This window comes from Cynocephalus volans, chromosome 9 (assembly GCF_027409185.1).
Source record: "Cynocephalus volans isolate mCynVol1 chromosome 9, mCynVol1.pri, whole genome shotgun sequence".
Taxonomy (NCBI): Eukaryota; Metazoa; Chordata; class Mammalia; order Dermoptera; family Cynocephalidae; genus Cynocephalus; species Cynocephalus volans.
Window position 1 is genome coordinate 115196446 of NC_084468.1, and position 72089 is coordinate 115268534.

The 72089-nt window shown below is 33.2% G+C and overlaps 1 pseudogene; it reads left to right on the forward strand.

Annotated features, from left to right (window-relative positions):
• The first annotated feature begins 20065 nt into the window (after positions 1 to 20065).
• On the forward strand, positions 20066 to 42219 carry LOC134385785 (alpha-methylacyl-CoA racemase-like; annotated as a pseudogene).
• The last annotated feature ends 29870 nt before the right edge of the window (positions 42220 to 72089 follow it).

Sequence of the window (72089 nt, forward strand, 5' to 3'; positions counted from 1 at the left end):
ATTTTTTTTATTCACAGGAAATACAATTTTGAGTCTTCAGTGAATTTATCAATACTTGATTACACATCAAAGCATTTCGACTAGCTGATAAGATTTGTTGTGCTGATGGTTTGGGTTTTGTATTTACTTATTTGTTGTTTTTGTTTTACTTTTCTGACTACTTGGAAAATAGTTCTCATTATGTTGCATTTTATATTAACAAGAAAAATAATCAATGACATAAGAAAAACAATTGAAGTCTCCTAAGTACCTTAGAAGTACCTTGCATAAGATCTTTCCTGTGGCTGATATCTTACAAATATCTGCTAAATACTGATGAATTATAATGCATCCTACCATAGTTGGAAAAAGAATTGTTTAAGATATGTTCAAAATTTTATGCTTGAGTCATGATCATTAAAAAAAATAATAAATAAATAAATAAATAAATAAAATCAAGGTCTGAAGGTTGTTTTTTAGCCAAAAGATTGTTTTGCTCTTCTCTAGATTATGTACACATTTTTCATTTTAAGACTCTAATTAGCCTGGGTTCTCCCAAAGCAGAACTTGAAACAAAAACTTGATTCTAATTAGCCGGTAAAAGACTAAGGAGAGGGAACCAGAAAGGAAAGAAAACAAATGAAGGATTGATTACTGAGTTGGTTATCACTATGAGAGACTTGAATGTATTGGGTCTTTTGAGGAACTGTATAAAATGCGTTTCAAAATTGTTTGTTACAAATACTAGAAGTATCTATCACTGGACTCATTGGATCCCTTTTCAATTAACTGTGGGCTGTCCTTTTGTTTTAAAGACATCAGATTTCCAGTTTGCACCATCATAAGGTCCTTTCTGAATCATGATGTAGCATCAAAGAAGCTTTGAGAAGAAAAAATGATAGCACATACTTGAATCATTATAAGCACAAATCAATACAAGCTTACACAGAAAAAAATATATACACTCTGTGTGAGGTTGTAATCAGAATTGAGGCTGAGAAGATGTAAGGCAGTGAACAACAAAAATGTAATACAGTCCATCCTCTCCACTCTTCAGATATGCTCTTGCCTTCCATTAAATCCAACCAATCACACATAATCAAGGTGGTACAAAACTACAACCTCTATACAACAATTAGCATGACAATCAGTCAGAACTACCCCCCCCCCCACTAGGACGACTGGCCCTGGAGATATTGTTGATATTATCCTTCCATTCCTCCTCTGCTCATCCTTTACATTCAATCAACATTTTAGTTACTTTACAGTGCATGGCCTAGACCTTCTCTGGGATGACAATAAGCCCTGAGTTCCATGCTTTTGATGAGCTTTGATTTCTCCAATTGCTTATTCTAATTTTAACCAGACATGGAAGTCCCAAAATACCCCCTGTTAATCTTCTCTCCCCGTTGTATAGCAACTTATCATAGTTACTATGTAGTTATAAGGAAAGATTTCTTGTATCAGTATCATCATCCTTTCATTCTTTGCATATGCCCTGGCATGAAGAACCCAAAGTGTCCAGTTGTAAGTTAAGGTTTCAAGGTAACTAAGAACTAAATTTCTCTAATATTAGAAAATTTCTTCCAGGGAACAAGAATCTCCAATGCATCACAGCCAGTGTTTATCAGGGCAGGAAGTAAAATTTGTATAACTAAGTTATAGGAACTGATTAATTTTCATTGACCCCCCTAACCCATAGCTTTGGGAAGCACAGCACCACACACTGGCCATTATTCAATAATTACACTGCAATCTGGAGGACAGCATGCCAACTGCAGGATGTCGTTCCCAAGCAAGTACCTTAGGTGAGTTTCTAGTAGGTCTTTACGTCATTCTATTGGACCAGGAGATTCCAGTATATGAAATACATTGTGTGATGATTAGATTCCCTGGTCTTTCACCTAGGATTTCATGTTGTGAGACAATTTTGTGAGGAATCTCAAGACAATAAACAATAGCAATTCTGTAATTCTTCAGTTGGTGGTACAGGCACACGAAAAGAAGAAAAGGCAAATCCACTCTGTTAATAAAGAAAAATGAATTTATGGATAGTTACACCTTGGACCACTCTTCTTCCCATAAAGAATAAATGATCAAGTATATTGCCCACTGATCTGCATATCTGGAAAATTTTCCTTGATTATTATTCTTTAGGTCCACCCTGAGTATGGCTGAAGTGTGGCAACAGCTCACTTTCAGCTTACACTAACATGACAACCATATTCGTCTGTCAACTGGATCTGAATTTATTTTTCATGCGTCAGTTGCAGTATGCAAATTCCCTGAGGCTACATAGTAGGCATTAGTGTAACAGAGTCAGATGTTAATGGCCTACTAGGACATATGTTCATGGAACTTACACATGAGTTCTTTACACACAAAGTCCTTATTTCAATAGTAGCATTTACACCATATGATTAATCTATGTATCTGATAATACCTAGTTTATGATGATTAGTTCAATTTGTATACTTCAGGATACATTGTCAGAAACTCTGTGTCTACTAGAGTTCAGTAGCATGTGAAGATCTGCTTTTAAAATGTTTAATAGTTCCCTGTAATAGAAGACATAATATTTCTTCTTAGATGTTTGACTATGAATTTTTTCTTGTACACTGTCATAAAATCTATATAACATCCCCACAATGGACGTCTCTAACGTCAATGAATTCACTGGTTCACATCACCCAAGCAACTGTGCAACTTTACCTACAGGCTTGACCTATTACAGACCACTGTCTTGCATTGGGTACAACTCAAAACTTAAAAACTTCCAATTCATCTGAAAATGGGTCCAAACAGTTATTTCCAACCGTGGTGTATATTATCTCTACAACCTAAGGAGATCCAGCAAGGGCTGAGTGCCTCTTTCTTGCTTAACAGGTGGTAAAATCTCCTTCAATCTGGAGGAAAGGTTTGAATATGCCATGTACTTCTAAACTTTATCATTGTGGTACATCTTGAAATCTTCTGAATGTTTATCTTCACTCTTAAGTTATCCATGTTAATTATGACTTCCTGATCAACAGGTATAATTACCATGACGTCACCACTTTATTGACAATGAGAAGCAGTGGAATATTCTACAAAACATACAAATGATTAAGGTACTTCTACTCTATATTATGATAAAGAGTAGAAGGTTTAATAAAGTCTAGAAAAGATTTTGGAGGTGTCGTGTTTTTACTGGGTAAAATAAAATGGCCACATTGATGGGGTTTAAGAAAAGTTTCTGATCATTTTTTTTTTCTCAATGTATTTTCTCTTTATTGTTCAGATTGGGTAATTTGTATTGCTATATTTTCAAATTCACTGTTTGAAGATTTTTCTTTTATTGAGCAAAAATATATTTTTCTATAGTTTCTACTAGTTAAGCTTGCTTCAATAATTTAACATCTATTCAGTCAGCAATATGCTATGTACTATTTTCTCTCAGTGGGGAGGAGGGTCCCAAAATATATAATACTTTCATGATTTTTGTATCACTGCCCTGGTTTTACTCCTACTTCTCTTCCCTGTGCCTTCTCTATTTTGTAGGATTTTTCTTCTCTTGCCTTTTTTTTTAACTCTATATGTTCCACAGGAATCAATTCTTAGCAAATACCATGATTGAAATTAAGTGTATGAGTATCTTATTATATATATCAAGGTGTTTTTTATCTCCTATAGTAATATTTTATACCTTAAAATACATTTAATACACGTATTTTGACTATATACAAATATGTGCACATACATACACAGATTTCTATGTCTAAATATATACTATATTTTTTAAATAATATGATGAAAAAATATAAGAATTATTTAAAAGCATGCAAACAAATTTGATTATTTTTCTGACTCAGGGTAAGCATTTAGAGTTCTGGTAGTGGATCTTTTTATTTGAAAAGGGCATTTTGTAAGTGGTTATGAAAGAAAAGGCTAAGGTAAGCTCAATCCCTCCATACAAAATATATTCTGTGTTTGGTAGGCAAAGCCACTTTTTTTTTTCAACATTGTTTGTAAATCATGTTTATGCATTTGATTGGTTTTAATGTTTTTGTTCGACATGAGCTGTTCTTTTTTTATTTTTATGTCTTCCTAATTCTGCATGCCACTATTCTTAGCAAGCAGTTATAGCAGTGTCATATTTCTGGAGGTCATAATTCAATATGTATTTTAAGTACTTACATTTTTTCTCTTTGTAGTTACCCCCATTTCACCTCTTGAGTACAATATCTTACAGAAATGCCTTGGAGACTTTATTTGTATTTATTCCCCATAAATCTTCAGCCTAGCAGACTAGTGAACTAATAACTATCCTTTTATTGCTGGCAAACTGGCTGACTTCCAGTATGTTATTGTTAGCAATTCTGTTTAGTCTTTTCATGTTATTTGTTTAATAGTATAATTTCTTGAAGGCCTGCTGAGCACTGATGTTTATGATGTTTCTCTTAATTGAACTGTCACATGGATACAAGAAGATGTTTTGAAAAGCCAGAAACAAAAGCATGAGAAAAAAATGAAAATAAAAGTGTGTTATTTAAACAGAGTTATATTTCTAAGAAAATAAAATAATTTTTGTCATAGGTAAATAAATAACAGATATATAACTGTATTTTGCTTTTTGAGAAAAATGCTTCCTTGGTCCCCTAACATACACTTAAATTCTCTTCATATGAAATGCTATTTTGTTTTTGCTCTTATTTGTGTTTCTTCTACTCTGTTTTCACAGGCTGAACATTCTACATTTCTGCCAATTTTACATAATAGAACTTATGTATATTGAAATAAAAACAGTCGAGCGAAGTGTTGTAAAATATCTTTTTGGGGATAATCTTATTCAATACATTAGAAATTTTTCTCTACACAGTTTATTCGACTTCTTTTTTACTCCAATATATCTTTGCTATTTGATGGTAACAACTAAGTATTGAGCATAATATTTCAACTAGTACATTTTTTAAGATTAAAGGCTGTATATTCTTACGGTTATTCTCTATTTGTTCTCTGCTTTATGTGCTCATCTTAACTTTTTCTAAGTTATTCAAATAATTACATTAGAAACAATACCAATACTGCTGTTTAACAAACTTAGGCTCATCTTTGGCACATAACAATTGGGTGGTGGGAGTCCGATATTCTGTGAAGTGCATACAATCCTACACCCACATTACTAGAATGAACATGTGAAATTAAAGCCTTGTATAAACTCTTGGAGCATAAAAAGATTTAGAAACAAGAGACTCAAGTGATAATTATCAAAATGCAGAACACTTCATTAATTATATAGAAACAATAAAATTAAGAAATGATAAAATCTGGAAAATTATGATGGAGAAAGAAGGGGAAAAAAGGCCTGCTTTCATTTCTTTTGTTTAAGTGCATATTATAGAAGAGAAAAAAATATATAAGAACCTAGGAAATGGGTTTTATTCCATATTGTAATCACATGACATTTATGGCCCTGTTGCAATACAAATGCTGTGGGTTATATAACATCATTAAAAGCATAATATTATTTTGTTTTCTTTTGTATCTTTGATAGTTAATGAGAACAGCCATTGTTTACCTTGCCTAAAGACTTGAATTTTTACTAAAACATTGGCTGTCAATACATCTTTAGTATAAATACTATCAGACCAACAGCCATACAGTTTGTGATTGGGTTTAACAGTAAATAATATTGTTGATTAGACAAATATCCAAATACCATGATATTAAAAACTGAGGTCAAAATATTATTTTCCCAATTCCGTGTATATTTTATCAACTATAAAAATTTAAATATGTCATTTCAAGTTAGGTAATATTAAGATATTTAATCTTTCAATTACTTAGTATTGAAAATCTCAAGTTAACAAAAATCAAATGGAAGGGTCTTAGCTCATTGGAAGACACAGTCACAACGGTACTATCTCACTATGCTCCCATCGAAATGTTCATTTAAAAACACTAGAATGTGTTTGTGGAATTACATATGTTTGTATCAAGTAAGTGAGTTAGTAAAAGAGAAAATCAAAAGTATTTCTGTTTATAACATGTTGTAAACACTAGATATATAATTTTGGTGATTTTTTCTGTAAAGGGCCAGATGGCAAATATTTTTGGTTTTGTGGGCCAGATGGTCTCCATCACTATTACTTAACTTCGTCATTGTAGTTTGAAAGCACCCACATTTTGTTAGGATCATGTGGCTGTGTTTAAGTAAAACTTTATTTACAAAATAGTAGGACAGCAGCAAAGTAATTAAAATGGCAGCAAGCTGATTAAAATAGTCAGCAGGCTTGATCTGGTACATAAGCCAGTGTGTGTGTGAGAGAGTGTGTGTATGTGTATGTGTTGCTATCTGCATTTTTGTTGGTTTATTTGAATTTAATTTTGAATGCAAGATTTGATAATATTTGTGCATTAAAATGACTGAAAGTCATTTAAATTTCTTTTAAGATTCTGTCTATATATATATCTTCTGTCTTTTTCTTTCTCTATCTCCTAGTGTAGTAGAAATTTCAACTTGGTGCAATAAACCCCATATTTTGTCTGTGGAAATAACAGCACCATTCATCTGTTGCTGGTCGAAAGTACAACTCGTTCTTCGTGGCATTACCATACCTTGTTCTCAATTTCACTGTAACTTTGTGTTTATAACCATTCTAATTTTCTTTAATTTGGCTTCTGGGTAACAGGGAATATGGTAAGATGCAGTGAATGACAGGGTATCAGCCAATTACCCTAGTTTTTACTTTAAAATAAATTTATTGGTTAGAAGTAAAGCTGTGCAGGATATCATTAAGTGGTGGACACTGTCAGACACTGGCCCTGATAGAGGCATGGTAGACAAGTACATGTCTTGCCCATAGCGACAATACAAATGAAGGCCCACATGCTAGTTAGAGGTGACAAATCAAGTTAAATAAAATGATTTTTTTCCCATTAAATATGGCTTCAAAACAATCTGGAAGACTGAATTCGGGTATAAAATTCTCTGATTCTTTGGCATTCCACGTCAGAACTCAATGGCTCAAGGACAGCTAGATACTAGGCCCCCTTACCTGGCCCCCAGTCTGCAGAGTGCCTGATTTCTCTTTATTCTCTGTCTCTTGTTTTGCACTGCTAGCTGCTGTGCACACATGTTGACGGCCCAGTTCTAGTCAGCTAATCAACGAAAATGAATAGTTGAATGAAACCAATATATTCAGTAATATGTTTGTGTCGACTAGCTTTCAGAAAATTTTAATTTTAGTATATTGACCACAAGAAATCTTTGTATTTCTTTTTCAGAGCTCAGGAGATAGTTGGACAGAATGTACATGGGAAATATCCCTCAGCAAAAATATTTTTTCTCTTTTTATACTATTTCCTCTCAATTGTATAAGCAATTTATGATAACTCAGAATTAGCTCAGCCCAACAAAGATAAGATTTAGCAATTTCTAAAAGTATTTTCTTTCCTCTACAGTCTCAGAATTATCAGCATTTATTTGCATTCTTATCCCCCAGATTACTTATGGCTCTTTGTTAGTTACTTATTGAATACTTTTTGAGTGGTCTTCTGCTTTTTGGCTTTTTTTTTTTTTTTTCCTAATCATTTTCTTACTTTCACCCTCCTCCCTCACACACACTTGTTGGGATATGGCTCACCTCAACAAGTAAGGGGAGAGTGAAAAACAGTTGGTGCACCAGGAGAACTCAGTCCACTTTGCAAGACATCCTTACCAAGGATTATATATCATTCATTGTTTTCCAAATTAGCATTGGCCCAGATTACATAATCTTCCTGTAAGAAACCAACTTGCTTGTGATAAAGGAGAGAGTAATTTGTATCAACTGACAAGAGAGGTTTAGTGGGAGGTACTGAGGTTTTTCGTTTCTTGTTTTTATTCTGAGTATTTATGTTCTCTTTATTACACTTTTCATGCTCTTGCTCTTTCTATAACAATGAAGAGGAAAGTCTGTCAGCCTCAGACTCTAAGTTTAATATAAGGGTAAAATATTTTAGGAGATAATCATTTGTTATTTTCTTCTTTTATAATGTACAGTACTGTTTAAAATAGGAAATCAACTCAAGTCATTGTATTTTTCTTATTTTCCATACTGTTATAGGGTATCAGCCATCCTAATATAGAAAGCTCCACCTTCAGTGAGAACTTCATTCCAGGTGACATGTGTGAAGAAGGGATTAATCATTTTCCACTTCATCCCATGGCTTCCAGTTTCCTATTTCTTAGCAATGAGTGGATTTGCCATTTAGCCCCAACAATGCCAGATGACCAATCACAAACTCCCCAGCCACTTTCCCTCATTCCCTCCATTGTCCATTCCTGGTATCAAATTCTGAACTGATCTTTCTTAGTTCCAAGTAATAGAAACTTACTATTGTCCATTTAAGCACAAAAAGGATTTGATGAAAATTATATTGAATAGATAACTGAATTCACAAAGAAGCTTGGAGAAGCAGACTCAAAAAATCTTTAGGAAGGAGCTCAGTTGGTTAGAGCGTGGCGTTGATAACACCAAGGTCAAGGGTTCAGATCCCCATACCGGCCAGCGGCCGAAAAAAAAAAATCTTTAGGAAGGGAAGGAGTTAACCACTCAGAGTCACAGATAAAATCTGCCACATTTAGAACTATCAGCAAAATCATGTCATAGGACTCATCCAGTGAGAATCTGGGTTTTTATTCTTCTGATCACCACATAACAGAACGTACCTTCCTGGCACTTGATCTTGGTGACACATTGTTTTCACTATCAATGCTGCTCTAAGGTTCCTTGGTTTGTTGCCAGCATACCTTCTTGAGGAAGGACATGACATCATTCCTACATCTTTGGCAGATTAGGTCTTAGTTCAAAGATCACAACAAGGCAGTCCCTGTTAAGTAAAGTCTGTATCAATGAGCTTGGGCAAGTGACTGCTTAGAATTACTTATCAGCTTCCAGAATAAGAAAATATTCTCTGGCTCCCATGAAATTTCATAAGGTAAGAAAAACAATGGATTATATAATACTGGTAAGAAATCAATAAGAAATCAAAAGAGATGAATATGTACTATATTCCACCCATCTAGCTGCTCAACATCAGCATGCTCTAATTTTACAAATAAGACACGCTCCAACTGAACACAAGAATATTTTCTCATATAACCATTTGCTTCTAATAAATAAAATCCATCCAGTCCATCTGTTAAAATGATTTATTTCTTCCTGCCCCAGAACATATGGAGAACTTGTTCCTTGTTATTAAAATGACACCTCAATTTCAATTTAACAATACCCCCTAGGAATCTTTCCCGGAAGCTTCAGACTAGAGCAGGACAACTTGGTACATCTGCTGATAGTACTTGTACTTCTCCTTTGTAGTGGTCATTACAATCATTAAACAAGAGCATGTGCTATTATTCATTTTATGTGTATTTTACCTACTGGAATGCAAGCTCCAATCTGTGTTAATTTTACTCAAATATTTGTTTCTAATGAGCATAATCATAGCTCACTATATTTTTATTGAAAAACAAACAAAACAGAGTGAAGCTAGGTACCATAACAAGGTTGGATGACCTTAAACTTAAGATCTCTTTGCAAGTTTTGGATGACTTTACCCAAGAATACGATACCAACATACAGACTGGCAGAGTCCACTTTCTACTTCAGCAACTAGAAGTATTTTTAGAACAGCAGACTGAAGGATCCAGGGCCCAATTTGTGACAAATAATACAGTTTTTGAAGTAGTGGGCAGGGGACTTAGGAATCTAACAACAACTAAAGAGAGATATTATATTACTACAAAAAAGAGCTTACTCAAATATTTTGTTATAGAGAATAAAAATTCTTTGAATAAATTTTTAAAAAGAAAAACAATGTCGCATAGATTTGAATTTAAGATATATTTTGGAATTATCTATGTCCATGAATATTCTTGAGTGAAAAGCATTATTCTTGTTTCTGGAAGAATTTGGGTTAAAGCTGAGGACTAAAATTTTGCTATTTCCATACATTCTTCAACCCTTAAAAAAAATCATGATGACTGCGAAAAATATATATTTTAAAACATCTGTTGAGAAACATTACAAACAATAAATCAGACATTTCTTAACATTAAATGATCTATATGTTATTTTAATCTGAAGAAAGGGATGATAAAATGTTAGCATTTATCTCGGTATGATTCTGTGGGTAAGTAGAATTGGAAATTATAAATACTAAAACATTAAAATCCAATTGCAAACTTACTGAAATTATTTCATTCCTAATTCCTGATGCATTTTTTTCAGAATCATCATTTGTAATGTTAACAGATTTGTTATTGTTCCTTTATGAAATAGCACCTGTAAATAAATAATGCCATAACATGAAAGAATATGCTGTGTTCACTCTATGGCTTCCCTTAGATACAACACATCATGAATCTACTTTACAAAACAATAAAAGTTCAAATATTCTGAGAGTATATTGCAAAAAGCATAATGGAAAACAAAGTGTGCAGTGAAGTGAGATAATACCGTGCTTACATTTGTAATGAAGGTTTGTTACACACCACTGGCTGCAATATTTATAATATAAAAGAGATCTCACAAACATTGCAATTGATCATGGACAGCTAGGGCTTATTTAATTTATTTGTTTACTTCTTCAAGAATATAATTTGATTCTATATCAACCATCATTTCCTTCTACATTCTTGCATGTGAACCACCTCTTTTAAAATATAGGGGGAAAAAACTTGGAATACATATATATTAAATCTAATAAATATAATAAATTAAATCTGATGGTTTTCTCATGAACTTGGCAAACACTAGATATTAAGTCAATAGAATAAATTTTTCAAGTTTACAACAAAAGCCCTTTCACACAGTTTAATTCAGTTAAACCTCACATCTAGATACTTGACCATGGGCATACCTTATATTTTGTGGCTTCTTAAAGATCAACATCTGAACTATTATGTTTACTTTACACTTTTCCTTTGTTTTCCTATACTCCTATATTCATAACTTTGCAGATCATGATGCTAAAATGACTCCTTATAAATTTAGAGCAGAGTTATATTTACTGATAAACTTTCTGTCACATCTCACAAGTATTCATGCTGTATTGAAGATGCAGCATTTATGTCAGTTCACAGATAAATTATCCAACATTCCTAGTGCAATTTTATTCTAATTTAAAAAAACACTGTAATTTTATTGCCTTCTAATTGTTTGAAAAAAATTGTTAATATTTACAGAGATCCTATGGGACTGTAATATCTGGCTTTCAACAGGTATTTCTAACTCCAGCTCCTATCTTATGGATGAATTTTCTGTATGCCTATTGAATCCCCATGGTATCTCCTTCCTTCTTAGGAGTCTGTGTCTCTCCCTCTTTCTCTCTCCTTCCCTTTTCTCTCTTTCCCTCCCACTTATTCTTTCTCACTGTTTCTACCTTTCTATCTCTCTCTCATACATTCAAACTCTCCCTATAAACTGGATTCAATCCCTCAGTTTTAATATGTTCAAGCTTTAACTTAAAAAGTTTAAAAAGAGAGCTCAACTCTGATGTTTTACTTACTTCTTTCTGTCTCTTCACAGGTACAATTTTGGAAAGACATTCTTCATTTTCTCAATTGTTGTTTTCTCTCCATATCACTCAGGTCCATCTGTCATTCAAATGGTCTCATTAAACTAGTTCTCATTAAGATTACAACAGCTCCAAAATATCCAACAGATATTTCTTCAGTGCTCAAATCATTTGACTTATTAGTCAAATATGTTTGAGATCACCTTCTTCTTAAAATGCTTTTTCCTTTGGTTTCTGAACACAACATTTTCCTTGCTTTCCTCTAACTCTCTGCTTGTTAGGTATTAGTAATATTTTGTGGGAATGTTTTCATTGGCTGGACATTCCTAGCTACTGTGACTCATTGCTTGGTCATGGGCTCTTTTTTCATGTCACATTCTTTCTCTAGGTTGCTTTAGCTGTGCTTACTGATTCGATTATCACAGGACTCAAAATATGTATTTTCAAGTAGAACATCTTTATGACTTCTAGACCAAAGTATTCAAATGCATATGTTTCTAAGAATGTATATGTTTCCTTAACTGTGTATATCCAGTCCACAATTTAGTCCTATTGGTTTTATCTCATAGCTATCATCTGCAATAGCTTCAATGCTGCTCAACTGACATAAAATATTGCTCAATTAAAATACAATACTTTCTCTGCAGGTTAAATGGTCTTTACTGTAAGCAAAAATGTAGATACTACTGTCACTCAAAAGTGGAGAGCCCGTGTATTATTTAAAATATATCAATTGAAATGAATAATGTTATTTTATATATTTTAATACTACTTTATTGATGTGTGTCTCTATCACTAGTCTATCACTAGCATAGAACTCACTGAAGGCAGAACTCAAATAAATTTTGACTCATTATTTCAACATCAGAAATTATTAGAAACTAATTAAACATTGTTGAATCAATAAAAAAAAATCCCATTGTGTTCTCCCTCTAAATACAAATATATATTTTTTCTTTCATCTGCTTGTTTCTTCATGTATAGTGTAGCTATTGCTTTTGGTTAAGAGAATGATTATATATATGTATATATTTATATAAATCTGTGAAGACTATCTACTTGTTTCCTCAAGGCAAATCAAACAACAATTGGCATTTTATCATTCCTAAAATGTATAATCTATAGATTTAAAAGAAGAACTCATAAAGGATAAACAACCTGAACTATTTGTCATACATATATTTAAATAAAAATCAAACAAAATAAGTGTAAATTAAATTTATAGTTCTGATAGAGTTGGAGAAATATTTTGTGTTTCTCAGTATAGAAAATATTAATGATCCAAAATGTCACAGTGTTTCCATTAATTTGCATTTAAAGCATTAACTGGGAAAGTTTTAATTTATACCAAAATTTTGACAGCTTTAATTAAAATTTATTTTTTAAAAATAACATTGTTTTCCTAAATAACTTACTTTATGTAAGTTAAATGAACCTGCAATGTTAGCTCATCAAATATTTTACCAAACCATGTGGAGATTATTGATAGTATTTTCTTAATTTTACTGTGAGAGCCTTTGATTGCTTCTACGTTTTTTGTTTTTGTTTTTAAAATTATCTTGGGACATTTACTTAATTGCTATCTCTACCTTGTCAAATTTTGACTTATCATTTGGCATGATCCAGGGTGTTAAATACCGACACCAGGAAAAATACTCTATGATTATGTTATAGGTGTATTTATATGTGGTGAATATGATATCAAAGTATTTACAGCTGGTATAGCAAAAGTAAATATAGGAAAATATATTTTAATACGTTAAACTTTTCTTCGTATTTTATATGCATTCATTTCAATGATAATCTTGTGTTTAACTATAAAAATTATTTTAAATTTTAAGGACCGTGAAAAGGGTTTATGTTTAATTCTCAGGACACTATTTTAAGCAATTATTGTAATAATATTAAAATTAGAGAAGGTAAATTTGAATACATTACATAATTTACCAGACAGCATAAAAAACAGTGAAGGGCAGTAAAGATACTTACAGTTTCATTAAACATCACTGTTTGTGTATGTGAACACAACTATATATTTCCCACCTTATAAAAATTGATAAACCTGCAACTTGCTAATGTATTAATTTCTTTATTATCCAGCTGAGCCTAAATAGAAATAATTATTATTGTGCTCATGATAACTGTTTACTTGTATCTTTTCAGAATTCTAAAGGTAAATAATTTTATAGGAAATAAATTTAATTGCATTGTTTATTAATACATATTTCTCTAACTATTCAGAGAAATCCAAACACAGTTGCATTATGGGAAGTGTAAAGAGGGGCACTTTGGGGAATTCTGGATATTTAAATACAAAATAAAATAAAAGCTTCTTATAAATGTTTAGCAGTAAACACAAATACTCAGTCTTAGTCTTTGATAACAATAAAAGTAAGTTCATGGAGTACTGCTCTGACAAGAGCTGGACTTAGAAGAAATACATTTATGTGCAAAGAATGTCTTCACATAGAGTGAAATAAAGAGAAGTCAGGGAGAAAAAAGACATTTGTAATACACTGTGCAAAATTACTAAAGCAATAGCTTTGGAAACCTTACATCTGCAGAAAATCTTGTGAGTCTGAATTCAATCTAAACCTGTCGAAAATATTGACAAAAAAAATATATCTTTATATTTAAGAAAGCATCAATTTAGGAACCTGCTTCTAAGTTCAATTCTTTTTATAAGAAAGGAAATTTTTCTTCAAGTTGGGCTGTGTAGGCATGGAAATTTAATTAAAACACTGATGAAGCCAACAAAACTACTATTTCAACAAAATTACTGAGGCACTGAAATAACTATTGACAAATAAGTGTGTTGAAGATTGTAATTATGTTTCTTCAAATTGCTGTTATACCTATTTTCAATAAATAATTAGTTACAATAAACCTAGTTTCTTTCAACACTAATTTGATAACAGCCATTGTCAATATCCAAACTGCAGTCCTCTTCTGAAACAGGATCTGAACATGTGTTAAATTTCTCAATCCATTCTGTTATGTTACTTTACTGACTTTAGTTCAGTTACCCAACTCATGACTAAAATTAGGAATACTTAAAACTATAACTACCAAAAGGAATCAGAAAATATAATTTCTTTCCCAGACAATCCATGTGTGCTATGAATCAAATGTCCCCCCAAAACACATTGAAGCTAATTCCCACTGTAACTATTAATAGGGTGGGAAATCCTACCATGGTAATTGAAAGGTGGTGCCTTGCAGAGGTGATTAGTTTGTGAGGACTGTACCTTCATGAATGTGAATGGATTGATCCATTCATAGAGCAATGGGCATGGTTCAGATAGCTTTAAAGGGAGAGCAAGTGAGAAGGTTAGTTTCTTTCTTGCTCAGCCATTTCATCATGTGACACCCTGCTCCACTGTAGAGCCATCACCAACAAGGAACACCACATGTGTTCCCTGGACTTTAGATTTGCCAGCTTCTGAAACTGTAAGAAATAAATTTTATTTGTTTATAAATCACCCAGTTGCAGGCATTCTGTTATAAGCAACAGAAAGGGACTAATGTAATGCCAAAATCACATGCACAGATAAGCACACATATAACACATACTGGAGAGGGCCACTTCACAAATCTGACAAATTGGCTTCTAGAATTTTTCTTCATCAATATATTCTTGTTTGATTGCAAAGACATATTTCATCTTAAACCTCAAATAAATTGTCTAAAATTAGTCACATTTTTGTTTTCTTGTTTTGGATATTTTTTTAAGCTGTAAATTACTTGAAACAATTCCCGGTTGCAGTCAGTCCTTGCCCATATTGCAAAATGCATAAAATTATTAAGATTTACATGCACTATAATTCATAAAATGTATTAAACCATATTTCTATGTAGTAAATTATAGGAATTTTTGAGTTGTAGCTTCACAATAAATAAATGAAAATTCTTTATTATATTAAATATTAATATTTTATTCTGGAAACATTTCCAAGGATTGATACAATTATGCAGCTGCCTCAATCTCCCCCTAGGATTGTCTGTTCTTGAATATGGTTGTTCCAAGGAGGATGTCTGGGAAATATGCATTTTGCATGACACATTTTACCTTTTTGCAGACAACAAGCATTCCAATGACAATGTTAAGTATAAAGATTTAGTTGAGATGGGTTCAAATAAATATTAGAGGTAAAAGGATTAAAAAAAACATACCTACTCCATTTTTCTACTAAGCATGTTTGATATAATATATAATAGCATAACCCACAACAGCATCACCCTATGATCAAATACTAACATTTTCCTCTGAAAGAAATGCTGTTTCTATGTTTTGGCTTAAGGTAAGGAGAATATTCCTACAGGGCATTTTATACTGAACAACACTGGAAAAGATCTTTTGAAAAGACATTATTGAAAAAGAGATTTCTTCTAGGAGGTTGTTTAAAATTATTTTTAAAAAGAAGCTTAGAGGAATACACAAAACCAATTTTAGGCCTAGAAAGGAAAATAAATAATTTGTTAATGCCTTTCTTAAAATTATTGATTTACATATAGTTTTTGTGAATACTTAGGGCATCGAGACCATTATGACCATAAATAACTAAGCTTTTCTATTCAATGTCATTTAAGTTATAAAGATAGAGTCAACATCAAATGCAAATGCAATTTGATGGAATCGACACATTTGTGTATTTTGTTTTAAAGTCATAACAACTATATTTTAAGCAAAATTCTATTGTTGCATAAACAAATGAACATAATATCTACCACTGTGCTATGCTCTCCCCCTTTGGAGTTTCTTTGGTTATTTTAAGATTTAATTAAAATTATATAGATATATACTAAAAATTAATTGTCGAGAATTAATTTAAAATGAATGCTGCATGCTCAAAAGTAGGGATTGATAAAATTCATCACACACAATTTAAATAAAATTTCAATAAATTTATGTCTATGCAATGCCAATATAATCCCTGAGTAGCGAAATATTCAGTCTCAATTACACATTTTTGTCTACATATAATCCACTAAATAGATGGATATTCTTTCCTCATAAAAATGTTTAATAATTCCTTTTGACAATATACAGTCATTTAAAATCTAAAATGTTAGCAGGAAGTTTAATAAATTTTCAGCATAACTGATTAACAACTTACCAGGTGCAGTGTCACTATATATTTTTTTAAAATCATAAATATTATTTTCTGTGATAAATGTTTTAAATTAGTTATTGCTGCTATCTATATATTTGCCTTGACATTTGAGTAATATCCATGTAAACATTAAAAAAGAAAATAATTAGTCATGTTAATATCAATTCTTATATAAACCTCGTATTGCAAATCAATTTTAGCATTACTGGATATGGGACTGCATCCCATTATACAGTTATTCTTAAAGAATGGATAAGAACATGAAGGAAAACATTGTTCACATGTATGCATACACACACCAGCATGAAATGGTAGTACTGAATAACTCATATTTATATTTTTCATTGTTTAATAAGATAATTCCATTTTTCCTCTTCTGTATATTCCTCTGAAAATCCTCCCCCCCCTTGTTAATTTGGTTCTTGCAAGTCTCATTTATGTTTACATTTGTTTTGTAATTTTGCCTTTGAATTTGAGAAACTCTTTATTAGTTGTCTATATAAAAGACTTTTTAATAAATTCAATAAGTTTTATAATTTTGCCTTTCTTATTTAAATTTCTAATCCACCAGATCTTTGTTTATACTGTGAGGTAGAATCCAGTTTCATTTTTAGACATAGGGATAGCCAATTATCTCAGCATTTGTCACTGTAAAGTTCTTTCTTTCTGCAATGATTGACAATGCCATTTCAGTCATAAATCACGTTTCTTTACAGTGATATTTGTTTCTTGGCCTTCTGTTTAATTGCTGAATTTATCTACTCTGTAGCAATATTACACTTTTTTATCTTAGTTGGATAATTAATACTTGTCATGTAAAGTATAGGTCATCTGCTATGTACTCCATATCTAATTCCCAATGTGATGGTATTTGGAGATGGGACCTTTGTCAGGTAATTAGATCATGAGAATGGAGTCCTCATGATGACATTAGCTCTCTTATAACAAAAGACCTGAGAAACTTGCTTCCTCTCTCTCTCTCCACCACATGAGAATACAGCAAGAAAACTTCCATCTGCAAACCATGAAAAAAGCCCTCTTCAGGAACTGAATGGAGTTTGCTGGCACCTTGATCTTGGACTTTCCAATCTCTGATATTTGTTGTAGCAGCCCAAACTGACTAAAACATCATCTTTTCCTGTTATTTTTGCATTAGTATTGTCTTGTGACTCCATGATTATTCATCTTTAAATATAAATTTTAGAATTAGCTTGGGAAATTCTTGAAAAGCTGTTCTGGAACTTTGATTGGAATCACATTGAACCCATATATAATTTTGGAGAGACATAACTTTTACTATATTTAACCTTCCTGAATAAGAATATGGTATATATCTAAATTTATTTAAATCTTCTTTAAAGACATTCTAAAAGTTTCACTATTTTCTTCACTAAGGACTTGCACACATTTTTCTAGACATATTTCATATTATTTTGAATATTAAAATAATATGTGCATTATATTAATTGGTATACTTCATTATAATCATCTATTTGTTAGATGATCATCTATGTACAATTCTACATAGAAATATACCATGTTTTTAGTACATTAATTTTACAAGGAGCAAGCATTCAAAACTCCAATATCCATGGATTCATCTGAATTTTCTATTTAGAGAGTAGTATTATCTGTGCTTTATAAGGTTTTTCCTTCTTTCAGAAACTTTTCATTTTAGTAAGGTTTTATTTTTATATATTTTAATATTACCTTGTTAACTGCACTCTTCACTGCAGTGATAAATAAAAGTGATGACCATAAGGATCCTTAACATGGTACGTAGTACAGATTCTTCAAAATTTGACTTTAGTGTACTACAGCTTTATTGTGGCGTGCCTAGAAATAGGTATATTTTATTTGACTCATTTGGAATGTTTTGAGCTTCTGTTGTTTCCTTTGAACAGTTTTGGAATTTTTTAACAGTTTTTATTTTTTCATATATTTTTAGTTTATCTCTTCTTTCCTGACATTCTGATTAACTGCATTTTACAGTTTCTCACTGTAAATTCGTTGTATCTTAATCATGCTTTGGTATATTTTTATTGCTTTACCTCTTCAGAAGCATTGTGAATAATTACTTACGTTGTGTATTCAGGAACGGTTCTTCAGTTGTGTCATATCTCCACTAACACACCCTTTGAGTTTTCAATTTCTGTTATTTAGAAACAGAAACTTTCTTCTCGGCAAAATGATACTGCCTCCTGTTTGAAAGGCTTCAAAAAACTTCACTCTTGGTTAAGAATAATATCTGGTATCCCAAATTTAATTTCAGTAAATAGGTGGTGACCAAGAGGAATATCCTTTGCAACGTCACCAGTACCTCCCTCAAATCGTGCATTTATAACTCAGAAACAGATGGCTTCTGCCCCATACTCAGTCTTGGCAAAATTGTGGACAACGCAGATCACAGCTTCCAGGATGTGGCTGGCGAGGGTGGCATCACGGGCATCCAGGTGACCTGGGACTGCAGTCTGGCCAGGGTCGCCTCCCTCTGCCTGCCCAATTGTTCCTTCTGCCACCTAGAAACCCGGGATGTCAACCACAACGTGTCTCCTGGCTAAAATTTCAGGTTTGCCAAGTACTACAATGACCTCACTGGCAAGGAGCAGCGCACACTCATCAAGATGTATGGCATCCCCTTCGACATTATAGTGTTTGGAAAGGCTGGGGAATTTGGCATCGTGCCTACCATGATCAACATTGGCGCTGTTGGGGGTGGCCACGGTGCTGTGTGACGTCCTAGTCCTCTACGACCTGGAGAAAAGATACTACTATCACGAGAAGAAATATGACTATGTGGAAGATAAGAAGCACGGTCTTGGTGGCGAGATGGACCAGTGATGCCTTCCCTAGACCTGGGCTCCCCGAGGTCCTCATTGTATCTATCACGCAAGAGAAAGTTCCGAGTCATCTCCTCTCCACGGGTACTCAGGGTTGCCCAAAAGCTCCTGTGTTTCGTGTGTAGGGTTTGTTTGCTCACTCAGCACACTTAAGTTACCGGTCTGTTCTTGCTTGGGTCACCCTTACTGTTCCAGCAATGTGAGATCGTTGGGGTGAGCCCTGGCCCAAGGGCAGTGACTCGGTTGTGGCTCACAGAGCTGGTGTTTTCTTCAGGGCCTCTGGGACTGGCTTTCCTCAGGAGCTCCTGCCTCCAGCCCCCTTCAGAACTAAAAACAAGTTCTAATTTTTATATGTTTAATTAGGTTACTTTTCTATTCAGTTTATCCATCTTTACTAAACATTTTCATCTCATTAATCTTTCATGTCATTATCATTAAATGAACTTAATTTCATAAACTAATATCTTTGCAGCTTTGACTTTTCTTCCTGTTGCTTATATTAGCTCACAGTCATGTTATTGAGTTTTAACTGTGATATTTTGGACTGTGAACTCAATTTTCTTGGAAATATTTTTGTAGTAATTCTTGACGATGGGTTTCATGGTAATGAAAAATAAAGCTCAATATAATCAGCAGATGTCCAAAAGTAAAAAGGTGGCTTAATTGCTGTCATTTCTTTCAATTAGTAGTTGATTTGGGGCTTTTACATTCAATTACTATTTGATTTTATCAAAAGGTGAGAATATAAATATATTTTAAAATATATATTTTAATATGTCAGAAAAAGTGTTAGTTGTTTTAGGTGGAATGTTTGGTCAGATTACCTAGAATGCTATACAGTATCAGATAAAAGTTTTCCCATGCTATTTTTTTAACACTATTTTATGACCATTTTAGAATTAATGCTAGTGTAAAGGATTTTTTGTTTGTTTGTTTTGGTCTCTTCCTGGTAATCATAAAATGTAATTTCATTTTTAAAAAATTGTTCTTAGCAATATTAGTATGTGCTTTGTAACATAATTTACCTTAATAATACTTTAGTATTCATTTGAAAAATTTTCACTGGAATATATGTTGGAGAAAAAAATGTTCAACTTGGAAGCCTTAACATGTTTCTCTGATTTGAATTACAGAATATCACTTATTTCTGTAAATTTTTCATCTGGTCCAGATGGTAGAGTTGCTTGACTTGCCCAGGGTCTGGCTGAGTTAAGTGTGAACCATTTGAAATTCAATCAGTAGAAGATGGAAGTAATGACTGTTAAGCAGAGGAAAACATTTTAATAATTTACAAAGAATTTTATTTAGATGTCCATGAGAAATATAAGCCATGCTATACTGTGATAAACCTGACACTTTCAGCATTAGATTAAAATGGATTTTCCACTCAAAAAATCAATGAAATGCTTCTTCTTTTCCTTTTATTAAGGAAATAATCCCCAGTATTTTTTTGGCTTAAAGTTTGTAGGTTAATTACACGCATGATGTTTTGGCTTCATTTCTCTGAATTTTAATAGACCTATTATATATTTCTATAAAATATAAACATAGTAGATACTTGTAAATATAGTAGAAAACATAATCTACAAGGAAAATATTGCTTTCAAGGATCAGATCCATTTTTCATATAAGTGTAAGTTATACTTTGAGAAAATGGAAGCACTGGACTGCTCTTACATTTTGTTTTAGTATATGATTTTTAAATCTATTTTCATAAATACCTTGAGCTATTTATATAAGAATTTTTGTAAATTTTCTTTGATTATTAAGAAGTAAAACATACTTTGAGGATATTCACAGCACTCTTCAATGTTATATTTGTATACATACAGAAGGTGACTTTAAGACATAAAATGCATTTAATATTTGAAGAGTATTTTTATATATTTTATTACCTCCGTATATAAAATAATTAGAAATCTCAATTTAAAACCCCCTAGAAATGTTAATATTTTGTTTAAAAAATATTTTTGTCTCTATAAAAGTTTAATTTTAATAAAAAATCTTGCTCATGATATTGTGATTAATGTCAAAGACAAACTTATCTAAGTATAAATTTTGTAGACTCTTAAAATCAAAACAAAAACAAAGACAAAAGAAAACAAACAAAAATATTTAGGCCAAAGAAGAACGTTAAAAATATAGTACAATATTCTAATTTAACATAATGTTAAAAAAAAAAAAAAGGTAGCATGGATAGGTCAAACAGAACATCTAACCTCTCCCAGCTGGTCAATGGGAAAGGTGGTACTAGAAATTAAATTTCCAAATTCCATTTGGATTACTGATGAGAGGGCACAGTTTTAAATCCTAGTTTTTATCTCAGTAGATTCTAGCACATACAGTACACATGTAAGGTTATTGAAAGCTTTCTTCAAAGCAAATAAATTGGGAAACTGTCACTTCTAGGTAAACTATAAGTAGGCTCTGTGTCAGTCAAAGATTAGGTAGAAAAAATAACATATTCACATTATGGTAATTAAAGAAGATCTTCATACAAATGTTGGAAATCGCTCTGGCTTTTACTTTTTACTTTTTTTTTCTTTTTGAAATTGTATATATTTAAGGTTTACTTTCTCTTCCATTAAAAGAATAAAGGGAGGAAACATTTGCAGAAAGATGGATGACAATCCTGTGGCCCTTCTTGAGAGCTGGAAAACAGCCAGCCTGAAGCCTCAAATGGAGAAAGACTGAGAAATAAATACCCCAACATCACTCTTCTTCCTCCTTTAATCTCCTCTTGGTACTCAACTCAACAGCGTGAGGAAGGGCGGAAAGTGAATCTGGAAGAGCAAAGAGATTTTCAGTACAGGCTGTCACAGCACTGAATCAAGTTAGAGATTTCGAAAAGAAATGCATGGCTGTTTTCAGCCTGCGCTTCTACCTCCTTGGCCAGGCATTCTTATATACGGTATGTGCATCTGTTTCACCACTTACTAGCATTGTGAAATTGAGCAAATTACTCCTATATGCAAAATAAACAAAGATAATAATTTCCTCACAGGTGTGTTGTGAAGACTAAATGTAATTAGCTATTTGAAATAATATTACAAATCTAAATAAATATGCAAATACATGCCAATTTTCATTATTGAAAGAAGAGAGTCATTTATCTAATAGCTGTCATGTAAAAACCTCTGAGATTGATTAATCACTCTTTAATATGAATTTTCATCAAGTTTTATTGCTCATTTTTAGCCAGTTAGATATTTCCCTACCCAGCACACCTATCATGTTGACACTCAGCTGTCTAAAATTAATTCTGTTCTTTCATTGTTAATCCTCTTGTTTTAGCCATTCTTTCATGTATGTTTCCACACTTCCAAAAAACTATGCCTGTCTCTTTCTTCCATTTCTTATCTAGTCCCTTCACCTCTTTATCACTACACCTGTAGTTTATATCACGTGATCAATATATTAGCATTGACCATATAATATTCAACATTAATAGTTTCATGCATATTTGAAACTTTTTCTGATAGATCTTAGTAATGACCGAAGATTAGTTGGAGAAAAGAAAGGATTCGGGCCTCTTCAAACTTAATGATTTCCTATATTCACAATACAAAATTTAGACACAGGTGTATCCTCCACAACATTAGCATGGCACATTTCACCCAAGTTTGGTCGTATGTACCTGAATATTCCTTCTAATGGGCAAATCTGTAGATAATTATTACTAAGCCAACAAAGCTTGACTAGTAGCAATTTTTTTATACTGTAATTTAATGGATAGCTTTAATACAGACTAAATGCTTATGGCTAACCTGCAAATAAATTAAAATGTCTTGTCATGTGATCATGCAGCAGTTTCAGATTACCTGATAGTTAGCCATACTTACTTTCACTGTCAACTACATCAACCAAGTTTCCTTTTGGTAGAGCAGGTCAGAATATCAGATCAAATGGCCACTTTTTTGTTTTTAAAATTAAGCATTTGAACTCCTTTTATAATTTAGCCAGTGTCTTAGATCTTTTCAGATGCTATAACAAAAATATCATAAACTGACTGGCTTATAAAGCACAAGCATTTATTTCTGACTGTTATGGAGTCTAGGAAGTCCAAGATCAAAGAGTCGACAGATTCAGTGGCTGGTGAGAGCCCTTTTCTCTGGGTCTTCAAACAATGGAAGGAGCCAAAAACTCCCTTGGGCATCTTTTATAAGGGCACTAATCCCTATCATGAGGGCTCTACCCTTATGATCACCTCCCAAAGGCCCCAACTCTGAATAGCATCACATTAGGGGTTAGCTTTCAGTATATGAATATTGGGGGAACACAAGCATTCAGACCATATGAGCTAGTATATGTGCAATCACATAAAGTTAAATTGATTTCTAAATTTTTGATTTCTAATATCCTGATTTCTTTAAGTATGTGGGAGTCAGTAAGGATAAGTTAACATCCATAAACTGATACTGACTCAGTTGTCCATAGTTCTGACCTATCTGTAATATAATGATGTTCTCTTAACCAGTTTCTTAATAATAACATGCTTTCTTGAGTTTAAATAACTTTTTAGTATAACAAACTTATTTTTCTGTGGATAAAGCTATGTAATAAAATATGGTATATATGTAAGACATAATCACATTCAAAACATACCATAAACCTATTTTAGCATTATTTCACTCTACAGAAGAGACATTAACACCTAATTAAGACTGTGACTTGTTCGTTCACACGGTGAAGAAGTGGCAGATCCAAGTCAACTAGATTTCTGCCAACAAAACCAGTGACTTTAACACTGTTTACCAACAGTCTCAAACTGGAAATATAATCCATGACCTTTAGCTGTGTACATACACCATTTGCTTTCAAAAACTAAGCTAATTAGCTTACTAAAACCACAAGAAGGTTAACAATTCATACTTTGAAAAATGGTATAAAATTAATAATTTCATTTTGATTTTCTCTCTACATGAATTAAATCTTTGCACATAACTTTATATGTAAATTTTAATTCTAATGATTAACGTATTTATATGTGCATTGCAAGATGTTTGTGTTACATGTCATAGGAACAGAACAGAAGAAGGCAAATAATAATGGTCAATTCTGCTTTCTCTATGAAGCCTTCTATTATGCATTAGGGTCTCCCCTAGTGCAATGTATAACACTCTAATATAGCAGTTTTGACAGCAAAAATAAATATTCCTATTTTTGTTTCCATACTGACACCTGGAGGGTCTTCTTACGCTTGGATAGGTAGATGTCTCTGTGGATGTTTGGCAAAACAGAACAGAAATGAGTTAATATGCTTATAAAAGGAAGAGAAAAGGAGAGTTTAAGAAATTATACATGACAATCTTAGAATAAGAAACTTTAGTTTCCTTAGGCAATGGTTCAAGTGAAACACTTAAGGAAATATGGCCAATGAAGATTTTTTGAATTTAAGTAACTGCTATGCAATTTAAATACTCTCCTCAGTGTCTTCTATGAAGCATTCACAAAACATTCATGCTATTCAGAAATTCTTCTTTAAAAAATGTAAAAAGTCCTGTTTTTCGCTTAAATATTAGCATGGGTTGAAATCAGAAGCTGTGCAATAAAACTCGTAACATCTGGCTTATGCAATATATACATTTTTCTTTTTTAAAATAGACTGTAATTTCAGATCACACATAATGTTTCACTAACTTTTGAATCTCTAGTAAATTAAAATGTCTGAAATATGGAAGATAGTGTTTAATGAAAGACTTAAAGATAAAATAATATAGCAGGAAGGGAGAGATATACGAATGAAAGATAAAGAAGAGTTGCTGAGGAATGGAGAAGAAAATGAATTTTGAAATAGGAAATCTACATCTGAGCTCTCAATTGGCCAGTTTTTATTTTCTGTTCTTGGGCAGTAGCTTCTCTTCCTCATAAAACAGGTACAATAATACATTAAAAATGCCATTTTGAAATACCAAGAGATTAAGATGAAATAATGTAATTAAAATATATTAGGAAAATTGAAGAACATAGTGCTCATTTTAGACTTAGTCCAAGCAGAACAAATGACCAAAATTGAAACCCTTTCTATTAGATAATTTTTCACCTCCTTCTTTGTTTCGTGGAAACACATCATATTAAAAATAGCAGCCTCCTCTAAGATTATGCTTTGTATTACTGACAATATACAGATAACTCTCTTACTTATTTCTACTCCATTCTCTCCTGTGTCATAAGTTGTCCTATAATGCAGGAAAACTGTGATGAGAGAACGGAACTATAACCCAGCACAAGAAATGTGTAAAAAGAAAGGTTCTACAGCTGACCAAAGGAAGAAGTGGATTGATGTCTATGAGGATTTGGGAGTCCTCGGTGGAGAATGTGTCTTGATTTTATGCTTAAATGAATCCATAATGCAGTATTACAATATAAAATAAAAGCCAAATAGTCGTGTACTTTTGCAGGTTATTTTTAAAAAATAAGAGTGGCATTTGCTTTCTTAAGAAAAAGTTATATTATTGTGGTTTTCAGTTGAAATTTTGCATTGTATATGAGAGTTGCAATGATGGTGATTGAAATACATCTGAAATGTTCAAAGTCATGGAGCTCTTAAATAAGCAAACATCATTTTCCAGTATTCAGTAGGCATTCGATTCCATTATGAACCTTGAAAGAGGTAATGTAAAAATCGATGTGGAATTTGAAAAAAGGGATAAAATAATGAGCAACAATTGTTTTATCTCCCTGAGGAATGCTACACTATAAAAACTCCTATAGTCTGTATTTCTCTTCCATTAGTTTTCAGTATTACAGCAAAGATTTACTTTTTTTCTAAAAGTATTTTTAGATTTTTTTTTTTTCTGTTTCTGCTTTGGGATGTGAACTTTGCCATTTTATGACTTTTCTCGTCTCTGGTTGTGGCTTTTATTCTTTATTAAAAACCTTACTTTCAAAGCTCACTACCTCATGAATGGCTTTGACAATGATTGGCTCATAGGTCTTCTGACTTCTACAATCTCTTCTGGTAATCTGCTATACCCAAACCTAAAAGGTAACTTTTTTCCTTATGTATCATTACAAAACTGTTTTATCCTTAGTCAGAAAATTGCCTATGCCTACAATATGTATTTTGTACATTTTGACTTCATTCAAGACCCCCGCAAGCTGGCAGATGATTTTTCACCATTGTGTCCCTGAACCCTAAGATTCGTTCACAGTGCAGTATACTCTATACGTACACATACCTTTTGACTTCCACACCTGTATTTATGACATTTTCTGGTACTAGAGAAGCCTGAATTATACCTCTTAAAATCTTAGCCATCCATCCAAGGCTGGGCTATAAAGACCTGAGGAAAATTACCAGAATTGTACCCAAAATGCAAGTGTCCATCGTCTTTCATCAGCTGTGATATTTTCATAATATAAATCATATGCTTGGCCTATATTTTTAATGACTAAATCTTATTTCTAGTAGATGATTATAAAGGAAAATTAATCCTGAACATTTTATGTCTTCAGTACAATGATTCACAAACATAATCCTTAGTCTGGTACTACATCATAACCCAAATAAGAATGAGCATGAAAATTTACTAATATATAGATTCACAGGCCATACCACAGAGTTCCTAACTGAATATCCCATGCACAATCCACCAGGTTTAGAAATCTATAACCTAATTCAATTGTGCAATTCTAAGTAATGAATAGATCATTTTAAAATGAAAAATGAAAGAATAAGTGTAATGCATATATATTTAGGAATAAATAAAGAAGTAAGAGATGCTTTGTTAAAGAGAAATGCTGTACATTAATGAAGACTTGAATTAAGCCCTGCTAATTAATATTTTTGAAATAAGAATTAAATTTTGTTAAGCACCAATTTCTATCTGAGAGAATATCATTTGAAACATAATTTTTTAAGGGCTAAAATATGTTCCTGATATACTTGTATAGTCATCTATGTGTTTCAGGGACTTCGAAAAAAATAGGTTTCTCTCTTTTCCAGGCAGTTTTGTCTATTTCATTCAAACCCTCTTCTACATTTTAGGATGTATGAGATGTTAATGTATCATTGAATGCAATACATATGTCTCTTTCAGCTAGCACCAGATTGCCTTTTACTGTAGGAGATGGGAAACAGAGGGGTCATACACCAAATATTATGAGTAAAAAGTAACAAATGAGATATCAGACATTTTCTTGTTGCTCCCTATGAAATATGAGCTTCTGCAAAAACTTCTATAAAAAAATGTGTCCCATATAACTCAGAGGAAAAGGAGATGTATTCAAATCAGATGTACCTTGTGAATCTACCACTTCTTTTCTAAGGACTTTGTCCTTTCTGTGAATTTTCTCCATTTGTTTGTGCCCTTTTTCATTCATTAAATGTATATCTTTTCAGAACCTTATATAATCTAGGTACTGTGCTAAGTTTTTGAGATATGGATGCAGATAAATAGAGCCTTGAGAGATGAGTAGAAATTATCTAGACAAAAATGTGCAAGAACATTCATGGCACAGGGAGCAGTAAGAACATTGAGAGTCTGTGGGATTTCACTGATGACCCATGACCTTTCTCCTAATTTAGTGAGATGGAAACGGAGCAAATGTGGTCCAAAACACATGTGGTTCCCTCTTTCTCTAGCTCTTGGTCCAGATTATAGTTTTTCCCTGGGAGGGAAAGGCTATAAACATTTCCTATCCTCCTCATCAATTTCATGTTGCAAGAGCTCTGTTTGAAGCAAGTGTGATTAATTCTGGGATTCCTTTCTTTTTACCAGTACCAGTTCCCAAAGCAGAATATCTACCATGAGCATGGCAGGCCAAAAATAAAGGATTCTAGTCACCTTCATGTTGGCTTGCTTCTATGATGAAAATTTCATAGCAGTGGAAGAGAATTGTTAGAAAAGTAATATTTGGAAGCAACTTTAGAAAACAGTTTGGCAGCTCCTCAAAAGGTTAAACAGAGTTATCACATGTTCCAGAGAAATTAAAACATATGTATGCACAAAAACTGATAAGTCAGTCTTTATTGCAGTGTTATTCATATATCCAAAAAGGGAAAAACTACTCAAATGTCCAGAGACAATTGAGTAGTGGATAAATTAGTGGATAAATCAAATATGGAATGTACATAAAATGAAATCTTATCAAGCATTAATAAAGAATTCAATACTGATATATGCTGTAAAACGTGTTAACCTTGAAAAATGAATGGTCAGTGAAAGAAGCCAGTCACAAAAGACCAAATATAGTATAATTTAATTTATATAAAATGTATTCACCAATAAAGACTCACAGAGACTAAAAGGGAAGGGATAGAGAAAATATACCACACAAACGAAAATCAAAAATGAACAGGAGTAGCTATTCTTATATGGGATAAAATGAACTTTAAACCAAAAACTACAAAAAGAGACAAAGAATATTTTTATGCAATGATAAAGAGATTAATCCTGCAAGAGGATATAACAATTGTAAATATATAGTTACCCAACATGGGAGCACCCAGATATATAAAACAAATATTATTAGACCTAAAAAAGAGGTAGACCCCAATGCAATAATAGTAGAGTACCTCAACACTCCTTTTGTAATATTGGACAGGTCATCTAGGTAACAAATCAGCAGAGAGACACAAATTTAAACTCCACTTTAGACGAATTGGATTTGATAGATATTTACAGAATATTTTATCCAATAGCTACCAAATATATACACTTTCTCATCTGCACATGGAATGTTCTTCAAGATAGACCAAGTGTATCACAAATCAAATCTCAACAAATTTCAATTTCAATTTCAATTTAATTTTTTAAAATAAATCATTTCAAGATTTTTTTCTGACCACAGTGGAATAAAACTAGAAATCAATAACAAGCAACACATTGGAAACTATATAAACATATGGAAATTAAACAACATTCTCCTGAACAATCTATGGGTCTAAGAAAAAATTAAGCAAGAAAGAAAGTAATTTATTGAAACGAATGAAAATAAAAGCACATCATACCAAAACATGTGGAATACTGCAAAAGCAGTACTTAGAGGGAAGTTTATTGTGGTAAATACCTACATCAAAAGAATGGAAAGACTTCAAATAAACATCCTCATGTCACACCTCAAAGAACTAGAAAAATGAGAACAATATAATCCCAAAATTAGCACATGGAAGAAAATGATAAAGATTATAGCAGAAGTAAATGAAATGGAGACAAAAAATGATATAAAAGATCAACAAAACAAAAAGTTGGTTTTTGAGAACATAAACAAACATTATCTAAGCTAACAACAACAACAAAAATGACAGAAGACTCAAACAAAAAATTACAAATGTAAAAGGACACATTACAACTGATACTACAAAAATACAAAGAAACAAAACAGACTATTATGAACAAATAAATATCAACAAATTTAAAAATCTGGAGGTAGTGGATACATTTTTGGACACACGCAAACTACCTAGAGGTACTAAGAATAAATGGAAAACCTGAAGAGACCAACAAGGAGCAATGAGATTACAACAGAAACCAGCAGTCTTCCAAGAAAGAAAAGCACAGGAATGGATGGCTTCACTGCTAAATTCTATGAAGGCTTTGAAGAAAAATTAATACAAATACTTTTCAAACTATTCCAAAAAATCAAAACAGAGGGTGTTCTACCAAACTCATTCTATGAAGCCAGCATCATACTGATATCAAAACCATACCAAGACACAACAACAACAACAAAAAATACAGGCCAATATCTCTGATGAATATAGAAGCAAAATATCTCAACAAAATATTAGTGAAAAGAATTCAACAACACATCAAAAAGATTATACACCATGATCAAGTGGAATTCATCCCAAAGATGCAAGGATGTTTCAACATATGCAAATCAGTAAATGTGATACACCACATCAAAAAAATCAAGGACAAAAACTATGTGATCATCTCAACAGACACATAAAAAGCAGTTGACAAAATTCAAAATCCCTTCATGATAAGGACTCTCACTAAATACAGAGTCCTGTATTTGAGATACAGAGAAAGTATCTCAAAACAAGAAAATCCATATATGGCAAACCTACTACCCACACGATCCTGAATGGGGAAAAGCAGAAAGCTTTTTCTCTAAGAACAGGGACATGACAATGATTCTCACTCTCACCACTCCTATTTAACGTAGTATTGGAAGTACTACCTAGAGCAATTAGTAAGAGAAAGAAATAAAGGGCATCCAAATTCAAAAATCTGAAGTCAACTTCTCCCTGTTTGCACATGACATGATTTTATATATAGAAAAACCTAAAGATTCCATCAAAAAAACTTCTAGAGCTGATAAATGATTTTAGCAAAGTTGTAGAATACAAAATCAGTATACAGAAATCAGTAGCATTTTTATACACCAATAATGAACTAGCAGGAAAATAAATCAAGAAAGCAAGGCCATTTTTAATAGCCACAAATCCCCCCAAAAACCTAGTAATTAATTTAACTAATAAAGTAATAGATCTCTAAAATGAGGACTACAAAACATAGATGAATGAAATTAAAGAGGACCCTAAAAGATGGAAAGGTATTCCATGTCATTGATTGGAAGAATTAATATTGTGAAAATGTCCATACTACACAAAGTGATCTACAGATTCAACACAATGCCAATCAAAATATCAATGTCATTCTTTATAGGACTCCCATATGATCCAGTAGTTGCCACTACTGGGAATATATCCAAAGAAAACAAAATCAGCATGTTGAAGAGATATCTGCACTCCATGTTTGTTTCAGCACTATTCACAATAGCCAAAATATGCAATCAACCTAAGTCTCCATGGGAAGATGAATAGATCAAGAAAATGTGTTGTATTTACACAATGGAATACTATTAAGCCACAAAAAATATGAAATCCTGTCATTTGCAGCAACATGGATGAAACTGGAGGTTGTTATGTTAGGTAAAGTGAGCCAGGCATAGGAAAATAAATACCAAATCAGATTAATCTGATAGGAGATCTTAGCTCATTTATTGCAATATAATTTACATGGATTAAGGAGATTACAAAAGGCTGAAAAATATAATGAAGTTTAAGATGACATAAAGACTGGAGGAAGAGACTTTTTATTTTTTTAATGAAAAATCGGCTGTAAGAATGCAAAAATGAAAATAAGTACAGGTTACATGAAAATGGTGGAGGTTAATGCTGGTTTATTGCAGAATAAAGACAATCGTGATCTCCATGTTTCTAATAACATCCAATTTACTCCTCTCCCCATTCACCCTTGTCTCACATATTTTTAAGCAAAAACACAGAATCCACTATGCTGAACTAAAAAATGCCTATGCTTCTTCATTCTCTCCTTAAAACCCATTAAAATAGAGGCAACATCACTCTGTCTATTGCAGGTACCTTTCCATGTGCTCAGCATTCCATCTGTTGCTCCCACCTCATTGCATTAATCTTTCTTTTATCCCCTTTGGCTGGATTTCATCCAACACTACCTATACATATTATCATAGCGTTCGTCTTAAAAAAAAAAAAAAGTGCTCATTTTTTTATACAAATTCCCCAAAGTTTCTCTCTCAGTACAAATTTACATTTAATTTCTTAAAAAGACTACTGAACACACTGATTTCACTTCTATAATTTTTATTCACTTTTTAATTTATTACTGGGCTGGCTTATACCCTAGTGAAACTACTCTTTCAAAGTCAACCTTAGTTTATCTATTCCTTAATAAAAAAGATTCTTATGGGTTGCCATTTTACTATTTAATAGTGTAGCAATTAAAAATAGTCTTCCCTTCCTAAATTCTCTGTTTGTAAGCATACATTTCAGCTTTTTTTGTCATTGCCAGCCTACTTTTATGGTTGATCTTCACTTTCTGTTACCAACTTCACTTTCTCTGATTTCTGAATGTCAAAGTTCCATGGGGCTTGATCACATGACTGCTTACTTTAATACACGATGCTGTTTCTCTCCCTGTCTTTGCATACACTGCCAAGGGCTTGTGTACAACCTGTATATAAACTGATACAAAAGTGTTTATATTTTCTTGCAGTTCCTTATGTTAACCCCAGTCCCATATATATCAAATTCTTGTACATCACATTCCTCATTCTCCAGTTTAGTCAATGACCTTTCTCACCATTCAGTTATCTAAAAACTTTGGGGCAGTTCTCCCTTCTACTCTTCCTCAAAACTCACGAACAGTTAATAGTCTATTCTGCAATTTTACATACAAAGCAGTGATAACTTTGGTCCATTTCTGCTGATTTTCATCACATTCTCTCAGAATAAGCCTCTATCTCTCACCTGGACTAGTGCATTGACAGCCACACAAAACTTTCTATATTCACTCACCTCTCCTACTGTTGTCCTCCCTTTTTTTATTGAAATATAATTGATTATACATATTTGTGGAGTACAGAGGTGAATATTAATACCTATGTACAATGTATGATGACCAAGTCAGCATAATTAGCATATTCATCATCACACAATGTAAGCATTTCTTTGTTCTGAGGACATTCAATCTCCCCTCTTCTAGTCATTTCAAAACAGACAGTAAATTATTGTTAATTGTAGGTCCCTAGCTCAACTGTATATGAGCAGAACTTACTTTTGTTAACTAGCTATTTTGTGCCCATTGACACATTTCTTGTTGTCCCTCCTCCCAGTCTCCCTTTCCCAGGTCTAGACACTCCAATTTTGTTCTCCTCTTCTGAAAGTTCAACATATTATTCTTTCATTCTTTGTTCCTTTGATTGTTCTTTCTTTCTTTCTTTCTTTCTTTCTTTCTTTCTTTCTTTCTTTCTTTCTTTCTTTCTTTCTTTCTTTCTTTCTTTCTTTCTTTCTTTCTTTCTCTTTCTTCCTTTCCTTCCTTCCTTGCTTCTTTTTTTTCTTTATTCTTTGTATCTTTCTTTCTTAGCTCCCTCTTATGAGTGAGAATGTATGGTATTTTTCTCTCTGTGGCTGGCTTATCCATCTTAACATAATTTTCTCTAAGATCATCCACACTGCTACAAATGACAGAATATCATTCTTTTTTATAGTTGAGTAGCATTTCATTGTGAATATACACACCAAAATTTCTTTATCTAGTCATCAATTGATGGACATTTAGGTTTGGTTCCATATCTTGGCTATTGTAAGTAGAGCTGTGATGAACATGGGAGTGCAGATATCCCTTTGACATGATGAATTCTATTCCTTTGGGTATATAACCAGAAGTGGGATTGCTGGATTGCATGGTAGTTCTATCAAAAGTTGTTTGAGAAACCTCCATTCTGTCTTCCTTAATGGCTGTACTAATTTACCATACAACAACAGTGTAGAAGAATTCCCTTTTCTCCACATCCTCACCAGCATTTGTTATTCTGTCTTCTTGATAATAGCCAGTCTAGCTGGGGTGAGATGATATCTCAGTGTGGTTTTGGTTTGCATTTCCCTGATGATTAATGATGTTGAGCGTTTTTTCACGTATCTGTTGGCCATTTGTATGTGTTCCTTTAAAAAATGTCTATTTAGCTTCTTTGCTCATTTTTTAATAAGATTATTTGTTTTTTTCACTATGAAATTCTTTGAGTTCTTTGTATATTTTGGATATTAATCCCTCATTGGATGTATGGTTGGCATATATTTTCTTCCATTCTGTAGGTTGTTTTTTTACTGTGTTGATTGTTTCCTTTGCTGTGCAGAAGCTTTTTAGTTGGATATAATTCCATTTGTTTATTTTGTTGTTGTTGTTGCTTGTGCTTTTGGGGTCTTATTCATAAAGTCTTTGGCTAGTCCTACATCCTGAAGTGCTTTGCCTATGTTTTCTTCTAGGAGTTTTATAGTTTCAGGTCTTAAAAAAAATCCATTTTTCATTGATTTTGGTTTATAGCAAGAGGTATGGATGTAGTTTCTTTCTTCTACACATGGATATGCCAGAACCATTTACTGAATTGGCTGTACTTTCCCCAATTTATGTTCTTGGCTACCATTACAAAAATCAGTTAGCTGTAAGTACCTTGGCTGATTTCTAGGATCTCTGTTCTGTTCCATCAGTCCATGTGTCTGTTTTTATGCCAATACCATGTTGTTTTTGATTACTGTAGCTTTGTCGTATGATTTGAAATCAGGTACTGTTTTTTAAAAATTTATTTATTTATTTATTTATTTATTTATTCGTTCATTCATTCATTCATTCATTCATTCATTTTGCTCAGGATTGCTTTGGCTATTTAGGGACTTTTTTGTTCCATATGAATTTTAGGATTTTTTTTTCTATTTCTGTGAAAATTGTCATTGATATTTTGATAAGAATTGCATTGAATCTGTACGATGGCTTTGGGTAATGTGGACAACTTCACTACATTCATTCTTCCAATCCATGAACAAGGGATGTTTTTCCATCTTTTGGTGTTCTCTTTAGTTTCTTTAATCAGTGATTTGTAGCTCTCACTATAGAGATCTTTCACCTCTTTGGTTAAATTTATCCATAAATATTTTGTTTCTTTTTCAGCTACTGTAAAGGGATTGCTTTATTTCTTTTTCAGATAATTTGCTATTGGCATATAAAAATGCTACTGATTTTTGTATGTTGATTTTCTATCCTGCAACTTACCTGAATTTGTTAATTAGCTCTCATAGTTTTTTGGTGAAGTCTTTAAGAGTTTCTATCTATAAGAACATGTCTGCAAACAGGGGCAATTTATCTTCCTCCATTACAATTTGGATGTCCTTTATTGCTTTCTCCTGCTTGATTGTTCTGGCTAGAACGTCCAGTATTATGTTAAAGAAGAGTGGGGAAGGTAGGCATTCTTGTCGTGTTCCATATCTTAGAGGGAAAGCTTTCAACTTTTGTATGCTCAGTATGATATTACCTGTGGGTTTGTTGAACATAGCCTTTATTATGTTAAGGTTTATTCCTAATTTAACCTAATTTGTTCTGTTTTTATAATAAACTGGTGTTGAATTTTATCAAACGTTTTTTCTGTGTCTGTTGAAATGATCATATGGTTTTTGTCCTTCATTTTGTTGATGCAATTTATTACATTTATTGATTTGTATATTTTGAACCATTCTTGAATCACTGGGATGAACCCCAATTTATCAGGATGGATAATATTTCTGATTTGCAATTGGATTATTATGCTAGTATTTTGTTGAAGATTTTTGCACCTATGTTCATCAAGGATACCAGTCTAGTTTTTTGTTATTTATTGTTATTGTTGTTGTGTTCTTAACTTGTTTGGTATCAGGAAAATGCTAGTCATAAAATGAGTTTGAAAGACTTCCCTCACCTCAGTTTTTTGTAATAATTTGAGAGGAATTTGTATTAGTTCTGTGAAACCATCAGCAGTGATACCATCTGCTCCTGGGCTTTTCTTTGATTGGAAACTTTTTATTACTGATTCAATCTCATCATTTGTTATTCATCTGTTCAGATTTTCTGTTTCTTCATGATTCAATTATGGCCAGTTGTAAGCATCCATAAATTTATTCATTTTTTCTAGTTTTTCAACTTATTGGCATATAGTTGTTTTTAATAGTCTCTAATGATTCTGTGTATTTAGTTGTAATGGTTCCTTTTTCATCTTTGATTTTATTAACCTGAGTCCTTTTTTCTTAGACTAGCTAAAGGTTTGTCATTTTTTTAACATATTTTTTAAAAAACAACTCTTCATTTATTGATCTTTTGTATTGCCTTTTTAGTCTTGATTTTATTTGTACTCTGATCTTTATTAGATCTTTCTTTCTACTTCTTTTGGGTTTGTTTTTTCTGGGTTTTGTTTGTTTTTTTCAGGTTTTACTTATTTTTATTTTTAATATTATTTATTATAAGCATATTATTATTACAAACTGTGATTTTTCTTTTTGCCCTTTACCCAACCTGTCCCTACCCAAACCTCCCCCCACCTCACACCCACCTCCAGTATTCTGAAAGTTAATGTAATTGTTTAGATCTTTTTCTTTCTTTACTTATTTCTTTTAGTTCCTTGAGTTGAATCATTGGTTGTTTATTTGAACTATTCGCATTTTTTGATGTAGTCTTTTATTGCTATAAATTCCTTCTTAGAACTGCTTTTTATGCATCACATAGGTTTTGCTCTATTGTGTTTCCATTATCATCTGTCTCTAGAAATTTTTAAATTTCATTCTTAATTCTTTCTTTGACCCAATAGTTATTTAAGAGCATGTTGTTTAATTTCCATGTATTTGTACAGTTTTTAAAGGTTTTTTTTGTTCCTGATTTCTAGCTTCATAGTATTGTGGTAGGAAAAGATATTGGAACTCTTTCAAAGTGCTGCGCTCACTTCTTTCCTTCTCCTGAGTGGGCTCTGTCTTTCTCTGCACTGCTTGGGGTTAAGGAAGGGGTAAAGCCACCAATAAGATTCTGTCTTTTCTACCCTCTTCAATGCATCTTTTATTATTATTAAGCTAAAACCAGGTACTGTGATCTTTTACCTTTTATCTCTTGTGAAGGTTTTTTGTTTGTTTGTTTGTTTATTTGTTTGTTTGTTTGTTTGTTTTCCTGCATTGATAAATGTCCAAAATTGATGTGTCTGTGGCAAGAAAATCACTGGAGTTTTTATTCACCTATCTTGCCACCTATCCCTCAAAAATTTTTCCCTACAATCTATTTATGAATCGGCATAAATTCATTTCCAAAATATAAAACTTCTAACTCTAAATCTAAATATAAATTCTTCTTTAGAAATTCCACTTGGATTTCATTTTGTATCTCAAAGCGAACATGTTGGAACATGAAGTCTCCATTTTCCTGTACCCTAATTTCTTCTGGTCCTATATTTCTAATTATAGAAACACAGACAATATTGTTGCCTAACCACAGATCCCACTAGACATTAAACATACCTTTTCTTCCTATTACCTGTAATTTATCATCATACCTCATCTATTTGGCTTCCTAAATATTTTTAGTGTCTTGTTCACCTCTTCTTCTCCTTTTTCAATTCTACCCTAATTTATCACTTCATACTATCTTTATTGAGCTATGTTAATAGACCTTTGCTAGTCTCTCTACATCTAGCCCTATCTATATCCAATAATTTTAAAGGCATTCAAGGTGATTTATCTTCAGAGTTGGTATCCCAAACATTTTTCTCAAAATTCACATCTATCCATCCTCTACAATAGGTTTCAAATATTAAATATAATGTAGGTTGTATGAAATTTATTTTTTCTTTAACACATCATCTATAGCTACTCTCTTCTTATCCTGTCTTCTATTATTAGATAAAATGGGACTGTTTAATTTCAGTCTTAAGAAGCCACATTTATAAAGATATAAAGGTCAAAAGATTACTGACACCTTCAGAATCAGGTCCTAAATTATTTGTACAGCAGAAAATGTCTTGTATAGTAACAATCTTCTTTCTCTCCTCATTCCCTAACATGCTGTGAATGCTTCAGCCCTTATGAATTTGCAAAGTTCCATAAGAAATAATAATCTGCTTGTCCCATTAAATTCATATAATGAACTTTTATATGATAACATTTTATATTGTCTCCAATAAAAGACACCTATGAATCTTTATTACATTTTCTTCTTTTTAAATATTATTTCTTTAGCATTATCACTTACGTACAAAAAAGAAAACTTGGAATTACTGCAGTGTAGTAAAAGTCTCCTGAGAGTTTAGAAACAGGCGTTCTGAATTCATTTCTGGCCCTACCAAGCAGTATAAAAACAGAGAATTCACTTAAACACCTCAGGTGTCAGGTTTCTCACTACTGAGAACATACTCAGTTTATTGGATGATATTTATGTTTGCTTCAGTTTTAGCAGATTCTGTAATTTTCATGTTTCATTCATAATTCCAAAACAGAGCAGTGGGGATTTTGACTTATCACATTTTTAGTTTTTATTTCCACTCCAAGCTAAATATAAAAGCCCCCCAAATCATTGTTTATATGATTTCTGAAAACACTGGAGAAGAAGGTGAGATGAGAGGGAACCAAATTCTTCCTTCTCTTGAGACCCGGAAATGAAGTTCACTCTAAGAAAAGAAGTTAGATTTAAAAATTGAAGTGGAATTTTCAAAACTGCATGGATAAAATATCACACTGATACCTTATTTTTTACTACACAGACCTGAACTTTACTTTTTGTATGGAAATAGAGTAAAACTCTTTATTATAAACACCAGTCATTCTAAATTGTTGATGATTTGCAAAAAGATCATTTGAACTACACTCCAATTTCTTTGCTTATCAAATTTTCCTTTTAGTGGATATTTTTAGATAATGGTATTAATGTAAACAAGTCAGAAAGGGAAATGTGTTAATTTAGTTTGGCAAATATTGTTGGGCCCTTGACAAGTACTGAGCCTGATAAAAATCTTTCTTTAAACCAACCTCTGATTGTAAGATGGTTAATGGGTGTCTAAAAACAGAGACAGAAAACCTAAAGAGCTGTGAGACTATTTTAGTTTTTAACTGGGAAATCATGACAACTAATAAATGATTAAGAAAAGGAGTAATCAAATGTGGCCTGGGAATACTATAGAAACTTTGAAGGAAAATGTTAGACTAGAAATGTCCCTTCAATAAAAATGGCAGTAATAATATTAGTTAAAATAATATGCGATTTTTCTATTGTATATTAGCACTTTAAAAAGCATATTGCAGACAACATTTTATTTGTTTCTCATAGGAACTCTGTAAAAAGAATGTGGAAAATTCTGTTATACTCCCATAATAGATGAGAAATCAAGAATTAGGAGAGAGAATATATTTGGATCATGAATCCTCTAAGTAGGTTCAGAATCTAGTTCTTGCATAACTGGACTTTTTTATTGCCCATTGTATGAAGAGCACTAGATAGAAATTGTGAATAAAAGAAAAGCTAACATTTCTTAAGGACTTTGTACTTGAATGCCTTCTGAAAATGCTGCTATAAAACAACACAGTAGCCCTCCAAATTCACATAACAGAGTAAAAACTCAAAAAAATTAGATAAGATGTTAAAGTAAATTTCAAAGATGCTAGTTGATACATTTTTTTTTGGTTTTTTTTTTTTTTTTTTAAGTTTTTATTCTAAGTCCCAAGCATTATTGCTATAGGAAGTGCTGGGATTTAGGTAGTTTAAATGGAATAAGAAAGAGTAAATGAATGGATAAATATCTTAATTATGTGCAAATAAAACTGTTATATTTGGAGAGCAAAGATCATATTGGGTAAGGTTTCAATACCAACAGAACATAGTTGAAAAGGGAGATCAGAATCATATTTTAACACTTTAAATTTCAGCTGTTTCATTTGTACTATATATTTGAAATTTGTACCATGCATTTTAATTCAGGAGTGGAAAAACATTTTGTGAAAGGGAAATGCAAGGACCATTTTATTCATTAATCACAATTCAAAAGCCAGATGTTGACAACAAGTATAAATAAATACCTCAGTAATAACTTATCTCAAGATAGATGCAACAGAGAAGGTAAAAGCCACTAAAAATTTTATTTCTCATTCTTCCTTGCAGTTAGGCAAGACCATGTTATTAGTCCTGGGCAAAAAGATGGCAGACATGATGTGTGCCACTTCAAAGCTAGGTTGGTGCTTTTCTGGTCCCTCTTACTTTGCAAGGTGCATGTTTGCTCCAGATGGATATTTTAGCTACACAATGTTGGGCTGTACTTCATCTACACTCCTGAGTGACTATGTAGAGCAGAGATTCCCTCTACCATTGCCATGGAACTGAAGTGGACATGAACCAGAGCATGAATTTAACTTTGGATTTGTTAAATCACTGAGATTGTGACAATTTGTGTTACTATAACACAATACTAACTGGCAATTTGCTAATTAGTGTCACTATAGCCAATACTTACTGGTAAAAGTAATTGGCACCAAAGCACAGGCAACAAAAGTAAAAGTAAATAAATGGGATTTTATGAAACTAAAAAGCTTCTACACAGCAAAGGAAACAATCAACAGAGCAAAGAGATCACCTATAGAATGGGAGAAAATATCTGCAAACTATGAATCTGACAAAGGGCTAATTTCCAGAATACACAAGGAACTCAAACAACTCAATATTAAGAAAATAACCCAATTTAAACACAGGAAAAGTTGCTCAATAGACATTTCTCAAAAGAAGACATATGAATGGCCAACAGGTACATGAAAAAATGCTCAACATCACTAATCACCAGGGAAATGCAAATTAAAACCACATTGAAATACCATCTCATCCACTTAGACTGGCTATTATCAAAAAGGCAGAAAATAACAAATGCTAGAAAGGATGTGGAGAAAGGGAAAACTTCATACGTTCTTGGTGAGATTGTAAATTAGTTCAAGCATTAGGGAGAACAGTGTGGAGGTTTCTCAAACAGCTACAGATAAAACTACCTTATGACCTAGCAATTCCACTACTGGGTATATACCCAAAAGAATGGAAAGCATCCTACCAAAGGCATACCTGCATCCCCGTTTATCACAGCTCTGTCCACAATAGGCAAAATATGGAACCAACCTAAATTTCCATTAACAGGATTGGATAAAGAAAATGTGGTATATGGACACAATGGAATACTACTCACTCATAAAAATGAATGGGCCAGGGGAGGGCTCCCACTGGGCTGATGGCAGCTGGGCATGGATGAAACCAAGGCAGGAGCTATTCAGTCTTCTCCCTCAGATGGGGCGGGGATGTGCTAAGACTCCCTGGGGCATCTGGATAGTGGAGGCTGGCCCTGGGCCCCTTCTGTGGTATGGTCCTAGAAGACTTTGCTGTGCAGCTGGTACAAGTGGACTGGCCAGGCACCCTTGGCCACATGACCTACTTGGCTGGTGGCAAGCACTTTCTGGTGCTGGACTTGAAGTGGCCTCAGGGAGTGGCCATGCTGTGGCACCTGCTCTCCTAGGTGGGTGTTGTGATGGAGCCCTTCCACCATGGTGTCATGAAGAAATTCCAGCTCCACCCAGAGATTCTGCAGCAGGAGAATTCAAAACTTATCTATGCCAGGCTGAGTGGAATTGGACAGTCAGGATGATTCTCTAGGGTTGTTGGCCATGATATCAACTACTTGGCTTTGTCAGGTGTTCTATCAATATTTGGCAGACATGGTGAGAACCCATATTCCCTGATGAATCTCCTGGCAGACTTTGATGGTGGTGGCCTCACATGTTCATTGGACATTGTGATGGCTCTTTTTGAATGCACGTGCTCTTGCAGAGGTCAGGTCATTGATGTAAATGTGGAGGAAGGAACAGCATATCACCTAAGTATTTTTCTGTGGAAAACTCAAAAATCCAGTCTGTGGAAACAAATTCTAGGACAGAACATATTAGACAGTGGAGCACCTTCCTGCACTACTTACAGGACAACGGATGAAGAACTCATGGCTGTTGGAGGCATAAAACCCCGGTTCTATGAGCTGCTGATCAAAGGACTTAGACTGAAGTTTGATGAATTTCCCCATCATATGAGCATGACTGGCCACAAATGAAGGAGAAAGTTGAAGATGTATTCGCAAAAAAAGACAAAAGCAGACTGGTGTCAAATTTTTGACAGCACGGATGCATGTGTCACCCAGGTGCTGACTTTTGAAGAGGTTGTCCATCGTGATCATAACAAAGAATGGAGCTCATTCATCACTGATGAGAAGCTGGGTGTGACATCCTGCCCTGCACCTCTGCTGTCAAACACCCCAGCCATCTCTTCTACCAAAAATAATCCTTTACTAGGAGGACAAACCAAAGAGATACTTAAAGGATTTGGGTTCAACCAGGAAGAGATCGATCAGTTTTACTCATATAAATCATTGATAGTAATAAAGTAAAAGCTATTCTGTAACTTCCAGGTGTACAGCTCAAGTGAATTTGAGTATTGCATTTGTAGAATAGAGTAATACATAAACTTGTGTGCATGGAAACATGGAAGAGCAGTGTTGCAGTGGTCCAACTATTTCAATCAAAAAACAACCAAAGACTGATTACAAACTAATGATTGAATTCTAAAAATAGTTATCAGCAGGGCTTCTGATTTAGGAATATTTTTCTGTACTTATATTAAATTATGCCACTTTTCCTGCCTTCCAATTTACTTGAATGTTGATATCATGAATTTGTTGGTATTAAAATAATTATATACTTACATTTTAAATGAATTAATATAATGCATTTTTAGTAAATGAAGTGTTTTTCCCCCCCCAAAAAGAATGAAATTCTACCATACACAGCAACATGGATGAGCTTGGAGAAAATTACATTAAGTGAAATAAGCCAGTCACGGAAAGAGAAATACTGCGTGTTCTCACACATACATGGAAGCTAAAAAAAAAAAAAAAAAATGAACAAAACAAAAACAAACAAAAAACAAATAAATAGGAATAATAAGTTTAACTGTTAAAAGGAGAGAGAAGAACTATGGTTACTAGAGGTGAGAAAGTTGATTGGGGAGAAGGGATAGTGAGAGGGTGATTAATGGGCACAAAAGTACAGTAAAATAGGAAAAATAAGCCCTCTTGATGTACAGTAGACCCAGAAATCTATAATCAATAGTGATTTACTTCATGTAACCAAATGACTCGAAGAGAGATCAAATGTGCACATAAAAAATTAATGATTAAGTTTTACAGCGATGAATAGGTTAATTACCCTGAATAGATCAGCACACAACGTATACATTTATTGAAATGTAACTCTGTACCCCATAAATATGTATAATTAATGTGTTTCAGTAAAAAATTAAAATTCTAAAAAACCTCAAATATTGTAAATATTTTATTAGATTTGTCCCTAGGTATTTGATATTATTTTGGTTCTATTGTAAATGGCATTGTTTTGAAATGAAATTGTGCTAGTATAGAGAAAAATAAATAAATATGAACATAAAAATATTGGAATGATTCTAGAAAAAAAAAACTGAAATGATGCATACATTGAGAAACTGATATCTAAAGCTGAAAAGATGGCAGACCGTGCTATGTGATGGAAAAATATTTATAAAACTTGTAAACTAAAATTAAATGGTTGAGAGATAACTAATGAAATTAGTTCCCTAGGAGAAAAAGTTAGAATGCAGAATCTTTTAACATGTATTGGTGTCTATTGGCTATATTTGCCAAAGAAAATAACCACTTCTCAACTCAAAACAGTAAAAAATACTAGGGAAGAATGTGACTGGTAAATCCCAGGTATCTTTTAAATGATTAAATTGCATCAAATAAAAAAAAAGGAAGCAAAATAAATGTGTGACTCCCAGTGAATTACTTTAATCTGAATTACTAAGAATAAAGATCACATTTAAGATGTCATTTTCCACCAGAGACAATATACTCAAGGTATTTAATACTAAGCTGAGAAAAAAGATGAACAGGGACTAGGTGGCACAGTGTGAAAATAATAATAATAATAATTAAATAAATAAATGATTTAATGCATCTTGAAAAATAAGTGTGTTAACTAAATTTTAAATAAATGTATTATGTCAAGGATGGCAAGAGTCAGTTCCAAAAGATACTGTTAGTGTTTAAGACAAAAACGTTGCTTTGGCCCTTGCCAAATGTCTATATGCTGGTAACAAACTAAAAGAGGATGTACAACCCACAGGGAGAACATATTCTTCTAGGCCTATTTCTGATGTGGCCAAATCGGGTAAGTAATATGGAAGAAGCTCTCAGAGGGTAGAACCAGGAGACAATGAACTCCTTGTAGGGAGAACACATTCCAGGGAGTGAAACCAAGACTTTTAAGTACAACAAGAAGTAATAGACTCTTTCAATGTCTGTCCAGCAGGATTTCATAAATGCTTTGAAGTAATCAGTGATATGTTTACCATTTTTCAGTTTTTTGAATGAGAATGATTACTGCAGTTTTACTTTTCCTGTTTCACTACTGTATCAAGGATATATGTTGAAATCAAAGAGTTATTATTATTATTATTTTTTTTTTTTTTTTTACTTTTTTCAGAGGTCATATTCTAACCATATCACTGGATGCAGTGACTGGATGGCACTAAAGCTATGCTGTGACCCTCAAAATTTTAAAGGCGGGTAATGAACTGAGAAAGAAGTACAGACTACAATGGCTTTTACATAAAAGTGCCAGAGTAAGTAAAGCTGCCTGCTTTCACTTGAAATTCATAATAACAAATCTTTAAAATGTCTTCTCTATGCTGTAGTACGAATTACTTTTTGTTGCCTAATATCTGTTTTCCCCTGCTTCTATAGCAGTAGATCCCAAATTACTGTTGAATGCATGCTACCTGGAATAAAGACTTCCTCACAGCAAAGCACGACTATGTGCCTGCACTCTGGCCAAGCTGCGTATAACAAAGCAGTGCAAGAAATTAACTGGAATTCTCCCTTCTTATCTCCTTATCCTTTCATCCTTTCTCTCTCTCTCTCTCTCTCTCTCTCTCTCTCTCTCTCTCTTTTCTTTCTGATTCCAAGAAGGCATATAAATGTTGGAATAAGAAGCTTAAGCAGCAAGTAATCTGCACCATGAGGAGAAATCACTGCTAATGTTGGTAGAGCCAAAAATATGGGAGCCAGGTGCCCTGATGGTTATGATATCCTCACACTCACGCTGGTCATACACATGTATAAGAAAACATAAGGCTCCAGTCTTATTTAAGCCACTATTATTTTTCATTTTCTGTCACTCATAGTTTAACATTAACAATTGTATCCATTCTTGAATCATTTTTACTTATAATGGAGTTTGTTTACCTCAATTTCTCCTCCAACATTCCATTTGTCTTCATATCCTCTCACTTTCAACTGTGGTCTTGACTACATATTATTGAGAGTGCAAAGAAACAGCTATACGCTTTCTCACCATCACACTCTGACACCTGTATACCTGTCTGCTCTTGTTCATATCCTCTTTTCTCCTGTTAAAAAGATTTCCTCCTGTAAACCATTCTCTTCTTACCAAAAATCAATTTCTCTACTTCTGCTGTGGACCTCTTCTGCTCTTGACCTCTTAGTATCTGCACCTTTACTTAGCTCCTTTCCTCTTGCATCATCATTCTCTCCATATCAGCTGAATAATTTTCATCTTTGTACAGTTATAGTCTAATTAATAACTTCCTTGCTTATAGTATATGTGAGGAAAACGGAGTTAGTCAGGCCCCCTCACCTCATATCTGGCTGGGTATGACTCAGTACATCTGTTATAAACAAGTTACCTAAGTAGAGTTAGTGTGCATGCGCGCCCAGGTACCTCTTGGCTCCTTGCTGCTATTGTGTGTGCACTGTCAGTGTAGAAGGCAGCGGTTCTGAACTGCTGGTCGGCAGAGCTTGCATCTGAAGAATAAAGCATGTCGACTTTGCCAGCCGCTGCTCTGTTTTTCTTCTGCTTATCTGACTCAGGACCTGCACAGGATGGGGCAGAGGGGTCTGTGATCCAGCCCTACAGTATAGTATGGAGACCACCAAATTCATGGCTTCCTTTCACAGCTAAATATCTCTTAAGAGCCATGTAGACACAGCATGTCTATATCTCACCTTCTATTCACTCCAGCCAGTTACAAAACTATCTCCCACCCCCATAATTTCGGTGAAACTGCTCTCATTCCAGTGACAAGTGGGCTCAATATCAAGAAATTCAAGAAAAACTTCTCCATCTTCACATTTTTTTAATCTTTATGTAGCATTCGGAGAGATAAGCTCAGCATTATTGTACAAATGGTGGTATTAAAAGTTACCAATTATTATTCATTTCACCCCTCCTTCACTAAGATTTTATTTTCAGTACCCTTTGTCCACACCCCTGGCTCTGCTTGGCCTCTAAAATTATATACTTCACAGGGATCATTTTAGATCTTTTGTCTGTCTTGAAATTCTCCTATTAATTATTTTATTGATTTTCAGGATTTTAAAGAAGAGTCTGAAGCTGTGTTTCAAATTTTTGTCTCTGTTCTAGACCTCTGTAATCTAAACTCACCTCCAACTCTATACTTGGCATTTACTTGTGGGGACGTCTCACACACATCTCAAATTTAGCATGTCCTAAACTGAAATCTTAATTCCTCCTCTCCATAAATACTACCATCCCCAAACTCATCAATCTCAATAAATCACACTCTGATTCATTCTTAAGCCATATTTCTAACAGCCACGTTTTATACCTTCCTTTTTTTACACTCCTGAAAATGGTATCTGTTTTATCAACATGTCCTGTTAGTACTATGCCCTCTATTTCTCAAATCTACCTATTGTTCTGCTTCTCCAGCATCAACAACCTAATCCACTTACTGACTTCTTTTACTTAAAAGACTTCAACCATTTCCTGAATTGTGTCTACACTTACATCCCTTCAATGTTCCCCACATGGTCGCAAGGTGAGAGAATACATTATGTCACTTTATTGCTTAAAAATATTTTATCATTTTCTTTACACTTGGAAAAAATCCAAATATACATATACAAGGTATATATGATCATATTCATCCTTATACAAGGCAATCCAGCCACCACTGGCCTTCATTCAGTCTCTAGAGTAATTGTCATTTCTTGTAGTCTTTTCCCCACATTAGAGCACTTTTCTACCTCCTCTTTATATATTTAGTTCCATCTTATCTTACCAATTTAGTATCAATACTGTAGAAAATCTACTTTGATTATTATACTTCAATAATCCCAAGCAAATATACACAGAATTCTTATATTCCAGAATTCTTTTATATCCAGGAATTCTTATATTCTCTATCTTAGCATTCTGTTTTCTTCTTGCCATTACTTACAAATCAATATTATTTTCTTTGTATATTTTATAATTGGTAATGGCAGCTATCTCCCCTATTAGATTGCAAGCTCCATCATGCTTATTTGACTATTCTATCTTTAGCACCTAGAAAAATGTCAGGTATGGAGAACTCAATGCATTGTTCATTTAATAAATTAGTGAATGAAATCATTTGTGTAAGTTTGTAAGAGAAACATGGGACTCGATATAAGGAAGTCTGGGTTACAGTCTGGACTGTGTCACTAACTCTCCTTAAGGCCATATGGAAATATTTTAATTATTAAGGTATTTTCAGATTCCTAAGGATTCTCACTTGCAGCATTTTTCAGTGCATTTATAAATTGTCTCCAAATTTAAAAGTAAAATTTAGTAAACACTGGTAATGATTTTTTTAAAACAATAAAATGTTTTAAAATGTTATTTTAAAATGTTAACACTAATTTAACTTTAGAAACCATTTGTCAATTATAAAGAAAATATTTTTCAATTAATGAGAAAATAACCTGTGCAATAAAGTTAGATTTGTCTTGCTAAGTAAGTCACTGTGGTCTGGAGCATCATTCTTCAAAAACAAATATAAGCTTAAGTGAAAAATACTTCCTCAATTCATGTGAGTTACTGACTAAATTTACTTACACTCCAAAAAAATATTTCTTACTGCCATCTAGTAATCAATTAATCAAGCATGAATAATGAAACTTAGCTTAGTGCTGTCTGGAGGCATGTTAGTTAAATATATTTACATGTATGTCTTCCTCAGTATGAGTAAATAGAATGTTACATAGACTGCTTCTGTCATAAGTGGTATATTATTCATATTTATATCTGTTTTAGCTGTCATTTCCATAATACCTGGAGCAGAGTATGTACTTTAAAAGTATATTTTTTAATTTAATGAATGAATGGGTGTTTAAATTATGTATCTGATACTATCTGAATTTATTGCACTATATAAAAATTGCTCAGTCTTTGCTAGTATTCAAAACAATTTTTAAATTGCCTCTAATTATTTTGCATTTGTAATTTAATCAGTTATCATCAAAATCTAGTTTCTTTGAAACCAAAAACTTGTTCGAGAAAGACAGACTTCAGGTAATGGACAAAAAGAGAATAACCTGTTGCATCTAAGCTTATTCTTATCAACTATATGCCACTAAAAGGACCAATAAGTGCCCCTTGTTATTGCAAATTAAATCTGAACTATGCAACAGCACTTATAAATCCTTGCAAACCCCTGCACACAATTCTTTCAATTCTGAAATAAATAAATAAATAGAAGGAATGCAGGAAGAAAAGTGAGTAAAACATGGGTAATTTGTTTAGCTGGTGGTAGAGGCTGTTCTCCGATCAAATTTTGTTTCCCAAAGGAAGGCATCAGTTTTAAATTACACAGCAAGCAGGCAAGAGAATGGAAGCAAACAATCAAAACCTTCCCAGGAGGGAAAAGAATAACGCTAGAGCTCTAGAGATCCCATTTAATAAATAAACACCTTCATTTCTGTAAGTTAATTTCACCACAGGAAATAAGTTTAGTTTTAATTATATTGCCTTATGTCATGTTTTATAAAAGGTACATGAGGTTCATTGACTTTCTCTGATTAAAGCTTTCGCTGTTTCCAAAACTGTTGCATGTAGATTACGTCTCTGTGGAAACGTAGCATGATGTACAATTATTTGAAATGCAATATTTTCATCTTATTTCATGTTAGTGGCAATTAGATAGATGAAAACAGCATATTGTATTAATTTTCATTAGAAATGGTTTGACTTTTCAGAATTATACAGGAAAGATTCACTAAGTAATACAGGGTGGCTGTGTTATTGGCACAAATATAAAAAATGGGCTGCCTTTTGTCAGTTTTGAAAAATATATAGGTAGTAATTTCAGAGTTATTTTTTGTGATGTAAATTTACTCTTACACATATAGTTTAATTTAAATTTAACATTGTCAGGAAGTGAATATGTTCGTGTTTTTGCACAATTAGGGCTTTCTGAATAAAGAAATTGGAACCTTGGTTCAAGGACAAGCCTTGGGAGTTAAGAGATGACCGACTAGAAATAGTGAAAGAGACTTCCAGAGAGATTTAGAAATTTATCTTAAAATGTGTTTATATCTCAAATCAGAATGAAAGCTAAAGCCATTGAGCTGGCTGTTTGCATTCCAAAGAATTATGAAACATTAGGGAAAATATCTCTCCCCTCTCTCAGAAGGATAGGGGGCAATGTATAGTATTTTCTACGTGTGAGAGATATTATTGATGTAAAAAGTCTGAATGTTACTGTGGAGGAGACACATATAAACCATTTGTATAGTATACAAACTCTGAAATTTATAATTTTGTGGTTCCTCTCCTTGTGCACAAAACGTTTGTGTGTGTTCACAGTCCATCTGGCTCCCATGACATCATCCTGAAGTGGGAAGAATAGAGTGGTGAGAACTGACACAGTTATTGCTTTGAGTAATAATAATCTGTGTTTGATCCAGAAATGTTGTGTTTGCTTTCAGAATAATATAAATAAGTATAGATTTTAAGCCCATCAAACATTTAAATCCATGATTTTAAAATGAATTATTTGAGCAGTTTTAAAGGGAGCAGAGAATTATCTGAGCTTCTGGCAAAACTCTCTATTCTATAGCCTATGAGGGATTTATTAGTTTTTTTTGTTTGTTTTTTTTTTTAGAAATAAAGTGTAAAACGGTTGAGAAAACTGCTCAGGGTCAAAACTAGACATTAGAATTTACTACATTATTAGTTATTATACAATGGATCAAGTTTATTATAGCTCAATGACTAATGTCACAAAGTGAGTAAAAGAAAAACTTTTACTGGGTAAAGTTGGATTTCTTATACAGGATGACAAATAAAAATAAATAAAGTCAGGTGCATATGTGTGGATTGGTTAATAGAAAACAATTTTCTATGTGTGAGAGATACCATTGATGTAAAAAGTCTGAATGTTACTGTGGAGGAGACATATAAACCATTTGTCCCAAATTTCACATTTATTAAAATCTTAGTGTACTCAACATTCTTACCAAAGGCATGGTGTCTGAGACAAGCAATGACTTCCTAAGATAAAATCAATACAAAGTAGGTTGATTCTGGATCTATGAGATGGAAAATAATGAACTTTTTTTTCTCCTAAGTAGTTACTCTTGAGTTAGGCTTACGTTCTGGGGAGAACCTCTATTCACCCAGTACATAATATAAATAATGCAATGCCCCCTATGTATTAAGCATTAAATACATGAAAATTGGGATATAGGCAAAATAGGACAAAGAACAATAAGATAAATATAAAGTAATTTGAAGAATCACACACAATTGAGAGATGATTTTCTCTATATAACTGATAAAACAGACTGTGTCGCTGAAGACAGTATCATATTCATTCAGTTAAGATGTTGCTCCAAAGCTAGCCTTATTCCTATAGGTATTTCTAGGAGGGGGGAAAATATATATATATATATATGGGGCTATGTGTTGTGGAGCCATTGGACAGTGGAATCCACTATGACCTTGTTTGCTAATACTCAAGCAGGAACACATGACCACATGACCAAGGCAGGCAATGACAGACATAGTGAAGGGAGCAAAATTCATGTTTTTCATTATGTCTTTATATCAAGTATGAAGGCTGCTTTCCCATTTATGTGTCTATTATTAAATATATCTCATTAAATTTAATTAGTTAAATTGAATCTTGTGGCTAGGAAAACCTAAAATAAGATATATGCAAAATGTTAAATTTAGCTAATGAAAGGTCTTTATATATTGGACTTAATTTTGTTTAATTAAAAAAATTAAAAACTTACGCTCTTTAAAAGACATTGTTAAGAGCATAAAAAGACAAGCCACAGAGACAAAATTTCAAGTCATGTTTCTGATAAAGAGCTCTCAAAACTCAATAAGAATCCCAACAACCCAATCTTGTCCAAACGTTATTTAGACAGAAATGCCATCACAACTATCTAGATAGTAAATAAATACATAAAAAGTTCTAAAATTCTTGCATCTTTAGGGAAGTGCAAATTAAACCACAGTGAGAAAACCCTACCCACTATCAGAACTAAAGCCAAGACTCTTACAGCACGTGCTGATAAGGAGGTGGAACAAATGGAACCTTCCTACACTGCAGGTAGGAATATAAAATGTTGAAACCACTTATGAAAATAGTTTGGTTGCTCCATCATATATTGAACCAACCAGCCATTACACCAGATTTTAACACAAAAAAGATGCTAATGTATGTCCATATGAAGAATTTTACTCTAATCTTCATAACTTATTTTTTCTAATAGCCCTGAACTGAAAACAACTCCAACATCTATCAACAGGGGAATGGTGAAACAAATACCAGCTTATGCAGTGGAATATTACTCCCTGATTAAAAAAACAAAACAAAACAAAACAAAATTGATATATACAACACTGATCAGTCTCAAAGAATTATAATGATAAAAAGGAGCCAGATGGACTTCTCAAATGTTTATTCTTTTGGTTAATATTTTTCAAATACTTTATTGAGGTATAATTGCCATACAACAAACTATGTAAAAGTGCACAGTTCCATAAATTTTGACATAAGACTACACTGCAAAATCATCACCACAATCAAGATAGTAAATATAGTCATTGCCCCCAAACACTTCTTCATGCTCCTTGAGAATCCTTTTTTCCCTTTCTGGGCCACAACTGATCTGGGCCTATCACCATGGATGAGTCTGCATTTTGTAGATACTTATGTAAATGAAATTATACAGTATGTACTGTTTTTTGTCTTTTTTTTCACACACTACAATTATTTCAAGATTCATCAATGACTTTGCATACATCAATAGTTCCTTTTTATTGCCATAGTTTTAAAATTATTATTATTTTTGTGGAATTTTGGTGTATTTTATTTTTTCTGAAGAAAATACAACATTTTTTTATTTTTTAATCAATTAATTAATTTTTTTATATTAACTTCTCAATACACAGTGTAATTGATTTTCGTGTCCCTTTACCTATTCCTCTTTCTCTCCTCCCCCCATCTACATCATATCTGTCAAATTAAATGTTTAATACAATTATTAATCATGAAACCATTAGAGCCTGGAGTTTCATTTGTGGAAATGATTTTTAACATAAAGTCAATTTCTTTAATAGATATAGTGCTATTCAGGTTGTCTATTTTCTTTGAGTGAGATTTAGTAGTTTGTGTCTTTCAAGGAATTTCTCCATTTCTACCAAGTTTTCTAACTGACTGGCATAACATTACATTATTACTTTATCTTTTTAATATTTGTAAATTCTGTAGTGATGCCACCTCACTCATTCCTGATATTAATCAATTTTATTAAGCTTATCAATGAACTAGTTTTTGGTTTCATTGATTTCCTGTATAGTTTAGGTTTCAAATACTTGAGTATCTTTCTCAATATTTTTCTGATATTGACTTTTAATTTAATTTCTTTGTGAGAGAGCATGTCATTGTGTGACTTGAATAGTTTTTCTGTTTATTTGTTCCATCAAGAATCAAAAGAGAGGTATTAAAATATCTAATTATGATCATGGATTTGTTTATTTTTCTTTGTAGTTCTATCACAACCATACACAATGCACTGAACTTTCAGAAAGAGAGAGCAGAAGTGTGCTTATTAGAGCAGGAAAAGGGGGAGGGGAAGGGGGCTTAGGGAGAAATTGGTTAATAGACAAAAAGAATGAATACGTTTGTAATGACAAATATGCCAACTATCCTGATTTGACCATCACATATTGTGCATAAATACTGATAGCCGACTCTGTATCCCACAAATACGTATAAACAATTGTGGTTTAATTTTTAAAAGGTTAAAAAAAGAAAAAAAAGAAAGTGACCCAGATGTTGGAATTAGCATACAAGGACAATAAAACTATTATTATAATTGTATTCCACATGTTCAAAAGTTTAGTAAGGACACAGAAGATAAAAAAGATCCCAAGGCAACTTCTAGAGATGAAAACTATAATGTTTGAGATGAAAAACACACTGGATGGAATTAATGGCAGATTAGATCTTGAAGAAGAAAAGGTAAACTTGAAAACATAGCAATTGAAGCTATTCAAACATAAAACAAATAAAAAAAAATGGGAGTGTCATCCCATCATCTTTTCCGTATTCTATTGTTTGGAAGTAAATCACAAGTTCCACCCTCACTCATGAGAATGGCATGATACGACAATGGGGGTCACCTTGGATGTACCCATCACACTACTAAAAAAAAAGAAAGACATGGCTTTGTTAATATGAGACAAAGGAGATTTCAGAGCAAAGATTATCAGAGATAAAGATGGTCAGTTCATAATAATAAAGGGATTAATTCATCAAAGGAACATAACAATCCTAATTATTCGTACATGTAGTAAAGGAGCTTCTTCAAATATTTATACTGAATAATTCCATGTATATAAAATTCTAGAAAATGCAAACTAATCTACAGTGACAAAAATCAGATTAATGCTTTTCTGGGGATGGAAGAGTGGGAGCATCAGGATTAAGAAGGGACATGAGGAAACATTTGAGGGTGAGGGGTTTGTTTGCTATGTTGATGTAATGCATATTTACATATGTCAAGCCTAATCAACTTGTATAGTTTAAACATATGAAATTTACTGTAAGTGTATTTTTTGTCAGTTTTGCCTAGATAAAACTTTTTAAAAAAATAGAATGAAGAATAAATTTGCATAAGAGATTATCTCCTTGATTATTTGGGTAAGGCAAGAATTTTTTATTTAGACAACATTTCTATTCCAATAATGCATAAGGGAATAGATGACATTATAATCTTATATGATATTCATTTATGAATTCATGCCATAAGCCACATTTTTACTTATGAATTTTCCACAGTAGCATCACCATACCAGATAAATTTAACACATTGCCCCTCATATTTACAGTCGCAAGTACTTACTGTGCATTAAGTACACGTATCTGACAATTCCATTTTTGTGTCATCATCAGGCTTTTAATTCATCGTGACTAGGGTAAATGAGGAAACATGTTGCTCTCCTTTCACCTGAGGAGTTGTTAGAGCAGCCTGACCCCCTAGTCTCACATAATAATGTATAATCACTTTATTTGTCACTTCAATTATATCCTCTCTTTTGTGTGTGTGCCACTTTTAACTAATTACCTAAACGCTTACATTTGGTTTAACCATCCTGCCTTTTTATCATCCTTTTTAAAAATTATTTCCATTTTTTTTTCCTGAATAATTCATATCTTCTTTCTGTCATGCAGCCCCTTTCTGTGGAGCTAAGCTAGTATATTTGTGAAAGCCTTTCTTATTTTGTTGTGTTTTCCAGTCACAGTGCAAAATAAAATGTTCAAAGAGGCAGCACTCCATGTATTATGGCATCAATCATGACTTTAGTTAAAGGTATATAATTAGTAGATATCTTAAAATCATCATATAACCAATACAAAGTAGCTTTACATTCTGAAAATTTTAGCAGACTCATGAATTTTCCCTTTAATATATAAAGATGTACAGTACTTGGGCAATTCCCCTTCTCAAGGTAATCTTTACACAACTCCCACATTAAACCATCTCATCAGATTGGACATCTATCCATCCATTTATATTTCTACTAGGCTTTGATAAAGTGGGGTTGCTGAATAAGACCAACCATACCCTTAGATCACTGTGTCTTTAGCTAGAGAGATATCATCCTGGTCCCTGTGCATAATACAAACGGCCTCCAAAAAGTTTATGGAAAATATGCATTATGAAGAAAAACTATGCATGGATTGCAAAAAAATTTTGCACCAAAATAAACTTGTACTAAATTATTATAACATGTCTGAACAGAATCTAGTTTGAGACATTAAGAAGACATCAGTTTGAAAATAAGTCCTATCAGAAAAACACGAATTCTGCTAAAATTGAACCAAGAACAAACGTTAAATTTATAGTTAAGCTTTGGTGGAAGAAAGGTGAAATTATTGATGCTTTATGAAAAGTTTATGGGGACAATGCCCCAGAGGAATCAGCTATTTACAAATAGATAACTCATGTGAAGAAGGGATAAGAAGAGGTTGAAGAAGAAGCCTGCAGTTATAGACCATCCACACCAATTCATGAGGAAAAAAATTACTCTTACTCATGCCTTCACTGAAGAGGACTGATGATTAAATGCAGAAGTAATAGCCAGCACCACAGACATCACAAATGGGAAGCTTCCACAATTCTGACTGAAGAATTACAGTTGAGCAAACTTTGGCTCAATGGGCGCCAAAACTGTTGTGCTCTCATCAGCTGTAGGAAAGAGCAGAGATTTCAATGAAAATTTTAAACAAGTGGGATCAAGAACTGTAACAGGAGATGAAACATGATTTTACTGGTAGGATCCTGAAAACAAAACACAATCAAAGCAATGGCTACCAAGAGGTGGATGTGGTCCAGTGAAAGCAAAAGGAGACTGATCGAGAGCGAAAGGCATGACAACAGGCTTTTGGGATGCTCAAGGCATTTTGCTTGTTGACCTTGTGGAGGGTCAAAGAACAATAACATCTGTTTGTCACGAGACGGCTGAGAAAGTTAGCCAAAGCGTTAGCTGGCCTTCACATCTAGGACACGCGGGGGGGGGGCAATCAGCCTTGTATCTCATGAATATTCATAAGAAAAAAAAATGCCTGGGAAACCTTCACAAAGAGAGTTCCCTCTCTACCATGACAATGTTCCCACTCTTTTCACTCACCAAACAAGGGCAATTTTTCCAGAATTTCAATGGGAAATCATTAGGAATCCACCTTACAATCCTAATTTGGCTCCTTCTGACTTCTTTTTGTTTCCTAATCATAAAAAAGTCTTTAAAGGGCCCCCATTTTTCTTCAGTTAATAATGTAAAAACAACTACATTGGCGTGGTTAAATTCCCAAGACTCTCAGTTTTTTTAGGGATGAACTAATTAGCTGGTATCATCACTTACAATAGTGTCTTGAACTTGACAGAGCTTATGTTGAGAAATAAAGTTTATATTTTTTATCTTTTAATTCTATTTTTCCATAAATTAAAAGTTCCCTTGTATACACCTCCACAATAGCTCTCCAAGCTCTTCTGCTTCCATAAAAAAAACCTGTCACATTACTAAATAGAATCAGGCATTATTTTGATCATTCTATTATTCTGCCAACTGTGCCAACAATGCAAACTATGTTAATTATCAATCTAGGTATTTGAAAGGACTTACAAGAGCAAAAAACATATATCCACATAACAATTTAATACGAAAAAAATATACATAGCAGAAAGAACATAAAAGCCTAGGACAGCATTAGGGAGTTCTTTAGAGCACTTTCTCAGTTCCACAGGACGCAGATAGGTATTTTATCTCCTTCTAATTAAATATCTGAAACCAGGATATTTAGCTAGTGTCAATAACAGAAACAGTTATAACATAAACACAAATTGGGGCTTTATCTACAAACAATGCTGAAAATGATTACTCCTTATTATATTATAGATCCCAGCACAGAAGAGCGTGAACCATTAGCTAGTAAATTCTATTGCACCTTGGCCAAGATTTGAGATTGTGTCTCCAGGTGTCTCGACAAAAAAGGACAGCACGTTACACCAGATCGGTTGAGATTACTCTTGTACTTACACATTTTTTTCTGTAAACATGGCTTCAGCTTTATCCCATAAGTTTTGGTATTTTGCATTTTCACTACCACATCATTCAAAATATACCTAAAATCTATTCTGAATACTTATTTGAGATATAAGTTTGCATTTCCATGACACATAGTTTATTTGAACATTTCTTAATTTTGAAATGTATAGCGACATTCTACTTAATTGCTTTTTTATTTTTGACTTCTAGATTAATTTTATTCAAATCATATAGAATGAATTCAGTACCTTGACATTTATTTTAACTTTGGTTGTCCTAGAGATAACTACACGTTTCAATTTTTATTGCCAATATTTAAATGACACTTTTGTTTGCTTCCTGTAAAATGCAAGACATGTATAATCCTTCAACTGAATTTCAAGAAATGGCACTAGAACAGTTAGATGCCTATTTGCAAATAATCGAGTTTAATCCATACCTCACACAATATACAATTTTTATATATATATAAAATTGGCCTACATCAAAATTAAAAACTTCTGCATTTTAAAAGATACTTTAAGGGAATAAAAAGATAAACCACAGACTAAGAGAAAATATTTTCTAATTACATCCGGTAACAGAATTGCTTTATAACATATTATAAAACTCAAAAATTAATAATAATAAACAAGCTCCCAAATTAAAATGGGAAAGTGATTTGAACAGACACCTTGGCAAGAAAATAGCACATAATATTTATATAGGTGATGAACTAATTGAACTTAATTATTGAAGAAATGTAAAATGAAACCACAAGGAGATACCACTGCATACTTATTACAATGATTAAAATTAAAAAGACTTAAAATACCATGTGTTAATGAGGATATGAAGAAACTGGGATTTTCATGCACTGCTAATGAGAATGTAAAATGGTACGACCATTTTGGAAACAGTTTGATGTTTTCATAAAAAGTTAATCATGCACCTATTCTACAACCTCAGCATTCTATTGTTAAGTATATTCAAGGTAAATGAAAGATTTCCAAATGAAGTCTTATGTGATTATGTTTATGGTAGTTCCACTTATAACAGCTCCAAAATGAAAACAATCTAAATGATCACCATAATGTGAATGGAAAAATTATGGTACATGCACATAATAAAAATTATATTTAGCAACAAAACAGTATGAACTATTGATGAACCATCAACAAGGATGGATCTCAAAATAAATATGCTGAATTAGAGATTTCAGACCATTAAAAAGTACATACTTATGATTATATGTATATAAAAATCTATTAAATGCTAACTAATTAATAATGAAAGAAATCAGAGGAAGCAGTGGTTTCCCACGAGTGTGGGCAACAGGGGCTGTAGGAAGGTGGTAGCAAGTACAAAGAGGCACTAGGGAACTTTGGAAGTTGATGACTATGTTTGCTATCTTGATTATGGTGATGGACTTGTGAATTTATACCTATATCAAAACTTGATTTGTACACATTAAATTTGTGCTGTTTATTATATGTTATTATACCGTAATAATATCAATAAAAATTATTGGAAATAAAAAAGTAAATAAAAATGTCTTAATCTAAAGGAAGCAGAACAGTAGAAAAAACAAAACAAATAAGACATAATACAAAAAATAATAGAAAGATGGTAGGTTAAAACTAACTATATCTTAGAAATAAGGATTTTCCAGGCAAAATTAAAAATGTAATGAATGATCCAATTTCTTTTATCAAATTTAAAGTAAGCAATACCCATATTGTGTTATATACTATAGTAACCATGCTATATATTAAATCCCCATGACTTATACATCTTAAAAGTGAAAGTTTGTACCCTTTGGCCAGCATCTCACCATTTCTTCTATCTCCCATCCCACCACCCCAAACTTTCTACTCTCTGCTTCTGTGAGTTTGATCATTTTAGATTCTACATGTAAGAGAAATTATACAGTATTGTCTTTTTCTGTGTTTGGCTCATTTCACTTAAACTTCAAGGTTATCCATGTTCTTAAAAATGACAGAATTTTCTTCTTTTTTATAGGTGAATAATATTTCATTGTGTGTGTGTGTGTGCGCACGTGTACACCACATTTTCTTTATGCATTTTTCCATCAGTGGACACTTAGTTTGTTTCCATATTTTGGCTATCGTCAATAATGCTACAATAAGCATGGGGATACAGATAACTCTTCAAGATACTGATTTCATTTATTTTGAATATGTACCCAGAAGCAGGATTGCTACATAGCTCAGGACACTTGCATTTAGGTACCAGAATGGAGTATCAGAGGTGATAGCAATGGAGGGTACAATGTGAAATAAACCGAGCCTTGCTAGTGAAGAAAAAGAAACTAGACAAAATCCGTTTTTAATCTTGTACTTATGCAGGAAAGGAGTTTGATACCCTACCCTGGTTTAACATAGTTGTTTTAGTCTTCCCTTTTAAATGAAGAATATTTAGAGGTTTTAGGAATCAATGTAAATGCCATGTACTCTCACAATTAGTATATTTTTCTATTTCTCTACTAACATCTACATCAATTCTGTTCTGTTCCTACATCTTATAGATTGAAAACATGTTAAAACCCCTCCTATTTTATGCTTGTTCAAAATATGAAGAAGGGAAAACATCCTTACCTGCTCTATCATATGCATTTTTTGCAACACAGCATTAGAAATTATTTTCACATTTATTGGGATATAAAAGGCCAGTTATTTTTCTATTTTATTTAAAGCCCCACCCAGGAAAAAAAGACATGATGCAAGCTATTTTATAGCTCTTGGTTTTCTTGCATCCACTTCCAGGAACACTTTCTCTGAACCTTCATCTTATTAATATATATACATTTATTAAGTCTTGGATTAAAATATTCATTTATTCAGACTGATTTTTCTTAACACATGTTAAAAATCCATATCTAAATCAGTTACTTGTATTTTTCTGCCAGAGTATCATGTTATTATCCTTCAAAATCTTTATTGCTATATATAAATATACATGTATTCAATATTTACTTATTTATTTCTTCTACTAGTCTTTAGCTGCAAAAAAGCACAAAAAGTAATAATAATAAAACATCTGAGATATTTTAGATATACATATAGTATATAACAGAATAGATATTGCTCTAAAAAGCTCCAGATACATTAACAACTATATTTATGTCCCAACAAAGCCCTGACTCAGACAGCTTATACTTGATTCAGTCACCTTTTCCTTATATTTCCACCATTTACCCTGATGTAACTAACTTCACATTTTTCATTACTCCAAAGTAAACCTTTTTCTTAATCTTAAAACCTGAAATATAAACCCAACTTCCTGTAGTCTCTTCGAATCTTTTCATTAGTTTGATTGGAAATTTCCTTCAAGTTCCTTGACTCTTCTCAGTTTTCTGACTTAGAATATCTACCATTCAAGTGACCTTATGCAATTTCTATCCAAGACAATGTGGTTAGCCAGTTGAGGAACATATCCTCCACTATCTTCAAATTCATGATTGGGTGATGAGATTTTTTTAGGGAAAGAGTGCTTATTCATATCATTAAATTACATGTTATCTACTCTCAAATGTAGTCACCATTTCTTTTTAATTATTTAATTTTGGCTTGTTGAATCCTTTCCTTTTTCACACATACTGCCTCTAAACCTTGTTGTATCTTTTATGTCTGTCGGGCTTTAAAAACTAACGCCACCTTAAGTGACATTACAAGCGGCGCCATTATGGGCACACAAGGGCATATTAACGTGGCAGCCTAAGACCGGGCCAAGAGGAAGTAGGGTGGGAGTGTCTGCAGGAACCTTGCCTTAGCCCTTATTGGCCAAATACGGCGCTTCCCCGCTCGTGAACACTGCGTGATTGCAATAGCTAGGCATTGAGACAGGATGCATGCTCTCGTAACCTTTAAGCTGATTGGAGGATGTAAAAAAACCTCAGCTCCCCATTTGCCTTTAAAAGCAAGTGTTTGTGTGATAATAAACGGAACTGCTCCACCGAAAGCCCCGCATTGTCTGAGTGTCCTTTAACAGGCTGGTTGGGTGGCTATTGTAAATGGGCAGGCTTTCTTGATTTCTCTTTCTGCATGTTCACTATTGGAGAAAAGAAATGCTACTGATTTTTGTGTGTTGATTTTGTATCCTGCTACTGTGCTGAAATCATTTATCAATTCCAACAGTTTTTTTGTAGAGGTTTCAGGCTGTTCGATATATAGGATCATGTCATCTGCAAACAGGGACAGTTTGACTTCATCTTTTCCAATCTGGATGCCCTTTATTTCCTTCTCTTCTCTGATTGCTCTGGCTAGTACTTCCAACACTATGTTGAATAGGAGTGGTGAGAGTGGGCATCCTTGTCTAGTTCCTGTTCTTAAAGGAAAAGCTTTCAGCTTTTCCCCATTCAGGATGATATTGGCAGTGGGTTTGGCATATATGGCTTTAATTATGTTGAGATACTTTCCCTCTATACCTAACTTATAGAGGGTCTTTGTCATGAATGAGTGCTGAACTTTATCAAATGCTTTTTCAGCATCTATAGATATGCTCATATGGTCCCAAAAAATAAAATACTTAGGAATTGAGTTAACCAAGGAGGTGAAAAATCTCTATAATGAGAACTACAAACCACTGCTGAGAGAAATTAGAGAGGATACAAGAAGATGGAAAGATATCCCATGCTCTTGGATTGGAAGAATCAACATAGTGAAAATGTCCATACTACCCAAAGTGATATACAAATTCAATGCAATCCCCATCAAAATTCCAAAGACATTTTTCTCAGAAATGGAAAAAACTATTCAGACATTTATATGGAACAATAAAAGACCAGGCATAGCCAAAGCAATGCTGAGCAAAAAAAATAAAGCTGGAGGCATAACACTACCTGACTTTAAGCTATACTACAAAGCTATAATAACCAAAACAGTATGGTACTGGCATAAAAACAGACACACTGACCAATGGAATAGAATAGAGAATCCAGAAATCAACCCACACACTTACTGCCATCTGATCTTTGACAAAGGCACCAAGCCTATTCACTGGCGAAGGGACTGCCTCTTCAGCAAATGGTGCTGGGATAACTGGATATCCATATGCAGGAGAATGAAACTAGATCCATACCTCTCACCGTATACTAAAATCAACTCAAAATGGATTAAGGATTTAAATATACACCCTGAAACAATAAAACTTCTTAAAGAAAACATAGGAGAAACACTTCAGGAAATAGGACTGGGCACAGACTTCATGAATACGACCCCAAAAGCACGGGCAACCAAAGGAAAAATAAACAAATGGGATTATATCAAACTAAAAAGCTTCTGCACAGCAAAAGAAACAATTAAAAGAGTTAAAAGACAACCAACAGAGTGGGAGAAAATATTTGCAAAATATATATCTGACAAAGGATTAATATCCAGAATATATAAGGAACTCAAACAACTGTACAAGAAGAAAACAAGCAACCCAATTAAAAAATGGGCAAAAGAGCTAAGTAGGCATTTCTCTAAGGAAGATATCCAAATGGCCAACAGACATATGAAAAAATGCTCAACATCACTCAGCATCCGGGAAATGCAAATCAAAACCACATTGAGATACCATCTAATCCCAGTTAGGATGGCTAAAATCCAAAAGACTATGAACGATAAATGCTGGCGAGGCTGCGGAGAAAAAGGAACTCTCATACATTGTTGGTGGGACTGCAAAATGGTGCAGCCTCTATGGAAAATGGTATGGAGGTTCCTCAAACAATTGCAGATAGATCTACCATACGACCCAGCTATCCCACTGTTGGGAATATACCCAGAGGAATGGAAATCATCAATTCGAAGGTATACCTGTTTCCCAATGTTTATCGCAGCACTCTTTACAATAGCCAAGAGTTGGAACCAGCCCAAATGCCCATCATCAGATGAGTGGATACGGAAAATGTGGTACATCTACACAATGGAATACTATTGAGCTATAAAAACGAATGAAATACTGCCATTTGCAACAACATGGATGGACCTTGAGAGAATTATATTAAGTGAAACAAGTCAGGCACAGAAAGAGAAATACCACATGTTCTCACTTATTGGTGGGAGCTAAAAATTAATATATAAATTCACACACACACACACACACACACACACACACACACACACACACACACTCAAAAACTGGGGGGGGGGGGAAGAAGATATAACAACCACAATTATTTGAAGTTGATACGACAAGCAAACAGAAAGGACATTGTTGGGGGGGAGGGGGGGAGGGAGAAGGGAGGGAGGTTTTGGTGATGGGGAGCAATAATCAGCCACAATGTATATCGACAAAATAAAATTTAAAAAACAATAAAATAAAATTTAAAAAAAAAAATGAAAAAAAAAAACAGGCTGGTTGGGGCCGGAGGCTGTGCTCACCTCTCTTCACAGCTCTCTTCCCCCGTCTCCTTCCAACGGGGACAGGAGGGAAAGAGGAATCTGGGCCATCCACTCGTCCACCAAAAGGGACACCTAGGGAAAGACTGATAACAGGGCTAGGGCTGTTTGGGTCGGCCTGTGGCTGACCTGACATATGTCCTTATACCCTATTTCTAGTCTTCACTCGGTAAGCAGCCTTTTCCTACCTTTCTGAGAAACTTGAGAAAATGGTACTCAATTTACTCCTCATAACTTTCCTTTTTACCTTTTTCATACATGTGAAGATATAATTTACAATGTATATGATTTACATATTATAAATATATATACTATATAATTATATACATACATGTATGTTTGTATATATAAACTGTGCTATTGTATTCCTTCTTATTTGGCCAATCCTAAACTACATAAACATTTGTTCTTTTAATACTTTTCTTTACTTATATACTGCAGGGCCATATAGCCTCTCTTCTCTAGTTTATTCATTATTTTTTCCTCACTTTAAAACAAAAACAAACTAATAAATCACCTCCCTTTGAATCTGAAAACAATCCCCTCACTCTTTTATATTCACTTTCTTTCCCTGCCTTTTATAGCTCATGTCTTCCTGGCATAAATCTTCAAATAATATTCTAAAGGTATGTTGATATTTCGAGCAGGAGAGACCCTTAAAGATAGTCTAGTCTTCTTTTCTTACTGATGAAAAGTCAAGATCTTACAAGTTAAGAGATTTGCTCAATATCACATTGCTAGTTATGGTCATAGCTGAGAATATCACCTAGAAATATAAAATTCAGTCAATATATTTTCTTTTGTCAAACTATTCCTTCTCCACTCATCTGGTTACCTCTTGAAATTCAGAGTATTTTTACTTATCCTGCTCAAACTAGACTAAAAATATTTTACTTCTATTATTTTTGTCTCCAAGCAAAGAAAATTATTTACTAAGTCCTATACTTTCTACTAACACAACATCCCATGCATTCCACTTCTTTTTGCTACCACTGCCAACTCAATAGTCCCTAGCCTTATTAAATCTCACCCACACAATCTTCAAAGGATATAAAAATAAGTTTCTGAGTGGCTCCTCAGTTACATATTTTTACTCACTCCCAAGCTCAAACCATGTGATGTACTGTGGTGGATTCCCTTTTATAAATGTGATCTCTATTCAAAGTATTCTTTAATTACTACACCAAGTAAAAACAAGTATAAAATACACTGCATATTCAACATCTGTTGAGAACTTAGCATATGTTAAACTTACAATGATAAATCTTAAAGTTCTGTCATAATTGAAATAATTGAATTGAAGAAATAACTGAATATAAACAGATATATATAGCTATAGGTAATAATAGATACAAATTCTATCCAATTAAAATTGTTGGCATATTATATTTGAATAGAGGTTTAGTGTTCAAAAACCTTTTATTGTCTTCTAATCACCCGTAGAATTTGGTGAGAACTCAGTATAGCCTTCAGGGAACTCTATAGTATGAACCTAGCCTCCATTTTCAGACTTATTTTGCATTTTATATGAAGGATCTATAGAAGTGAGAAACATATAGTCAGTTTCCTAAAAGAAGAAAAGACAGGAACTTTTATATTACAGTCACCAATTACAGGAAAAGGAAAACTGATTCAAATAAGCGACATTGTATTAATGATTTACTTTCAAATATCAGGGTTTGAGCAAATGAAGAAGGAATAGGTAGCTGATGCAATGTCACTTGAATAATTTTTTTTCCTCAAATGGTGAAAAGTCATTAGAGTTCTAAATAATATTTAGCCTATGACCCAAAGTAAGCAATTCCAAAACAAAGGTAAGGAGGATTAGGGGGCTGCAATAGTCAGGGGTTAGAAAAGGGAATTGCTCACTTGCCTTCCCTGTCTCCAATCATAGGCAGAGGCAAAGATCCAGCTGCTCTTAAGATTTCATTCTTTATCTCCTGCAGCACGTTCCACTTTATGCAAAAAAAAAAAAAAAAAAAGTGGTTCTCATAGAAGAACCAAGTTAAAATGAGAAAAAAATAAAGGCCGAGTCTTCCTACTTTACTTCTAGCTGTGAAACTGATTGATGTTTTTAAAGCTCTCAGGGAACAGCTGCAGTTGCTGTTTCAAAACAAAAATAGGAAGACCAGGAAATTATGTGGCAAAAGCATTTTCCCACAATAAATGGGGAGAGGATTATGTTAGGTAAGAATAATATAATAAATACAGTGGATGTGTAAAAGAAACGGAACAGTAATGCCCAGGAGAGCCTGCAAGCAAGCTTGGCAACAGTACTCCATAAAGAGCACCAGGCAGCAGAGGAAAACCATTCCCTAGGCCTGCTTCATTATCTAACTATTTGATCTTCTTATCCCTGAAGATCTCTTTCCAACCATTTACCATAAGGAGCAATCACAACCTCAATTGTCTAATGCTTACAACACAGGGCAGCCACCTGCTTGACCTGAGGTTTTAGTGATAGTGCCTGAAGCTGGCACAAAAGATGGGTATTGCAGAAAAACAATCAAGAAACGGTAGTTACAGTTTGGATTTATAAAAGAAGTAAAAACGAATGCTGTTTTTGGAGGAACATCAAGCACAAAAAGTACTAAAAATACTAAAAGTACAGATAAGAAATTTAGAAAAATGGGAGATATTTTTGAGGTAAAACAAAAACTAATTTTTGCTAATCCTTAGATTATTTCAGATGCTTCAAGTCTGGATATTCGAATAAATAGTACAACATGTTAGAATATTCATGAACAAATGGGAGTAAAATGAATAGAGCCAGCACCCTGAAGATCATGCTTAACTTAACTAAGTTCTATTTCATTTTTGTACAACCCATAATTGCTAAAACAATGATGGTCATTTTACAAGCATACAGAATCACATGATTTCCACTTTAGAGAGGAGTTAAAAGCAAATATGTTCCCTTATGTGTATTGCTGTTTTCAATAATTCCTTTAAAAACATGTCTCCATTGATTAATGTTTTAAAATAATAATAATAATGTTTAGAATGATTATATGAATCTATATATGTAGAGTTCTTAGGCTAGTGCCCAGCATGTATTGGATAATAAATATTTGTCATATTTAATATAATGTTATATGTCCATGGTAGGTGCTTTGAAACAACCCCAAATTAATAAAAACATAGAGGAAATACTTTAGGATGTAAGACTGGGCAAAGTCTTTATGAATAAGACCCCAAAAGCACAACGACAAAGGAAAAAAAATAAACAAATGGGATTATATCAAACTAAAAAGCATCTGCATAGCAAAGGAAACAATTGACAGAGTGAAAAGACAGCCTACAGAATGGGAGAAAATATTCGCAAACTATATATCCAGCCAGGGGTTAATATCCAGAATACACAAGGAACTCAAAGAACTTCACTGCAAATAAATAAATAAATAAATAAATAAATAAATAAATAAATAAATAAATAAATAAATAAATAAATAAATAAATAAAATAATTCAATTTAAAAATGGGCCAATGAGCTAAAAAGATATTTTCAAAAGAAGACATTCAAATGGCCCACAGGTACATGAAAAAATGCTCAACATAGCTAATCATCAGGGAAATGGAAACCAAAACCACAATGAGACATCATCTCACCCCAGCTAGACTGGCTATTATCAAAAAGCCTAAGAATAGCTATTGCTGATAAGGATGTGGAGAAAAAGGAATTCTTTTACACTGTTGGTGGGATTGTAAATTAGTATAGCTATTATGGAAAATAGTACGGAGGTTTCTCAAAGAACTTCAGATAAAACTACCATATGATCCAGCAATCCCGCTTGTGGGTATATACTCAAAGGATGGAAATCATCATGTTGAAAGAATACCTGCACTCCCATGTTCATCTCATCTCTGTTTACAATAGCCAAGATATGGAACCAATCTAAACACCCATCAATGCATGACTAGATAAGGAAAATGTGATATGTATACACAATGGAATACTACTCAGCCATAAAAAAGAATAAAATTCTGTCATTCGCAGCAGCATGAATGAGCTTGGAAAAAATTATGTTAAGTGAAATAAGCCAGGCACAGAAAAGAGAAATACCACGTGTACTCACTCATAAGTGGGACCTAAGAAAGAGAGAAAGAAAGAAGGAAAGAAGAAGGAAGGGAAGGAGGGAGGGAGGGACGGAGGGAGACAGGTGGGGAGGGAGGGAAGAAAGAAAGACCACAATAAAACGTTGCATTTTGAGAAGGAGAGAACAGGCCTATAGCTACTAGAAGTCAGAAAGGGGGCAGAAAGGGGGAGGAGGAGGACGCTTAGGGAGTAATTGGGTAAGGGACATAAAGAGTAATTATGATTTGTAATTTTGGATATGCTAATAATATTGATTTGATCATACATAGAGTACACAAATACTGATAGTCACTCTGTACCCCAATAAATATGTATAATCAAAAATAAATAAATATGTTTTATGGAAAAAATTGCATGCCGTCTGAATATAGACTCTTTCTGAGAAAAGATATGTTGCTTGTAAGGATATATTTTATATAATTTAAAAAATAAACTGTTCCTTGGCCAAAAATAAATAAATAAAATGGTGCCAGGGTACGTAGGAAGAGAAGTCCTCAAAAAGCCTCACATCCTAGTGAGTTTTATGCTTAACTTTCATGGGGGCTGCAATGGGACCATTCTAGTGTATCCTAAGGTAGCATGCACATAGAAGGAACAGTTTCCAGATCTGTAGGGTCCATGAAACAGGAATAAAGACAAGAATGCAGCTTTGAGGACTTTGAGGACCACTAATTCAGGACCAGATGAGTTGTGGATGCTTAGTATGAGCCTGTGTGATCATACAACAAGGAAAAAGTCTAGTCTTCCTCTGAAACCATGACAGCACTTAAACACCATCCCTCACTTAGATGCAAACCTGCAGCATGGGTGAAGGAGCCCAAATTAATTGAGATTATATTTCTGGCAAAACTGCATATCAGGGGCTTGAAACGATGACAAAATGATTCATAAATAATTCAGTAGTTGCAAATCTGACTTTGTGAGGAAAAATTTACCCTGACTATGGACACAAAAGAAAATAAAACCATTAACCTATAATTTTTCCAGTCTTTTACTAAATCAGATTTTAAATTTATATAGCTGAATATATTCACCTGAACTTATTTTTGTGGAAGAGTGAAGGGAAAATCTAAATGGCATGAGAAAAAACTTTCACAAATCATGAGGAATATACCTTTCCCTATGAAGGTGTACAGCACAGATTTCAGACTTTAGTTTGTTCCTGCAAATTCAGAGTGAGCCAGCATCAATGAGGAAATACTGCATTAGAATAAACCCTTCAAATGCGGGTATCTCTGATTAGTTGGTTAAGTTACAATTTTCCCTACAAAAGTTAGGTTTTCTATGCCTCTCCTACTTCCACTATTACCCTTATCTCTCATCATGTAAATCCTCTGGTTAGCATGTGAGGATTATGCAAAAATATTCAGTATGTGGCTGCAAGCCTTTTTCATTAGTTTCGATATTATTACTTATCCACTGAGGTAGGTGAGCCTTGAAATGGGTATTCTCCGTATTTCCAATACTCTTCCTAGACCTTTACTTGTTTTTAATTTTTATTATAGGTCCACTATGCTTTATCCACATTTCTAAGATCCATCAGTATCTTAAGACTAATATTTTGGGGGAATAGAGTAATTCATTTTTATATCTGCTATAAACCTGAATTTAAATAAGGCTATTTATGCTGTCTTTATTTTTCCTACAATTACTACTCCAAATCCTACTGGGGATGTTTTACAATGTATCGTATATGAAAGTGTAGCCTGTTCAAATCTGAAAAACTATGAATTTTGAAAGACAAGTATATCAAAGAGTTTCAGAATGTGGAACTGTTCATATTAGGCTGCATTACAGTGAATCCTTCAGAAATTCCACTTAGCTCACACTTTGGTCTTTCAAATAGGATTTATATTCAGACTTCTGCTCTTCTTTTCCAAATTGTTTCAAATCATACTGAATAGGTCATATATATTATAGTTTGTGGTATTCTAGGTTTGCTTTGGTTCATTATTGTTGGTTGTAAAGTTAGGAGTGATTTTCAGGGAAGGCATTTCTCTGACTCTACCTATTCCAGCAGCTTTCCTGAAAAGTTCTCAGAATTGATTTGTACAAAGATCTCCTTGAATAAAATACGGAAAATAAATTAGAGGGGAGCAAGACAGTGAAGAGATATCATTCAATGTTCCCAGCAGTTGCTGAATCAAGTAAAAGGGCAAAATCTACTTCCACTATAGGTCTTTATATTAGAAAAGTATGCATTTTAATTCCTTGCTGTCTAACTTGGGACTCTGGCCCAAATTAATCCTCCTTGTTATTAGGTATATTAGTCCATTTCTGTTGCTTATAACAAAATATTTGGAACTGGGTGATTTTTAAGAAAAGAAAATTTATTGCTTACAGTTTCCGAGGCTGGGAAGTCCAAAGTCGAGGGAACAGATCTGGTGAGGGTCTTGGTGGTGGTTACAGTGACCCTGGGGTCTTACACGGCAGAAAATGGCTGAGCAGAGAAAGAAAACTCTTCATGTGCTTTCCTTTTAAAGTCCTCAGAACCACACCCTTGACAAACATTATTAATCCATTCACTAGGGCATGGCTGTACAATCTAATCACCTTTTCAAGGTCCCATCTTTCAATCACCCTAATAGGATTTCCCACCCTCAACAGTTACAGTAGGGATTGAGCCTCAATGAGATGGGTGTGGGGGGCATCCAATCTTCAACAGTAGATTTCTGCATGGAGCTGGCTGTTTTGAATAGGGGCATAACCTACAGTCTATGATTGGATAACCAAATGAAGCAAATTACCCAGATGTTTACAAGATTTGACATTAAATATCTATGTAAAATATTTTTTCTAGATAAATAATGATCTGTAAATGATTTTAGACTCTACCGTGTGTTTTCAAATTCTACTCTATGCTATTTTCAAGTAAAGATATAAAAAGTACTGTACTGAGATCATATTGATACTGAATATAATTTTCTGGATAGTTTCAGTGATCCCTCTGAGGCACATTCTCTGCACTATTTTTGCCCAGGCAGTAGGTTTGTTTCCCATTAGTTAGGAGAGACAAGAATGTTTTTCATCCTGCTGTGGAACTTTCATCTCAAAAAGACAAGCCAGGGAGTTTCACAGCTATAGGTTAACCCTGGATATTCATTAAAACTACCAGGTTTTGTCAGTAGAGTGAATAGTGATCATACACTTCATAGTAGGCTTGGGGGAGAAATCTCTTTTTAAGAGCAGGTTGCAGTCATTCATTAATAGCATACCTGTCCAAAACAAATAACAAACTCTGAAGCAGGAAGTTGTTTTAACTCACCTAAGCTCAAAGAACAAAAGTGAGAGTTTTGTTTTCAAAGTTCTACATACAAAATTAAAGGTAAAGATCACCTGAAATTTTCCAAAATGGCATTTCATTTAAAGGTAATTTGAATCATTATAACCGAAGCTCTTGGAATTATGTTAGATGTGGATTTACAGAATACATCACAGAATATGTAATAATGTAATAATATTTATTTAATATATAAATTTGAAATAAGATGAGAAAATTTAGAGATATGGATGAGAAAAGAACATGATTTTGTTTTCCAAGCTTTTAAGTATTCAAAATTTTCTGGTAGAATAAAGAGGAATATTCATCAAGAGAAAATATTTAGAGCTAAGATGAGGAGAAAAATGTTAAAATTTGAAGAGGACAGAATTACCTTCAGATTGGTCAGAATTTCATGCAACTAGCTGAATATTCTCTCTCTCTCTCTCTCTCTCTCTCTCTCTCTCTCTCTCTCTCTCTCTCTCTCTCTGTCTTTTCTGTGTGTGTACGTGAGTGTGTATCTTCTCTCTACCCTACTTTCCTAAAATTTACAGTTCAGGTCTCATCAATATCCATTCTCACATATCACATGAGGACTTACTAAAAATGTGCCATATTTTTCTAATACCTCTGTACATTTTCTACATTAATACCTCATCTAAAATCTTGTTTCTCTTTCACATTTATCAACTCAGAAACCATCCCTTCATTGAAACACCCATAGAATATCTTTGCTTACTAAATATAATTGTTATTGTCACATTTTTTATGTTCTCCTAGGATTTTGAGCATACTTCTGGTGTAGTGTTTATCAAATAGCATTATAATTACTTGACCGTAGGTCCTTCCAGCCCATGTTTATCACGATCATTGAGAGGTCATGGATCATATTCCCATCCCTTATTTATCTTTTATTATCGATCCTAGCCTATGTTATGGCACAAAGTTGCAGCCTAACAAATAGTATTACTGAAAGCTTTTACTTATTTCAGTAAAATTTAAACTTGATATAATACCATGCATCAAATAATCAGGACAAGCACTTAATGCCCATGAAATCAAAAATCAGTTATATATAGTAGAATTTGCAAATTATGTTTTGAATAATTACTGTAAATGACTCTAAATTGGCATTTTATAGCAAAAAATACTAATATGTACTTTGAATCTTCAAATTATTTTAAGTAAGTTATATACACAATTTGAAACAATAATTCATAAAAGTTTTCCTTCAATGTTGTTTATTTGAAATAGTACTCTGCCATTTGCAGAGCAAATACTAATAATAGTAATCCTAATAACTAACAATTATAGAGGACTTAATGTGTGAAGCAGTGTTCCAAGTGTCACTTATCATATTTAATCAATAAAACCATTCTATGCTGCTGACAGTATTGTTTTACCTGCTTCACATTGGAACTGAAATACAAAGCTGTGCAGTATTCTGACTAAAGTCATGGTAGTGCTGACTGCAGAAGCCAGGTTTCAAAAATAGCCATTTGGATGCCAGACCTTTTGTTCTTAACCACTTGGACAAGACATTCTACTTATCTCCCAGTTTGAAAATGCAGGTAATCATAAATTCCCTG